Source organism: Erigeron canadensis, chromosome 3, assembly GCF_010389155.1.
Source record: "Erigeron canadensis isolate Cc75 chromosome 3, C_canadensis_v1, whole genome shotgun sequence".
Lineage (NCBI taxonomy): Eukaryota > Viridiplantae > Streptophyta > Magnoliopsida > Asterales > Asteraceae > Erigeron > Erigeron canadensis.
The window spans coordinates 37,560,367-37,632,455 of record NC_057763.1 but is presented as its reverse complement, the minus strand read 5'-3'; the positions used below and the strand labels follow the sequence as shown (position 1 = coordinate 37,632,455).

General features: G+C 32.8%; 5 protein-coding genes, 1 long non-coding RNA gene and 1 pseudogene across 6 annotated transcripts; 5 read left to right on the top strand and 2 right to left on the bottom strand.

Moving 5' to 3' along the window:
• LOC122592066 overlaps positions 1-6,162 on the top strand; it is a 10,006-nt pseudogene extending 3,844 nt beyond the window's left edge.
• An 8,855-nt stretch (positions 6,163-15,017) lies between these two features.
• LOC122594130 lies at positions 15,018-16,536 on the top strand. Its single transcript, XR_006322932.1, has 3 exons — positions 15,018-15,146; positions 15,532-15,678; positions 16,219-16,536. It is a non-coding gene; the product is annotated as an uncharacterized LOC122594130 (long non-coding RNA).
• Positions 16,537-22,694: 6,158 nt separating this feature from the next.
• On the top strand, positions 22,695-30,684 carry LOC122593323. The gene is made up of 17 exons (XM_043765718.1): positions 22,695-22,797; positions 22,890-23,010; positions 23,101-23,201; positions 23,739-23,877; positions 23,967-24,102; positions 24,836-24,929; positions 25,399-25,539; positions 26,039-26,139; positions 26,232-26,345; positions 27,109-27,335; positions 27,460-27,518; positions 27,604-27,789; positions 28,167-28,290; positions 28,371-28,429; positions 28,638-28,783; positions 29,401-29,559; positions 30,091-30,684. The coding sequence occupies exons 1-17, from the start codon at positions 22,779-22,781 to the stop codon at positions 30,391-30,393; spliced, it is 2,229 nt and encodes a 742-aa protein (XP_043621653.1). The 5' UTR covers positions 22,695-22,778; the 3' UTR covers positions 30,394-30,684.
• A 15,634-nt stretch (positions 30,685-46,318) lies between these two features.
• LOC122593507 (cyclin-dependent kinase inhibitor 3) lies at positions 46,319-49,566 on the top strand. The gene is made up of 3 exons (XM_043765926.1): positions 46,319-46,855; positions 48,839-49,042; positions 49,188-49,566. The coding sequence occupies exons 1-3, from the start codon at positions 46,449-46,451 to the stop codon at positions 49,255-49,257; spliced, it is 681 nt and encodes a 226-aa protein (XP_043621861.1). The 5' UTR covers positions 46,319-46,448; the 3' UTR covers positions 49,258-49,566.
• A 5,875-nt stretch (positions 49,567-55,441) lies between these two features.
• Positions 55,442-56,383, bottom strand: LOC122592065. Its single transcript, XM_043764275.1, has one exon. It carries the CDS (start codon positions 56,381-56,383, stop codon positions 55,442-55,444), a length of 942 nt encoding a protein of 313 aa, XP_043620210.1.
• Positions 56,384-63,644: 7,261 nt separating this feature from the next.
• LOC122594071 (BTB/POZ domain-containing protein At5g48800) lies at positions 63,645-66,725 on the top strand. Its single transcript, XM_043766547.1, has 4 exons — positions 63,645-63,726; positions 63,888-63,954; positions 64,271-65,440; positions 65,941-66,725. The coding sequence occupies exons 1-4, from the start codon at positions 63,647-63,649 to the stop codon at positions 66,469-66,471; spliced, it is 1,848 nt and encodes a 615-aa protein (XP_043622482.1). The 5' UTR covers positions 63,645-63,646; the 3' UTR covers positions 66,472-66,725.
• A 634-nt stretch (positions 66,726-67,359) lies between these two features.
• Positions 67,360-69,304, bottom strand: LOC122590785 (cytochrome b5). Its single transcript, XM_043762958.1, has 3 exons — positions 68,960-69,304; positions 68,230-68,296; positions 67,360-67,764 (listed from the first exon to the last, which is right to left on the bottom strand). Exons 1-3 carry the CDS (start codon positions 69,041-69,043, stop codon positions 67,514-67,516), a joined length of 402 nt encoding a protein of 133 aa, XP_043618893.1. The 5' UTR covers positions 69,044-69,304; the 3' UTR covers positions 67,360-67,513.
• Between the last annotated feature and the right edge of the window lie 2,785 nt (positions 69,305-72,089).

The window sequence follows — 72,089 nt, the reverse complement described above, 5'->3', positions numbered from 1 at the left end:
TTTGAAATTTGTTTTATATATATTCGATGGAGGAGATATATGACATGGCTCATTTTGGTTGGATCAACATAGGTTACTCTTTTAAATGGGGAACCAAATTATTGTGTAGTCTGTGTGTCTGATGATGATTGGTCGATAGTAAGTTGGCTATAAATACTTGTCTCTGTCCTTCAAATCATTAAATCATATTAGAATTAAAAAATTCACAGTTGCTCTCAAGCTGTGAGTGAGTGTCTATGGCTCAGTTAGAGCTGGTCTTTGATTGAAATATAGATAAACAAGTTCTTTATATATCTATAGCTGATGAATCACAAGTTGTTTTTGTGATATCACATTATCACGTGCTATATGCCTTCGTTGAGTTTAAATAAAGGTTTTGACCTTATTGATTATCAGACATCTTCAAGGGACTGTAACTTGGAACTCAAAACACTCTGATAAGTCCCAGCCTGCTATTTTATCAGAGGGAATAATTAGTAGGAGTTATTAGAATTTTTTTACTGCTAGCCTGCTAGGTATCATTTTTCTAGTACTATTTTTTGCAGGTATATATTGCTTACATGAGATTCCTCCCGGAGGGCGAATACTCGCCTTCAACACATCACCCCGCAATTATCAAACAAATTGTTGATCCCAGGTATATTTGTAATTTAAACTATAGATTTTAAACTGTAATTTGTATTGATGTCTTAAAACCTAAACAGTTTTGCCAACAAATCACTTATACGGAGCTATGGAAGAAGCTTCAACGGGTTTGCTGCATATCTCTCTGCAGATGAACAAAAGAAATTGACTGGTTAGTTAGATAATCGCATCGATTATATGATCCTCAACTTTGATTTTGAATTAAAAAACAGAAAAAGCTTGTTTATGTAAGTTTGCTTAATTATGATGGATGCATGTATTTAGTTGCGACTTTTGGTGGATTAGTGATGCAATGTCTATGAAAGGAAGATATATTTTTTGAACCACAGATATGCACAAATCTAGTCAGACATGGTGAAAACTAAAGTTACATCGATAATGAGTCACATGCCTCTTCAACATCCATTGAAACATGCAACGATAGATTAAGGGCATATTACATGGATGAAATTTAGTTGTCTTCTTCCCTTAGGTTTAAATGTAGGTATCAAAAAGAAAGGTACACACATACAGTAGATTCTTGATCAGTGTGTTGCACAAGCATCTATAAAGAAAAACAAAGTAATCGATAAAGTAATTATCAATAACAAACATAAAATACTACATCCGAAATTGACAATAATAACAATTATGTAATTTACTAACATTACAAACAGGATGCAGTGATAGTGCTGTAACTTTCCGGCCCAACTCTAAGACTTATTAAGGACGTCTGTCACTATTTACATGTGAATTAACACATAACATTGTGATCTCTCAGCTCTCAACCTTAATAACGATTGATGACTTTCTGTACTTCTGGTTTATATAGAATTACTCAATTGCATGATAGAAGTAGCTTTAGAAGGAATCACGTTCTTATGGTATAATAGCATATTATACAAGTTGATGCATTAGCTGAAACGCATGATGGTTCTTGCTTTTGGTTGAATACTTCAATAGGTGTTGACGGGGTCCTATCAGTGTTTCCTTGCCGAAAGCATCGACTCCAGACAACAAGATCTTGGGACTTTATGGGATTTCCGAGACAGGTTGAATGAAATCATGTTTTTGAGAGTGATATCATAATTGGAGTCATTGATAGTGGGATATGGCCAGAGTTGGACAGCTTTAGCGATGAAGGTCTTGGTCCTATTCCGGAAAAGTGGAGAGGAGAGTGTGCGGGCGGCGAAAATTTCACGTGTAACAAGTACGGTTACCTTTTTAAATTTATGTAATTTAAAAGATTGTATATACCAATAGTCCAATACTCTAAAATTCAGTAAAAGGTATGGTTTAGAGACTATACACTATCCACTATTGATAGATATCCAATAAAACTTCTATAATTACTGTGTGCTAGGATTTATCTACTGCATATACTGCGTAGATCATTGTTAAAGTTCTTATTAGCTCTCTTCTCTAAACATGAGTGTTTTCTTATGTTTCGTTGTATTTTGGCTCTTTAGAAATCAAGAATGTTCTGTGTGCTGCAATTGAACTTAAAGTTCTGTTGTAAAATTCTTCATGGCAAGTATACTTTGGTTGCATTTATTGCTTACAGTAATAACTTGAAGTCGATCAAGTGAAGTTCTATCAAATCTGGATTGCGTCTACAGTATATTGGTTAAATGCTTGATGTGGATATATAACTTGCTTCTTTCTATTGTCATGATCAATGAATCTGTTTTTATATTAATCAAAGTAACTACTAACTAGGGTGTCTTTTTGGTCAAGATTTTCTTAAAGATATATGCATTGAATTCATGCTCCTTTCCTGTTCCAAACTGCAATGATTTTGTCTTATGGTGACAAATAATAACTATGATCCACATTTTGTGAAAAAGTTGAACTTTATATATTACTATACAAGTTTTTGAAACAGTTCTCATTATTTTATATCTATCCTATTATTGCATAATTCAGAACCTTCGTAATTTTAAAGGCTTGTAAATTTTAGGAAGATAATTGGAGCACGTTGCTGTAGCATTGAAGCAATATGTCTTTCTGCCAGAGACGAGATTGGGCATGGTACCCATGTTGCATCAATTGCAGCTGGGAATGAAGTGAATGACGCAAATTATTACGGTTTAGCAGAAGGAGTTGCTAGAGGAGGCGTTCCTTCTGCACGATTAGCCGTGTATAAAGTTTGTACAATTTTTTGCTCATTCACTGATATGATGACTGCTTTTGATGATGCAATCGCGGACGGGGTTGATATTATTTCGATCTCCATAGGGAACGAGTATCCTCTAGAGTTGGATGCTGACCCGATTGCAATTGGTTCTTTCCATGCTATTGCGAGAGGAATACTGACGGTAAATTCTGCTGGAAACTCTGGTCGTGCTCCGTATACCGTTAATGGTTGGCTTCCATGGATCCTTTCTGTCGGAGCAAGTTATACAGATAGGAGAATTATAGATAAAGTCCTTATGGGGGAGGGTACTTTTCTAGTGGTGAGTATTATTATATGTCCTGCCTTATATATATATATGTATGTATCTACCAATAAACTAAAACAGGATTGTCGTCTCTATTAAATGACACGTCGTGTTGTATTAAAGCGACAAGTGTCTTTTTAGTCATATACATAAGTAAAAAAAAACTTTTTTAAATAATAATTAAAAAATACATATTACCATATGGGGGGAAGTGAAGGTGGTGCTGTTAGGCACTTAAGTTGGGTGAAATCCCTCTCACATGCTAATTTTTTAATATGGGAAAAATCATGGGGTCCATTATTTATGCATTATATTTTTATAGATTAAAAAATTAACATGTGAGAGGATTTCACCCAAGTTGGGTGGTGTTGTCTCACACCTTCACTTTACTGTTTGTGAAGAAAGATGAATGACCAAGAAAACAAATTAAAACATACTTTACTGTTTCTTAAATGAAATTATTGTAATAAGCGTGCTTAATTAAATTTTTTTCTATACTCATTAATTGACAGTTAATGGATTTAATTGGCTTAACTGCATTTTACAGGGTGATTCTATCAATGTTTTCCCATCAGAAGAATTGCCACTTCTTTATGGGAAAGAAGTGACAAGAACATGCTCAGAAACAGATGCGAGGTAAATTTTATTTCAATTAGTTCATACGGGTATAAGAATTTAAAACCGTAAAATTACTTATATCATTTTTTGTAGGAGTTGTTTGCTATGATGTTTAGAACCAAGCATAGTAAGACAAAAAGTTGTTCTGTGTGATACCTATCCTGACCTAAATGCTCCTATAGAAACCAGTGCATTTGGTTATATAGCGCCAACCACTGGAAGAAATTTTTCCAATGTCAAACCATTGCCTATAACAGCCTTGAGTGTAGATGACATCCATTTGGTCAAATCCTACAAAAACTCTACCAGGTAAATGATGTTTTTCGTAAACATCTCTTCTCAGTAATATGTATTATGATTATGTTTAGTGCAGTACTCTGATCTTTACTCGTCTTTCAAACAGAAAGCCCGTGGTTAAATTTTTTAAAAGTGAAGTAATTAAGAACCCAGCTGCTTCTCTGGTTGCTGTATTTTCTTCCCGAGGACCGGTCAAATGGATACCAGATATCATAAAGGTACTTATCTGGAGCATTTGTTAAAAGTTTTGTTTATCATACTTAACTGAATCGAAATGGAGCCTGAGAGTACATTAGCCTATTATAAACTACTTGTAACGTTCACTTTCAGTTTGATATATTCAACACGTAGAAATGACTATCGCTATTCCGTTACATAATCAGTGACCCATATTTATTGGAATAAATCATTTGTATGACATTTTTATTTTTTGTTACACGATTTTAAATGAACATCTGATGGTATGATAGCCGGATGTGGTGGCCCCTGGTGTGGAAATTCTGGCAGCTTATTCCCCAATGGCTTCACCATCTGAAACTCCATTAGACAAAAGATCAGTGAAGTACAATATATTATCAGGGACGTCAATGGCTTACCCGCATGTTACTGCTGCAGCTGCTTTTGTAAAGTCCTTTCACCCTCAATGGTCCCTCAGCAATTAAATCCGCTTTAATGACTACAGGTAATGTTTTTTTAATGTTTTATGCATTATAACATCGTAAAAGATAATGTAATTTTCTTGACATATTAATAATTGAAACTCTTTTGAGTATGATAAGCAACATGTTTTATTATATTAAATGTAGAGACCCAAGCTGTTATGACCATGGTCACTTTGCTTTGAGGTCTGTATGACCAGTTCTCTTTAATTGCCGACTTAAGTTCAATTGGAAATGAATATTTTTCAATTGAAAGTGTAGGATTATATAGTACGATAGACTTTTTTCTGATAAAAATACAGTTATTGTTATTAAAACATCATGGCTAGCAATGTCTAGACTAGTAATATTTCTCTGTGCTTTCCTTTGGGGTTTTCTTTTTTGGGTATTCCAATCAGCAATAAAAGTCAAAGGGTTAAAGATTAACTTGGGTGAAAGGAAGATTAAACATGTGGAAGAAATGAGTGTATCTTGTGTATGGTTTAATAAATTATAGTGGCTTAAGTTGGAGGGAGGGCTTGAAAAGAGATACTCTATAAGTAAAAAGTATAAGGTCAAAGCTTATATACTGAGGGAACAAAATGTAAAAAGGTATATAGTTTGGGGGTAGAAACTGAAATTTGGTGAATGGTGTCAATACGCCACCGTTTTCTTGCATTTTTGTGAATAGAGTAGAATAGAAGTGCATTACAGGAGGTAGATATACCTCACTTTATTTTCTTTATTTCATCTTCTTTTGAAAAGTAAGTGCATGATATATCTTGCTATTCCATCTCTTTTTTATGAAACTTTTCGTTTCTCTGGCGATGTCACTAAGTTATATAAACTATTACATCATGTTAATCCTCCTTGTTTGATTGTGTTATAGCATGGGAAATCAACGATACCGTCAACTTAGAAGCTGAATTTGCATATGGCTCGGACCACATTGATCCACTAAAGGCAAAGAATCCAGGTCTTGTGTATGAAACTTCTATGGAAGAATACCATAAGATTTGGTGCAACATATCTGAAAAACTTGGACATTCTACATCTAAGAAGGTTAACTGCACCATGAAGCTCACACATAAAGAGCTTAATTACCCATCTATGGCAGCACAGGTTGATACTAAATCTGAATTTGTGGTTTCTTTTCCGAGAACTGTAACAAATGTGGGTCCAGCCAATTCAACCTATATTGCATCTTTACAAGTAGGATCACGGTTGAAGGTTACAGTCGAGCCAAACAGTCTACTGTTTACTGCAATAAACCAGAAGATATCCTTTATGGTGACTGTTAGAGGAAAGATTGAGTCTCCATTGGCAATGGAGCGTGGATCATTGGTTTGGACAGACGGTACTCATAAAGTCCGTAGTCCAATAGTAGTATATACCGTGAAGGCTAGATCTAGAGGTGTAGCATTCTCAACGCCACCAAGGTTTTACATAACCTGTGTGTGTTTAATGCTTCTGATTTTGTTTGATATATATAGGTACTGAAAACATACCCCTTGGAGTGAATATAAGAATGAATTTTTATTCAATTTCTTGTGCGAAAGAAATTTGATTTTATTGGTTTGTTTTGCTTAACATCTCTAAGTGACTTAACATTTAAGTGATATTGTGATAAAATTAATCTCATCTTTATATATAGTGGATGAAAATGAAAATGATACTACAATTCTGTATCCTTAAATTGATCAATACATATTATAACTCTGTAAAGTATAAAACGTTGAAATTATAAGCCTTTATTTAACGTTCATGGCTCACAAATCACAATCTGTTTATCCATCTCACGGCCTGTACATATAAAGGACGGACTGGTGGTGCATGGTGGTGGACTGGTGGTAGATCGAGAAAAATGACGGGCTTGGCCACTCCGGCCCAAATACACTCAACCAGGCAACCCAATAGAACAAATTGACAGTATTTATCCGGCTATACTCTTTTATAATGCAAACTAGATTCAACCCACGTAATACGCAGGTGGACATATATGATATAATACTAATGACATTTTGATGTTATATAATACTATACATGCATAACTATAAATAATGGATAATGATAAATCAACCTAACAAATTTTTTAAAATCAACTCAACAATAAGATGATGACATTTTAAAGAGTACACAACATTAAGTTAATTTAAACCAACATCTATTTAAGTTATAATTGGATATGAACCTAACCACCATGAGTCGCTCTTTTTCAACTTTTGCAAATCATCACAAAGATAGTACAGTAAAGAATTATCCAAAAAAAAGGTTGTAGCAATAGAATCAAAAGAATACTGTTGTTTACATGAATTGTCATAGTGTGTATCGAACTTCAATCATATGCATTGTATGTAATGAACTTTCAAATCATGTGCATCGTATGTATCCGACCAATGACATCTTATATAGTTGTCACATATATTGGATACATACAGTGCACAAGATTTGAAAGTTCGTTATATACTATACACAAAATTGAAGTTTCATCTACACTATGACAATTCGTGTTAAGTTGTTTATATTTTTTTGTACTAATCCCTAGAATCAAAGAGTGGAATGTCAGCATTTGGCCTTCATATTTATACTCATTTTCTGACAAAACGGAAAAGTAGAATTTGAAAGAAAAAAGATTTCTCAAAAACCACATATAAAAGAGGGATAGAAGATCAGATGATTTTTTCAAATTCGAATGGAAATTTTCAAAATACGTGACTTTCATACTTATGTCTTTTTTTTGCTTAACTTCATTTTGTTTCATAGTATGTAAACATATAAATTCTTTGAATGAAACTCATTTCTAGTAATCTATTTCCCAAAAAATCTATATCTTCATGTCTTCAATGTCTTTTCTCTACCAAACAAAAAATTATTTCATTTTCAGTTTTTTGCACACCCTTAATAAAATTCACATGTCAAAAATTTTAGGTTTTAAATTGGTTTTTAGTATAAAATTTATATTATAATCAATTAATTTTAGAATATATCTTCTTATGTAATTATTTTTTGATGTTATTATTAACGACTAAATGATGCGTTGAGATTTTAAAATAAAAAGTTACTACTTAATTATAAATAATTTATTATTATTATTATACTTATTATTCTTGTCATTAAATACTTCTTAACTAGTGCACTAGGGGCACTAGTTAGCAAATCCCAATCTAAAAAGGGTAAATGATGCAAGCAAAGTAATCCAAAAGTTGAAATTTAAACTTACTTTTCATCTAAGGGCTATGACTTTTTTAATAATGAATTTAGGTGGCTGTTATATTATTACTGTGAAATTTAATTTAAGTAATTAAACAATTTTTCCAATATTCTCATATTACCCCTATTTTAATACCCTTTCTGTCACAAATACCCTTCCTTTACTTCGCCTCTCTCTCCTTCCTCTCAACACCCAAGCACGCCAAGAACACAAACCCCAACCCTTTCTTCCCCAAACCCTCTCTAATCACCGCCGCCTACAATCATCGCTAACCACCGTCGTTTTACAAGCTCTTTTTTGGGATCAATTTCTGGTAAGTATCCATAATTATAATAGGTTCAATGAGCATGAGGAGATTGATAAACTAAAATAAAGCAAAAAATACGATGTAATTTGCCGGTACCACTGCAACACGTGGCAACGTGGATTCCCGTCTAGTACTTTCTAACATCAATCAAAGATCAATCATAAAAATACGTTGTTGTTTTTTTATCTCGATTATAAAGTTCTAAATCATCAAGTTAGTATGTAAAATATTTTCACCAATATTGTTAAATCTAATATAATACATTCATATATGAAACATATAAATGTCATAAATATGGAAATTACAAATTACAAAATCTATTCAAATTTGGTGCCTTAATTTCTCACTTTTTTTTTTCTCTTTTTCCTGATTTATGCAATTTTTATGTTTTTTTATTCTTGGCTAGTTTTGACTTGTATGTATAGTTGAATATGTAAAATTTGATTTTTTAATCCTTTTTGTCTTCTGGGATTAATATTTTCTACATAGATCACAATAACAAAATTGAGTTCATATTCTAGTAAAGTCGAATACATATGTTTAAAAAAACGTTAAATGAAACCTTTAGGGCCTCACTTAAAAAATGCATTAAAAGTTAATACATTTTCATATTAAAAGCCAAGAATTTCATTATAAGTGTAAAAATACTTAATGCACCTTAAAAAAAACCTTTAAAACTCAGTTTAGCAAAACCCAATATATTAAACAAGTAAATAATTTGAATGAAGTGCAAAATGTGTTAATCAACCGAAAAAAGGTTAGCCATTAAATAATTACGTTACATAATTATTATTTATTAGCACAGTTTCCTTTTTATAATTTCTTCAAAAAGAAACGTATATTGATATAAGTATCGAACATATTTTTAGCCTCTCATTTCGGTTGTCATTGATATTCAATTTGCATATAAGTAAATTCCATTTAACGTTCGTGCATCTATAAATATAGGTCGGGAACAAGTTCTTTTTACACCCATCATCACACTATTTTGTCTATTGATCTTTTGCATAACATACAACGATGAAGTTGTTTGATCTTTTGGTTATTGTGATGATGATGATTATGATGTTAATGGGTACAGTATATCCACAAGCACCAATATGCGACTTGGTAGATATTCAACACTGTTTTCCAGCAGTTAGCGATCACAGATATCTACCGACTCCAAAGTGTTGAGAAGAATTTAAAGAACATGGAGTTTGTATTTGCCGATATCAACGCAAGTTTTTTGACATTGGTGAAGTCGTGCGTGCTTGTGGGATCGATTGGAATGAAATATGTTTTACATCTAATTAGTACTAGTTTGTTTGTTTATGAATTCAAGGTCATATTTATTTTGATTTTGATTTTGTATGTAATAAAATTTAAATAAATATATGCTCAATTTAACTACGTGCAATGTCTTCATTTTATTGATTTGCATGCGGATGTCTTCTTCATTTTATCGTAGGCTAGCTACTATATATAGCTAGTTTGAAATAGGGTTTGCTCCGCTCGGTACCTCATGATCACCAGCTTCAAATTCTCATACTTATTCATGTCAATGAGCTTAATTAAGCAGATTGTATAAATAATGTAGCTAGATAGATCAATATCAAAAGTGAAAGTACTCCACGTTGTTTATGGTTTCATGAGATTTTGAAGAAAGAAAAAAGTTGATATATATTTTAAAAAAGTGATACTCGTGATATTATAACTTATAAGATTGTTTGTTATTTGATTCGACTTGTTTGTATGTGGGAAGAAGATCACCATGCATTCATGCCATACCATGATGATTCATCTGCTCGATCGATCGCCAAGCTAACTCGGATGAATCTCTAGTTTAGTTTCTTTTCAAACAAAAATTGCTTCTTAATTTGTTCAAGCTATATTTGGTTTTGCTGGCTTTCGTGATCTCACATGGTTAGTCACTGGAGTCATCCGTGTTTCCTTTGACTCATGTTCATACCTTATTACTAGTTAGCTACAGATTTTAGTTTTTGTGTTTGATGGCTTTATAGTTACTTACAGATTTTAGTTTTTGTGCTTGATGGCTTATTATGATATAGGAGTATATATGTTAACAATATCAATCTACTATTCTAACATACAGATAGTTAAAATTTGTGATCTTAGAAATAATAAAATGATCATTAATTTAGAAACATTTAACAGTGTTCAAGTAAGAAAGGGATTATAATACCGAGGTCACACCCTCAATGTATCTTTTAATTTACAACCTAAAAAATCTACTGTAATATATCGTGATCCACCCCTAACACTCACATAACAAAAAATCACTTGAAGTTAAAAGTAAGTGCGGGAGAAATTCGTAATTAAGTTAAAAAATTAAGAATAGCATGAGGTATAGATGATGTTAATTCTGCTTTGTACGCTTAGAAGACTCCACTAAGGATGAGGATTATAGTGACGAGTTAGATCGAAGATGTAAGGCGTCTAATTAGGGCATAAATCATTGGGAAAAACTTACTGGGTGATAATTAGTTAGGTTCAGGAAACAACACAAAAAAATCTTAAAACAATAATATGGCCAATAGTAACTTTAAAGAGTAAGTTTTTTTATTGACAAATATACTTTTATGTTAAATTACATAAAATTATATTAAATTATTCGTTGTTAAAAATTGAACTTTGTTCTCTATTGCCTGAGAGAGGCAAGACAGTCAGAATTACGTGGTTTATAACATTTATATTTGGTGTGTCAATTGGTCAAGATGCAAGGTTTAAGATGCCAATGAGATCAATTGTTAATTGCCCGAGACTAGTGCGGAGATATTGAGGGTTTTTAATTACCCACAAGGGCATAAACTTGTTTGGGTTTTGTATCTTTAAAAAAAATATATAATTAAAGGACATATATGTTAGTTAAATATTATCTGTGTCGTCATTTGACCAATTCTAATGACATATATTGTTTCTTGCACATGAAATGAAATTTTGAACTCCATTTGCGATTCAATGACAAATTGACAATCTATGAAGCTAAGCAACAAAGAGCCAACGGAAAAACACTAAAGGTCAACACCTCAAATTCAAAGCGTGAGAGTTGAAAGCAAGACCGAAAGCCTTCGTCATATTAACATCTTTTTGAGTCATCGATAAAATCATTTTTTCGTTTCATTTTTATTTAATAAACTTAATAATTAAATTTAAATTAAATTTTTAATTTAATAAATAGAAAGAATTAACCATCAATTACTTTTGTTTGACTTAATATATACAAACATTATTTATATATTCAATGACTTAATACACTCAATACTTAATAACTAAAAAAACCCTCTATATTGTCATCTTTTGACTTAAAAAACACTAGTAATTTGTGTTTTGTTGCATTTTATACAAAGATAACTCCCAATGACGTCTTACAAGGGTTTAAGGTCTCAATACCGTCTTCGATGGTGTATGGGGAGGTTGAGATGTAAATAGTTTTACCCCTAATAAAGGTAGATAAGTTACTTTCAGGTTATACCAAAGGTAGAAAAAAACTTTCAGTCTTTTATAATCCGGTCACTAATACAACCCGGTTGATTTTTTGTTGCATGTTATACATGCGTAAATGCGTAATATACATAAGCTATATAGATTTTCATATTTATGTTAGGTCGTTGAGCTGAGTTAAATGACAATGATAACATAATGTCTACCAAAAGCTTTGATAATGTCGTTGGCAGTGGCAGCTGAATTTCACACCGAGACTTTTACTTTGCCTAAAAAACTTGATGCACTTTGACCCTTTTGTTCCCTCTACACTTCTTTTTACAATAATCAAACAAATCAAACTTCCCTTTTATTCAAATTTATCAACTTTTGCAGTTTTGCCGTAAATAAATAAATAAAACTTAGATTAGATATAATCATATAAACAGTTTTCTCCAAATTTATCTTCTTCTTCTTCTTCCTAATCATCATCCAAACAGTAAACTGATTATTCGAAGATACATCTTGTTCTCCAATTATCATAACTAGTGTTATACCCGGCCGTTGACCGGGGATAACGAATGGACACAGACTTGAATGCGGGTAATTAATTCTAACATCGCAGTAAAAAAACATATCGTTAAACTGTACACCGTTAATCTTAAAACATAAAACTTTGATGACGAAATATAAACTTGTAATGTTCTTGGAAGATTAAAATAAGAAGCTAAAAACTTTGATTGTGAAAATTAAAATAGACTAAAGTTCCATCACGTACATGAATCCTTAAACATACAACTTTAATGATAAAATTAAAATATCTTAAAAGGATTTAGTGGTTAACGTGTGAAGGACTAAAATATTATTACGCTAAATAAAACGAAAAATATAAAACTCAAAAAGTTAAGCTAACAACTACACAACACGTTAACTTAAACATTGGTTAAAATGTAAATGACTAAAATATTATTACGCTAAATAAAACGAAAAATATAAAACCCAAAAGTTAGGCTAACAACCACACAACACGTTAACTTAAACATTAAAATTAAAAAGAAAATAAAAAAATAAGCAAGCAGGCAGGCTGCTAAGCAAGCAGCCAGCCAACTTGGTTCACTGTTCACGCGAAATTACTTTATATAGGTTATAATTATAACTAAAAAATTTTGGACCCCGCGTTGCGGGGTCTCAATTCCTTTGTTGAAACGGTTCGTTATTTTAGTATATATGTTATGAATTTTTGACCGCTTAATTAGAAATAATTTTGTCATTAATATGTTTGTTTAAAAGTATGCAAGAAACCAAAACGTAACCCATATTAGAAACCCGAACGGGATGTGATATGACAAAAATATCAATATATTAATTCAGAATTTAAGCGGATGCGATATAGCAAAATGCAAGTAGTGGTACGGGGTGTATCACAATAAGGTTGAATGACAAATAAAAAGCCTGAAAAAAACATAAGAAGTAACCCGTAATAAAAAAATCCGAAAAGAAAAAACAAAACTAAAAAAATATATAAAAAAAAGACGTGACAAATCCGAAAAAGATGCAATGTGGCAAAATCCATACTATAAGAGACATATGATGTGTCACTTTATAACCGATGCCACATGTCAAGTTTTAATAAGCATGATTATTATTGATAACCATGCAAAAATAAAACTGAAAGAAAAAACTCCAAATGGGATCCGTAATGTCAGAATCTAAATAGTGATGCGGGGTATATGATGAACCAATAAAAGAGATCATATAAGGAAAAAAAAAAGATATCAAAAGACCAAGAAAAACCGAAAGATAAATAACTTTAACGAAAATATAAATAACAAAGGGAAAAAAAATATTGAGTAAAAGTTTCCAATATATTAATTCATAACACAAAAGCCAAAAAACTATGATGAACACCAAGAAAAAACCCCAAACGGGATCCAAAATGGCAAAATCTAAATAGTGATGTGGGGTATACGATGAACCAATAGAAAGAAAATACAAAAGCAAAAAAACTATGTAATAAACCAACAAAAACCGAAAGAAAAATAACCTTAACGGGATCCGATATGGCAAAATCCGAAAAAACGCGGGGTATAGGTGGACCAATAGAAAGAAAACACAAAAGCAAAAAAAACTATGTAGGAAACCAAGAAAAACGGAACGAAAAATAACCTTAACGGAATCCAATATGGCAAAATCTGGGGAAAAACGTGAGGTACAGGTGGACCAACAGAACGGCGCCACGTGGCACGTGACACTGTTCATTGCCCTCGCCTTTAATGAGATTACAATGATGATTATATTCACAGTCTCTTTCACAACTTGTATTTTCTGCTTAAAAGCTTGTACACTACCACCCATACTATATATATGGGGAACTTGTATTTTCTGCTTAAAAGCTTGTACACTACCACCCATACTATATATATGGGGAAGTGAAGGTGGTGCTGTTAGGCACCTAACTTGGGTGAAATCCTTCACACATGTTAATTTTTTTAATCCATAAAAATCATGAGGCCCATTATTTATGCATTATATAGTTACGAGAGATAGTGTCCGCGCGTTGCGGCGGTGAGATGGTGGGGGTGATAGGTCAAGTCATAGAGTGTGATAGTCAAATGCCTTACCCGTACGGGCTCCGCCCCCGGATTTAAAAATCCGTCGAAAGTATATCGAATGACATCTCTAATGAAAGAGCATGAAATTTTAAGAACACCTATATAATTTTTATAATTTATCGATGTACGGTTTTCGAGATAAAAGATTTTGAAAGAATTAGAGGATTAAAATGATTTATGGAGGAGAAAGAATGAAAATGATTGGTTGAGATTTGAGGAGAGAGAAAGAAAATGATTGGTTGATATTTAAGGGTATTATAGGAATATTAGGTATAGATGTTTGAATTAATGAATAAAAAATAGGGGTATTTAAGTTGGGTGGTGTCGTCCCACGCTTTCCTTTTTCCCCAATGTTTTAAAAACCGGTATTTTAGTTATACCTGCGTGGAAAATTTTTTCGGTATTACCGGTATTATCGGTAATATCGGCCGGTACGACTATTTTTAATTTATTATATTTTTTGTGTAAAAATCCTACAAAACTTGTTACAATTTAATAAAAATAGTCAAAATGCAATTATAATTTACTCAAAAATAATACCAAATATGTATTTCATAACAAAATATAAGTTTTAAAGTTCACAAATAACAAAAATAAAATTAAAGTATCATAAAAATAATTTTTTTAAAAAATCAAAATTTATTTTTTGAAAATACCGGAAATACCGGTATGGTAATACCGGAAAATATCGGAAATACCGGCCAGTATTGAATAGTGAAAATACCGGACTTAAAATACCGGCGTGATCTCTGGTACCGGTAATACCGGCCGGTATTTAAAACATTGCTTTTCCCTATATATATTTGCATTTTTTTTAACTCTAACAAAAGTTTTGATTTTGATTGATTTGTTGGTTAACAATGGTGGTTTGGTGGTGGTGGTGGTTTGGTGGGCCGCGGAATGATACCGGATCTCTTCTCTCGATATGCTTCAACATCACTGATTCACTGCCTGCCTCTTTCATAATCACGACCAGTAATTAAGCCCACTCTTTCGTTAGTTTGTGTTTATATATACATATATTTATATATATATGTATGTATATATTCGGGTGATATCCTGTGTCGTATATATAGTGCTATGTAAACCCAAATGCAACACAATTTGGAGGTATCTTTATGATTGTTTTTTTTTTTAATGCTGGTCCAACAACAGGAGTACTAACTTGGTTGTGAATAATGACTTGTTCAATAATATAAGGTTTTTTTTTCTCAATGTTAACGTATTTTGCTGCTTTTTTAAGTCTGGGTTTTAAATTTATGTCTTGTTATAAATAGAAAACTGGATTCAGAGCAAAATATTAGGAAGAAAGAAAAATGCAATTTCGGAACTTTGACTCATTTACTTTTTTGTGGTGCAGTCATCAAGGATTTAATTGTGAAGCATGAAGAAAAACCAGAATTGTTGGCGTAATCGGAGAGCCACTGCACATGGGTAAAGTCACCTGATCATTACAAGGAACCAAATCTATATTCTGAGCTGCCGAAATTACATCTTTCTATCTCAGGTACAGTAGTGAAAGTACCCATCTTTTTTTTTCCCTGCCATTAAGTGATAATTTCGGCGTTTCATAAAAGGCAAACCTTGTTAAATGTATACCATAGGGTTTTAGTGTCACGGTTCTTTCCTTATTGGGGGTTTTGCGGAAGTCTTAAGGTTGCATCCTAGGAGTAAGATAGATTGTCTTTCAAACAAAAATGAAAGCAGGTCAGATGTAAATATTTCATTTATTGCCGGTGCGGTGGCCGTTCTATGTACAATTAGAAATGGTAGTTTTGACCTATATAATTTTGAATGGTTCTATTTAGGTTGTGTAAGTCTCAAACAAGTTAAAAGTAATCCAAACTGCATCTTCTAATGCATATATACAACCTCCTTAAGTTAAAACCAAAATAAAGTTTGGGTTTTTTTCTGATCATCTGACTATATAACCTGGTATACGTGATGACTACATCTTGTATTAATGTATTATATTTTTCATTCTCTTGTGTGCATTGGCGGCATTAATATATTATATTTTTCATTTTCTTGTGTGCATTGGCTGCAGTTGAAGAGAAACATAAAAATGTATATTTGCCTCATCTTCATTTACTGGTCCAAGAACTACACACATATTTTTTGCATTGTTACCAACAATGTTACAATTTGGGATTTTGCCACTTGCTCATTTTCTTTGCTAAATAAGAACATTAATTATGTTAGAATTCGAGTCTTCAACAAAATCTTATGAGAATGCTATACATTGGACATAGTTCCAACTGCAAGGGTGAAAACAATAGATAAGAGAGCTAAAAAGATATGCTCTGCGTTTTGTATAGTTAGTGTTATAGTTTGTTGAAGTGAAATCCCAAGATTAAATAAATTATTGAGCTTGACAGTTAATATATTCAGCTAGCTGTACACTAATGCCCATATACAAAAGTCTGATATGATACGTGTGAGGCCATTTTGCCCTTGCTATTGAAGTTCGGTTAATTCGAACAGTTTTTGTTAACTTGTTAATAGGATTTATGAGTTATGCAAGTTTTTTTTAACATGGATTAGACATTGTGAAATGGTTCAAAAATTGATTGGTATTTTGCTATTCTCTTTATGTAGATTATAGTGCCCATGAGGAGACTTATATTGGAAAAAAAAATTATGACTTTGTACCATGTTCCATATCATATTTTGGGCCAGTATATAAATAAATTTCTACCATGATATTCATTATTTCCTAGCATTATGTTTCTGAAAATTGCGCCTTAGGCGTGCTCAAGCGCAAGGTGTGTTGGGTTTGAAGTCCTAACTATATGGGCTTGTTTATTGGATGATTAGTAGGCCCGTTTAAGCCCAAGTTGTTCACCAAATTATTAACCCTAATCTGTCATCTATATATCCCTCTTATGTAATTATAATCTAATGGTTTAAAGCTTAATAAAATAACCTAGTTGCAGCCGGTGGATTAGGCCCCCCATTGCGGAACCACGTTAAATCTCGTGTGTTATTTTTCTATTTTCTTGTTTTACCTTTTTGTTTAATTGCTTCAGCTGTGCTAAGGCTGTTCCTAACAAGTGGCGTCAGAGCCTAGGTTGGTTCGATTCGTTGATGTCTTTGTCGATTAAGGGGCTGTATCTATCCTTTGTTCGCTATTTTAGCTGCTGTTCGGATCTGTTCCTCTTAGCCTCGCGATTAAGGGTTCCGTTTGCTCTTTGTTTGCTGATTTCTGCTGCTGATTTGCTGCTGTTCTGCTGTTGTGCTGCTGTATGCAGCATTTTGCTGCTGCTGTTGGTTGTAGTATGCTGCTGGAACTGCTGTGTTTTATTCTGCTCGATCAGATTTCCTGGGTTTGGTTTTGTGGCTGTGTGTGCCACTGTTACACCTATTCCCGCCACCACCGCCACCTCTGCAACTTTTGTTCGCATTAGATCTGAAATCTGTTCAAAGTTCTGTTCAGTTGAATTTTTTGATTGCTTTTTTGGTCACTGTTTGCGATTAGGGTTTTAGGAAATTATTGAAAGAAAGATAAAGGCAGTGTTTTAGTTTTCTTGTTTGAGAGGTATTGGCTACTGTTCTTGCTTACCACCGAGACATTCTTGTTCGTCATTGGTCAGAGGTTAAGGTATGATCTTTGTTCAGTTTATTATTTGATTTGTATCTTGGGCTATTCAGATTCACGATTAGGGTGTGTTTTTGCGGGTGGTTGTTACTAAGTTTGTTGCCGTGATATTACCTTATTGATTAGAAAAGAAAAGAAGAAAGTACCGTTGTTTGAAGTCGGTCTATTGAAACAAGGTATTAGGTTGATTAGGGTTAAGCCTTTGTTCGACCGGGTATGTACGGAGGTTTTGGATTGGATTTCTGTTGGATTCTTGTCACGGGTTTGTCATGAGAACTTGGATATGGTATTCGTATTGAAGAAAATAGAGCTAGCAGGTTCGAGTGCTTTGAGTTTTTGAATATTCTTGTTCCACCAGGGTTGCTAGTGTCGACACGAGTGAAAGCAAAGTTAGTCGAGTCATGGAACTAACGCTTGTTTTCTCTACTTTTGTTATTGATTGTTTAGTGTTGATTAGTGGTTTGACTTTTGAGTGGATCTTTGTACTGGTACTAGGCGAAGGTTTTCGCTGAAAGAGTACGAGTATCTCATACATATTATAACTCAATTCTGTATCCTTAAATTGATCATACATATTATAACTCAACTGTAAAGTATAAAACGTTAAAAGTATATGCCTTTATTTAACTTTCATAGCTGACAAATCTCAATCTATTTATCCATCTCACGGCCTGTACATATAAAGGATGGATTGGTGGTGCGTGGTGGTGGACTGGTGGGGTAGATTGACAAAAAAAATGATGGGCTCGGCCTCTCCGGCTCAAATACACTCGACCAGTCAACCCAATCTGACAAATTGACAATATGCATTCATCTTTTTAACACCAATCAAAGATCAATCATAACGTACGTTGTTGTTTTTTTCTCTACTAAAAAGTTCTAGATCATCAAGTTATTATGTAAAATATTTTCACCAATATTGTTAAATCTAATATAACACATTCATATATAAGACATATATATCTATATCTATACTCCTTTATAAAAATTATCACACCCCCATTTTTAGAAATAGTTATACAAAAGTTATATACAAAATTACTAAATTACCCTTAATAAACACTCACTATAGAAAGAGTGTTAAATAAAATACCAAATTTGTCCTTAATGAATTAATTTACACTCTAAACCTTTATTTTAATAATTAATACTTTAAGCTTTTATTTTTTAAAAATTTTCACTATCACAATTATATCAACATACACCACTTGATACCGCCGCCACCACCAACACCACCATCACCGATACCACTAGACCGCCTTCTCCACCACCGCCTCCGCATTGCGCGGGTACAATGTTCGTACTTCTTTATAAAAATTATTACACCTTTCATTTTTGAAAAATAATTACACAATGATTACATACGGAATTATTAAATTACCCTTAATACACACTCACTATGGAAAGAGCTTTTATAAAATATCAAATTTGTCCGAATTAATTTACACTCTAAACCTTTATTTAATAACTAACACTTTAGCTTTTATTTTTTAAAAACTTTCACTATCACAATTACATCAACCCACACGTCATTACCACCAATAATACCATCACCGATACTATTAGACTGCCTTCTCCACCACCAATGCCGCATTACGCGGATACCATGGTCATATATGTCATGAATATGGAAATTACAAATCTATTCAAATATGGTGTCTTAATTTCTCACTTCTTTTTTTTTTCTTTTCCTGATTTGTGCAATTTTTATGTTTTTTTGTTGGTTAGTTTTGATTTGTATGTTTCGTTGAATATGTAAAGTTGGATCCTTTTTGTCTTCTGGGATTAATATTTTCTAATTTCTACATAGATCACAATAACAAAATTGAGTCCATATTCCAGTAAAGTCAAATAACTACATATTTCAAAAGTAGTTAATTATTAAGCGAGTAAATAATTGTAATGAATTGCAAAATGTGTTAATTAACTGATGAAAAAAGGTTACCCATTATTAATTAGCACAGTTTCCTTTTGATAATTTCTTCAAAAATAAACGTATATTTGATATACTAGCGTTGTACCCGCGCGATGCAGCGGGGAATAAGAAAAAAACGCCGGTGGTTTGATGGTGGTTTGTGGGGCAGCGGCGATGAAAAAGAAAAAATAATAAGCCGGCGGCGGTGGATGGTGGTTTGATGGTGGTTTTTGGGGCGGTGGTGGATGGTGTTTATGGGGGGAGAAAATCAGAGAAGGGGGGAGGGAGCTAAAATCGAAAATCGGATGAACGTATGTGTGTGTAATGAGCGTGATGGAGAAAAAATAAGGTAGTGTAAATTAGGAGGGCATAAAAGACATTTTAAAGGTAGAGGTGTTAAAAGAGGGGTGGGGTAGTTTGCTTATTAAGGGAGTATAGATAAGTATGGAACATATTTTTAGCCTCTCATTTCGGTTGTCATTGCTTAATTTGCATTTAATTATTAAATTCCATTTAATGTTCTTGCATCTATAAATAGGCCGGGAAAAATTTCTTTTTACACCCATCATCATCACACTATTTTGTCTATTGATATCTTGCGTAACATATATATACAATGAAGTTGTTTGATCTTTTGGTTATTGTGATGATGATGATCTTAATGGGTAAAGTTTATCCACAAGAACTAAAATGCGACATAGGTGATATTCAACATTGTTTTCCGGCAGTTAGCGATCACAGGTATCGACCGACTCTAAAGTGTTGCGAAGAATTTAAAGAGCATAGAATGTGTATTTGTCAATATCAACGCAATTTTTTTGACATTGGTGAAGTCGTGCGTGCTTGTGGGATCGATTGGAATGATACGTGTCCTACGTTGTCTAATTAGTACTAGTTTGTTTATGAATTCAAGGTCATATTTATTTTGATTTTGATGTTTTATTTAATAATATAAATAAATATATAAATCGATTTAGCCACATGTCTTTATTTTATTGAGTTGCATGCGGATGTCTTCTTAGCTTTTACATTTGGCACAAGCTTTTTAAAAAAATTTCAAAGCTTTTAACTTTTAATCTGGATTAAAAATTTGTATTAAAAACTTTGTTTGGTAACCACTAGCTTTAGTTTTAAGTTTGATACTAAAAACTCTAGAAACAAAACGCTATTTCAACAGGAGGCTGGAGCTTTTCATGTCTAAATTTACAAAAACACCCTAAATCTCATGGATAACGTCCTCCATCAATAGTTCGATAGTATTGAATCAATACACACAACTCGCTAACTATCCATCCTTCTGTCTTCTTTGTCTACCTCTCGATTTTGTTAACAAGCCCTTTAATTTATATCTTGATTATATTCTTTTCTTTAAAATGCTCATGTAGCTGTTTCGACACCCTCATGCATGAATATTAACCAAAGAACAAGCAAGCTTAAACATGACGATATTTATGGGTTTTTTCTTCTTTTTGATACGTACACAAGTACGGGTCGACAAATCTTGAAACCTTTTACAGAAAAAGGGCTTAAAGTGATAGCAATATTGCCCGATTTTTGAGTTCTTGTGCAAGACCACAATGGTCGAAACTTGGTTTTCGAAGTTAATTCGAGTAAATTGGACATTAATTAATGTTGTGAGGAGTAAGCGAAGTAGATGGTTTCATATGGAAAATGAGAGTATATGTATAGTGAGGAAGATTTGTCGGATTATTGTTTTTTTCATTGCAACTAGTCAAGATGATATTGCAACTAGTAGTACTATAGAAGATTATTAGTTTTAATCGGCTTAATACCATTCGAAATATATTTTTTAGTACGTACGTAGTCGTATATGATGTTATTGAATATATGGGTTCAATCACATAATAAGATATTATGAGATCTGTCATATATATGAATATTGATACAGCATAGCAAGAACATAAATAAAGTGTTAAAAAAGGGTTGCAATTTTGTTTTAAAATTCTTGAATGATAGTGTATGTATGTACTTCATTGAGTTTAGATACTTTCACTTGTTAGTATTAATTTATGGTGATATTTGTTATACTTTTTTGTTTATTTTTTCTTTTTTGTCATTTTATACTTCTAAGTTAATATCTACCGCTATCGTATGTGCCAAACGTTATTAACTAGTAAAAGCTTTCGTTAACAACTTTGATAAAAAGTTATAGCTAGCTACCAGTGAAAATAAGGTTTTTTTTAATAAGATTTAAGGTTTTTTTTTTCTTGGCTACTTGTGATATTGTTGTACATTGTGATGACCATAAATAACCTATAAATCGCATAAAGAATATATAAATCGCATAAAGAACATATAGATCGCATAAATATCTTATAAAATTTCATAAAAAACTTATAATCTCATAAATAACTTGAAAATCGCATAAATAACTTACAAATCTCATAAAGAACTTATAAATCTCATTAAAAACTTAAGAATCTCATTGCGATTTTTACACAATCTCATTGCGAGAATCTCTATGCGATTTTTGTATATTATTGCGATTTTGTTGGGTATTTTGTGAAAATTCAAACAAAGTTGGGTAAATTAATAGCTATACTTCTATATCTTCTAAATCTACTACTCGTATATAAAAATTATAACCCCAATATTGAAAGTTTATAAAAAATGAGACATGCGAAATGACCAAAATACCCTTAATGAATTAAATTACCATCAACCCTTAATATTAAACCACACCATTAGTTCATTCTATTATATAATATCTTTATTCAAACTCTTTTTAAATCAAATACATTTACCTACACCAATTGATGCCGTCACCACCATCTGTTGCCGCTATCACACCACTGTCATCATCAGTTCACCGTCACATTGCGCGAGTACCATGCTCGTATTTTCTCATAAATATATGTGGATATCTCGTATTTACGTATACTTTTATTTTTTCCCTGAAAAAGAATTTTACATGTGAGAACTGAGAAATAAAGGGTAAATTTGAAATTTGGCCATTTTTCTCACAGTTATTACTTTTCAGCCCCTTTTCATTTTTAGGGTTTATGGGTTTAATGAAACATTTTCACAGAAACAGATTGCTATAAACATTGTTATAAATTTAGGGAAATAAATCATGGTTATAAGAGCAGCAGGTAATGTTTTATAATCTTAATCTTGTCATGTATAACTTAATTCACTCTTACTAATTTATGATATTATATTTGTAATGATGTTATTTCTTCAGGTAAATGTTATAACATTTTAAGAAAGTATCAGAAACCCAGATGGATTTTCAACCCAGTTGCTATGCATTCATGCCGAAAAATCAATTATCTTGATTTTATATGCCAAAAACATACTAATAGGTAATGCTGTTTTGTTTTCTGTTGATGTTTTGAGTTTGTGTTGTAATAAATTGTGTACTTTCCTAAATATCCAGTGACAGTTTCTTTCAGGTTTTCAACGGTACCCGGCTCATCTAAACCAACACCACAGACTATTTCAGAGGTCGATTCGTTTTCGACCTTCATAAGATCCAGTCTTAATGAGCTTGAAGGTACAAGGCTTCGGCTTTGCTTGTTTTTGTATATCGATACTGTAGATGTGCACTTGATTTTCTTTTGTAATAATCCGCAGTATGCGTTGTTATTTGTTTTGAGATCTTTTGATGTGATAATGAAAACTTTGCAAAAATCAAACATGATAAAACCGTGATAAATATATCAACATGTGCATAGCATAATCCAGACCTTATGATTCATAATACAGCTAACTCATAGAAAGCTTAAAATAGTATCGTTGGTTGCAAAAGGCTTTTATGTTTGATGTAACATTTGTATTATGTAGCACTACTAGAGAATAGAGAGATATACTTCTTAGAATAAATTATTTATCTTTTGAAAGTTGGCCATATCATTATTCGCTATGCACTTTGAAAAGACACAAGTGCAGATGTGATTTGCAGGATTCTTGATTTTTTGAATATTCATCTATGAATCTACCTTCAATTATATTGTTTACATTATATTAATGTAAAGAAAATACCTTCTGCCTTTAATTGGCACCTGTTAAATAATTTGGCATCAATGTATAGGCCCCTCTCATTGGTGGTTGAATAGAAGTGCCGTTACAAAGGATTTAAATGGGAGTGATGGTGTCTTCTTAGTTGTTACCGGTGCATTCACTGAGGACCGTACAATCATGTTTGAAAAAGTAAAGTTGCTTCAGCAAAGGTAGAAAGTATGGAATTATTATCAATCTCTTTATTTCAATCTCATAAACTTTCAAAACTAGTTATGGGTGTATATAATTATCAATTCAGGTATCCTTCACTCAACGTTATTGGAGTTCAGCTTTGCAAAGCGGCTAGCAGTGATGTTCATTCTCGTTTAGCAAAAATAATCATGAGCGAATACATCACATTTCCTATTCTTGTGTCTACCACTTCTTTTTCTGAGGTAGTGTTTAAGTTGTCATATGAATCTTCGTTGTTATCAGATTAAATATGCCTGGCTATGGTCTTTTAACTGTAGTATGAATATATCATGTCTTCATCTCTCATTATCTTGTTTTAACATTTATTTACTCCAATTTGTATCGAAAATGTAATGTCATTATTATTAATGATCCTTCATACTTTCTTCGATGAAACATATATCATGTCTTAATCTCTCATTATCTTTTTATTAACATTTATTTACCGCATTTTGTATTGAGATGAAATGTCATAATTATTAATGATCCTTGATACTTTCTCCCATGAAACTCCACTTTTTAACTGGTATAGTAGGCGGTGTGGGTAACAGGACAAAATGGGTAAAAAATTTGGGCAGGTTAAAACAATTCTGACTGGGTGTGACTCACTGACCATTTTTTCCGTTTATTCTTTAATGTCATTCATAATTAATATATTAAAATGATTACCAAACTAGTCTTAAAATAATGATTCAATATTTTTATGAAATACTTAAGGATGTTGTCAACACTTTAATATATTTTTGGCGGTCTTTAAACTGTTGGACCCTTTTTGTTATTAGCCAACCTTGTACACTTGCCAATTGACTCATTATCAAGTAAAAACCACCCACACTGACCCATTTTGACAAAAGAGTGAAAAGTTTTCATCTCTACAGGATCTGATTAGTGTTTACAAAAGTTGTTTTTGCTTACATCCATGCTAGTCGTTTGTAGATGTTAGATAGAGTGGGATACATGATATTCAAAGGCATGGATGGTCCTCTACTCTTGCAAGACAAGGATGTGGATTTTGAAGTTCTTGAGACAGGTAAGTCTGATTCTTTGCCCTTCCATATTCGTTGTCATTAATTTCTCTTTTACTTGTACATATTTGGATGATATCACATCAAGGTTTTGCATTTCTAAGTGTATACACACCCAAATGCACATGAATTTGGAGGTATATGATCACCCATGGATACCATATACATGATACAGTGCCAAATTTAGTGCAACTGTCCCCGTTTTATCTTTATGATTGTTTATTATTGTGATCTATCGTTTATTGGCTGAGTACTACATGGCAAAAATGTGGAATTTATTTTACATATTTGGCTGCTTTGTGAAGTTGAATTCTAAAATGAATACTTGTTAAGTTTAGAAAACTAAAATCAAAACAAAATGTTATGAATAAAGAAGTTGCAATTCGGAAAATTTAACATCAATGGATTAATATCTGGTGGATCATTTTATCTTGTTTCTGATTCATTTACTTTTTTGTGGTGCCACACTTTCAGCCATTAAGGATTTAGTTGTGCAGCACGAAGAAAAACCAGGATTGTTGCATAAGCTGCGAGGCACTTGGGTAAAGCCACTTGATTCTTATAAGGAACCATATCTCTGTTCTCCGTTGCAGAATTTACTTCTTTATTTCCCAGGTACAGTAAAAATCATATCTTCATTGTTTATGGGGCTCTAGTGAATAACAGGCTGTTCAACAAGGTGAAACCTTGTTAATTTATACTATAACCATATGGGATTTCTATGCAACAATTCATAGTTTTCTGAAGATTTGGTTGATGTAGGCTGCTTACGTATTATCTTTAGATTTCCTGTGGGATGGTGGCCATTGCATGTATGATTAGAGGTGGTAGTTTTGAGTCTTGAGCCAGTTAATAATGAGTGGTAGATGTAATTTGTCTTTTATCTCAAAAAAAAGTGCCTCGGGTCTCCCTGGTCGCAGCCATATATGACGTTTTTACCTTAACTCATCTCCCCGGCTGCAATCATGTTTTACGACAGTTGACTTGAATAACAATTTCGTGTGTACAATACCAGTTTTAACACAAATCACTAAAATATGATACTTATTGGATTTACGATAAATGTTAAAGGGAGGTTGATTACTAGCTTATGTCATAGTTATACAATTTGCAGGGTGCGTTGAGGTTGATGAAGCCAATGAGTGCTTGTTCCTCTCTGACACAAATCACCACCGTGTAATTGTGTTTGATGGCGATGGGAAGATCTTAGATTGTGTATGTAAGGAATTCCTTTTGTGTCTCACATGGCAACCTGACATGGAATGTTAAAGGCTTTTCACTTTTGTTATAATACGTTTTCTTTTCAGATTGGATCTTCTCCGGGATTTGAGGATGGAGAATTTGAATCTTCTAAGATAATGCGCCCTGCTGCTTTGTTATATGACGATGACGAGGATTGCTTGTATATTGTTGACTCGGAGGTATGTGCCTGCAACTTAATCTCATCTTTGCATAAAATGGGATTTTAAGGAGTATTTTGTTGCCTTATTACATCTTCTGGGATAACCTTTTTGTTAGTGGTGAGTAGGTGGGCGGGAACATGTAATATATACTGATGGTGAAAACAGGTTGGGCTGACCTGCATATGCTCTTTTTATCCTTTATAATGTTACTACTTGAATACACTCCAGATTACTGTTGAGCAATAATCCAAATTTATTTTTAAAAGCAATTTTGAATGTTATATGTAATAGATGGCACTTCAGATGACTTTCAACACGTTCCGCGAATTTTACATGTTTTTCTTTCGTGTATGTTTTGTAACTTAAGTACTTAACCCATCTGACTACCTGTTAGAGATTAAGTGTAACCCAAGTAAACTCATTTCTGGGTAAATGGGTTGAAAATTGAAATTGCCACCTACTTCTTGTCAATGGCGTATCCCCGATCGTTTGCTGGGGTACGCATCCCATACCAAATATGTTTCTGGAGGCAAACAACAATAGTACATTTAGTTCTGTTTTTACACTAGAAAGTTCCATGTTAGGATATCCATAATATCTTGTCTTTCTTGTCGGTCTGCCTATGCTTCATGTGGTATGAAAGCTATTTTCTATTCTTTTTCTTGGCAATGTTAGCTTGAAATAGATTTTGACAAATAAATCATAACAATGATATATATCGGAGATGCTGTCTTATTGTTTTTACTTTATCTGTGGCGTTCCGCCTTTCATATCATGAAAGAATCATGCTATAAGGAGAGCTGACATGGAGAGCAGGACCTTGGAGACATTATACCCTAAACCCAATCATCATAAGACTGAAGGTAGTACATGGAGCCGAATTATTAATAAAATTTGGAGTACTGGACCTGATCCTTCAAACTCTGAAGAAGTTGATTCTAAAATATCTTTTTACCCATGGCATCTTCTCAAATCTTTGGATAGTGACCTTTTTGTCATCAATCGCAGGTAATCAACATGTTACTTCCTGCAGCTATACCTGCGTCTAAATCTTAATGACGTGACTAGTTCCATATGTTATTTTCCACTTAACATGATCTTTCAACTACCACTTTATTATATATTCATGCAGTTTTGAAACTTTATGGATTATGGACTTGTCATCTGGTGTTATCAAAGAAGTTGTCAACGGTTAGCTTTTTCTTGTCTTGATGTTAGTTTGATCTTTTCCAGTTAATATTAGTTCTGGTTGCGACCCTTTGTTTTCATTGTGAAGGTTCTGCAAAGATAGTGGACAGATGTGGCCCGTTGATCCTGGAGAAATTATCCGGTTTGAAGGAGATGGATTCAAGTTGTCTGCCACAACATATCTCCACTAATTTTTCAGTAGAAGGAATTCCAAATGCTGGTCTGGTCTCTTCAGTGGCCACTTTTCAGGACAATATAATAGTTTGTGACTCGGGTAAAGTATTTAGCAAATGACTGTCATATGCTAGAGGTAGCAATATTGACCACCTTTCTTAGAGTATAGGTCGATTTATCTGCAACAGGTGAAATAGGTAAAATAAAAAACTGAACACAAAATGAAACAGGTCGAGATTCGCTCAACGTGTATTCATTCAGTATTATAGTTCCCTAATCATATAAACACATTAACTACTTGCAAATTTTTTATATAAATGGGCAAGTGCTGGCAGGACAACCAGGACCGGACCCTAGTGACCCGTTATTCAACCTGGCCATTCTGCCACCTCTAGAAGACACTTCAAATATTTTATCTCTCTTTTTTTCTATTGAAGAGCTTCATTTTGATAAGTTTTAAGAAACTGTAGTTCTTAGATGGTCAGGTGGTGCTGAAATACAACAAAAAATCTCGGTCAATCAGTAGGTTCGTGTACTCAAAGTTTGGGATACTTGGATTACCTTACTGGCTGGTGTCTCCTATGGAATCAGCTTATGCTGCGTGAGTAGTCTATTTATAAGACATTTGTTTTCCCATTTCCATAAATTGAGGCTCTCATATATTCTTTTTGCTGATATCAGTGGTTTTGGTGTCTCGGGAGTTCATGTGGATCATATGCAACATTTCAGCTTGTTACCTGGTAATTGGCTCTACATAGACTTTCCAAATAATGAATGGTGTAATTTAGATCTTAAAGTATCCTATGAAGTAAAGAGATCAGAAAGTAGGCAAGTTGGTTAGAAGTAGTGGATTTAACTTTCTACAGAATGATTGCTCCAGTCTGTTACTAAAGCTTGATCTTTCATTGCAATAGAATTGGGTAACCCTAAGTTGACATAATGAAACAGGTAGGATAAATATACAGATCAAAGTAGAAATCGCTGAAGATACTGAGCTTGTGGAACCCCTAGATGAAGGTTGTATATGGCGGCAGACAAGAGGCACTGCTACCGAAACTTTAGGAGCAGAGAACAAAGCAGAATCAACAGAAAAGGTTACTTCTTGGACATCCTAAAAACTTCTTGTCCTATTCTTTCCTTTTCGTCACAAGTCTTTTACCAAAGGTGTATTCGATGATTGGCAACTTGGACCCTGTTCACAACTACTGGCATGTCTCCTGTTCAAAAACAACATGTGTATGGTTGTGGCGAATTTTTATTTATGAATGTTACAGTTTGGTATGTTTATGTCAAATTAATAATTCTAGCTAAACGGGAAACATGTCAAGTCGGTCTAATTGTAGAATGTCGCCCAACTAGTATTGTTATCGCAACCTTCTAGTTTGTTTTATTTGAATAGTCAGATTATGTCATTGTTGTTACGTTACTTTTTGTATCATATCTAACCTTTTACTTATCTGTTATATTTTTTAAAATAGACCAAAACTGTTTGTGGATCATCCCAACGTCCTAACCTGGGTCCACATGCTTTTATTCAAACTAATTTACAGTGCCTAACCCTTTTATTTTGCCTGCTGTAGTGTGTTGCCAGTAATTTACGATGAGAAGGTGGTAAATATTTGCCCAGCTTGGGTATCTTGATTCTTGAAAGAATGATCACACTCAGGGACACAAAGTCTTGGTAACTTAATCTATCTCTAAATGCATGCAGGTTGGTGTTGCCCAACAATGGTATGATGAGTTGGATGAGCTTGCATCTTTAACACAACAAGAACTCAATGCTGAAGAGGATAAGACTTCTGACACAAAAGTGGAGGATGGAAAAATATGCATCAATTGTGCTGTCAATACTAGTCCCGGAACAAGTGAGGTACACTTTGTTCAACTGAATACATGGCTTAAGTATACTTCTCGTTCAGCTAAATAAATTGAAATCAGAGAAAACCAACGGTTTATAGGACAATACTAAATATTATGTCAAAGGGATGAGTTTTTAGTCCACTTGCAGGTGTAGTTAGTTAATCTTTCTGCACTTTTGATTTAGAGGACCGAAAAGTAAAGAAATGATTATTTTGCAGCGATAGTGTGAAAGACTATATTGACCAGGCACATAATGTTTAATTTACTGGAAAAGAATCCATTGGCGAGGCAAAGAAATACTATATGTGAACCAAGAAATTGCAATGTTTCGTGTTGCAAATATTCCTTTTGAAGTTGTCTATGTACTTTTTAAGCATCGTTGCAAACAGAATATATTTTATATCGTTGTACAAGTTGTATTTTAGATATCCGACAAATAGTTGAACATATGGGATATAAAAGTCACGATCTTTTGTAGTCTTGGTTCTCTTTGATTAGAATAATGCAATATCTGTTTGTTAAAACTGAAGTATTTTTTCAGGTTATTATCAACGCAGCATTGTACCTGAGAATTAAAAGGCATCAAAATCAAACCGATGATTCTAAGAAGCAACAGGCAGCTAGATTGGCAGAGATATTAAACTCGGGTGGAAAAGATAACTCCCAAAAAGATGTGTGTGCTGAGATTATATCTAAATCCGAAATAGCCCCTGAAGAGTTCACCTTTCTAAGGCCACTGCACGTAAGGTTAAAAATTAATTCACGTGACCACCCAAAAGCAGAGAACTCAAAAGATATAATTTTGACAGAATCGTCTGTAGAGGTTAATGTTTCTCTTAAGTAGATATTCTTGATTAAGTTGTATAATTACTCTTTTCTTCCTTGTGAAGATCCGATAAGTTGGTATCGTGCTTGTAGGCTTTGTTTTGTCTATTCATTCTAATACAGATAGACAAAGATTGCACATGGTCATGCAATGATAAGCTGGTAGCCTGGTAATTTTGATTTAAAGTTATGGTCATGTAACTAAATGGATTTGAGAGATCACTTAGATAGTTTTTACATGGGTTTAGTAAACCTGACGACATTGAAATCAATAAGAAGCTGTTGGCTTGACTGGACTGAGCCAAGCAAATCCTGTGTGTTATTCTTACATTTCCTTTTCATGTTACTGTTTTTATTGTGTTTTTGCCTTTCTTGAAGCCATTTTTATTGTGTTTATGTTTGCCATGTATCCATATGTAGTATATCTGTGTGTGTGGTTTTAGATGCTTAGGTTGATGGAATTTTAATCTGAGCTAAATATGTGATACCAGATTACCAGGTTTGGGGGAAATGACAGAAGTTCACTTGCTGCAATGGTTCTTAACAAGTCAAATTTTAAACCACCCAGAACTTATCAAAATTTGAAGTTTTTATTTATCATATAACATGTAAATTCAGTTGGATAAGAATTCTCTGAAGTTGTTTCAACTTTATACATAAAGTTGAAGCAACTTGAACCGTTAAATTATAATCAATAGTCAAGATTCAAACTTGAAATTTTAATCTCAATCATTGATTTTATTCCAATGGTTCAAATTGTTTTATCTTTACCTGTAAAGTTGAAGCAACTTAGAGGATCTCGATTACACAGTAACAAAGTTGAAGCAACTACAAAAGTACAAAGTAGCATCTACCATTACTCTTAATAACATCGTTCTACCATACTGTTCCACATCCATCTCTCATATTCTTCCATTTTTTTGCTTCATGACATCACACAATTATATCAAACTAATTATGTAGTGAATTTCGTCTTCTTGGGATGAGAACGTGATTTATAGTTTTATGCCCCCAAAGTCCAAAGAGAAAATCCGATTCTGAGTATGAGAAGTGTTTACAACTTTAAGTTCTACTATTGACAATGTTATTGATATTATCAATTCATTTACCATAAACGACACAGGTATATAAATTTAGAATTTTATAGTAAACATTGTAGTCATCATTAAATATCCCCAAAAAGATACAGTTTTGATGTACATGGACACTATTTGACAGATGATTAAACTGCATTTCTTAATTATGTGCTAGAAAACAAAAGGGCCCTTCATTTGGTCTCATATTTGACTTATATGTTGTCCAATTATATGCAGTCGCAATAAATCCAAGATAACAGGCAAAAAACTGGACAAAAAAAAAAAAGTCAGAAAATGTTGAAAAAATGACAGATGCAAAAACAAACCAACTTTAGCTACTATTCATGAACCCATATTTTTGCATCACATTTTTGGTTGCAAGGGCTGCAGCCTCACTCGGGCTCATCGTTCCTTTAGCCTGAATGGCAGCAAACTCCTTAGCGATCTCCTCTTGCACCGCACTCCTAGCATTTCCAAGTGGATCAACCACCGGTTGCGAATTCTCTGCGTCAGAGGGTTGGATTTGGCTGCTTTCTGATGATGCATTTGTTGTTTGGACTTGAAGATATTGTGGGACTTCACCTTCCCTTAATGTAGCCTCTAGATTTTGAATCATTGGCACTGCAAAAATGGCATTTGACCCAATTACTGATCGATGGGTCGAAATGTATCTCTAACAAGCTAAATATGTAAAAATATTCTTTTTTAAAAAGAATAGCTAAATGGGTTACTAGAATAGAAAGTCTTATAAAACATGTACAAAAACTTACGGAGTACATAACTGAAAGAAGATCGCTTTTGTAATTATTATGACACATTATAAATTCAGTAGAAATATTAGTACATTTCGGGTCAACCCAACACGGCCCCTTCAACCAAGTACCAATTTTTATGACCTGCCACTTCTCTTCTCATATCTTTTTCATGACGTAGGAGTCAAATACATCACTAGGTTATCCAATTTGCTCAACAGTTTAGATTGATAATTGCACACCTCATTGGGTGGAAAACCTATAGCACCTACTCAATGCAACAATACGACATGACCTTTAGTTAAAAGGAAACGTCACATGTACAGTCAATTTACAAACAAAAGTTTATAACACTGCTAGCTTGTGACATGTGATATGGTCCAACTGATTAACAAAGAAAGAAGAGGAAAAAAAGAAGATAATTTGATATGTTCACACATGTATTTTTAGAATTTGCTTGTAGGTAAAATTGTTTTTTTAAGTATAACTTTTACTATATAAAAACGTGGTATTCCTGAATTAAAGTTTAATATATACATATAGATATTATTTAAAAACACAACATCTCACACACCGACGATTTTCTGTTTGGAGTAAGTGTATGTATCGGATAGGTGAACATAGTCATCAAAACTCTGAAATAGTTGAAGAGAGCCCACATCAAGTTGAAAACAAAGACTGACACCTGACCTAGAAGTTGAACCATGGTTGAATTGAAGTAGACATCACGCATATGTAGCATTATTTATTTTAGCTAGCTTGTTTCATATGAGACAATGACATTTTACACAATTAATTAATTGTGCACTATTTAATTAGTACTGTAATGATTTAGAAAAATATAAGGGGTTAGTAACATACTCATAAGGGGTGCCAATGGACTGCTGAGGACTTCATTAGGGAGGTTGAGAATGTATTCTGGTATGTTGGTGCCCACCAGATATTGTGCAACTTCATTGCTAAAATTATTGCAATTATGCTTCATTATATTATAAGTTTCTTGAGTGTAGCGCGGGCTGATGTCCTTTAGGTATGATTCAAAGGCATCCTTTGGAACCTTGGTTACGCCTAGATCAACCGTTTTAAGCGGTGTCCCATATGGCGCCGCTCCAACAGGAGCTTGTTGTATGCCACCACCGAAATAATATTCGTTGCCATATACCACTATTCCTGTGTGCCTTCATTTTTTCAACACAAGAGATCATATCAGATTTTTGGTTGTCACTAATCTAACATTGTTTGTTCATTGATTGATACAAGTTAGTAACAAGAACAAAAATATGAATGTGGGTCCCATTTTACGAGTGGACCCCGCAAAATTAAGGAAGAAGAACACAAGAAGAGGTAGAGATCTAAAATAATCTTTGCAACTATACTTTCAGGTATTCATATGCATAAACTTTTGTTACATATTTCACTTACAAATTGATTTTCAGGTTATTCTTGAACTCCATAAGAGATTTTTCGTCTGATTAAACTCTACTAATTCTGTATTTTGAACTTGCATATCCAGGGACCACATAGGTTAAACCATGGGGGATCAAGGCTTCCATCACAATCATAGGGTGGTCATTCACTATTATATATATATCAGAGTCTATTGATCATACAATTGTAGATTAGAATTTCTTCTACTCTCTTACTGAAATTGCATATGTTCATGCGAATCATGTAATTAAATATGGGAATATATGGTGTTGTGTGAATCGTTGTAAACAATAGCACGAAAGAAAGAAAGAGTGTGCTCGTTGAATAATAAATTTGTGTACACAATATAAGAAAACGGATAGAACGATGTATTACCATATGCCTTCAATCACCTTCCCCAAAAACGAACTTGAGACCTGTCGAGCTAGCCCTTGGCTTAAGTCATACACATGCAAACTCACCTTCTGTCCCTCCTGTGGATGTAAATAAAATGTGCCCGATGCGTTATTACTCCACATACAAGTACATCATCTAAACTACATAAACACGAATATTACCACAACGGCTGCTTGCTAGTAGACGGGTCAAAAGAGGTCCAAATCTTTTTCCATACCAAAATAAATATTGTAACGATAATAGTCTAATTTTGTTATAAAACTGATCTGCTACATTATCTGCAGTACCAATGCACTTTAGGTGGCTATGAAGCCGTTCAACCCATTTCAATTTAGCTGTATCTTTTAGATAGATATTACAATTGGCCCGCTAAAAATAAAAGTAGTTTGAATCGACCTGACCATGACTATATGGGTCAAAACGAACCCCTTTATGTACTAGGGTGTGGTGTGGTGTAGATAAATAATGTAATTACAATAATAATAATTAAAGCGCTAGAGCTCATACCTCGGCCATATTTCTGCAATTAGCTATGAACAAAACTAGTTTGAGGTGCTAATAATAATATGCCTTGTCTATGATGCCTTGACTAAGTTACCCAGATCGAACTCGGCTCAAAAAAATCAAATAACACAAAAAGAAAAAACAATGAGTATCATAATAATCGCACTTTTACTTATAGATTATTACTTCATTCATGGAAGGCAAACACTAAGCTTCTTCAAATAGTACTAGTACTAAAATATAAAGGAGAAAAATTATGTCAATTTGAGAGTTTAATACAAATAAGTTTAATTCAAAACTTTTTAGAACAACAATCATTTTCTAATCTGCAAGATATATAGAACGTTACATATAAATTCAAGCATGTAAATCATTACGTTCGCATAAGAAATAGATATATCGTATCACAAAAGTAACCACAAATCTCATTTGGCACGATACACACATAGCATATACTAATAAACTACACATACAACTTTCACATTATTTCAAATCAAATTTCAATATAACCAGCAAATAAATGTATGAATATCGATCGATAACATAAAAAACGTACGGATAACATACAAACAACGTGATTAAGGTCTTACCTAAAATACTGCATCAAAGAAGGTGAATTTAGTTTTGTAAAGAATCTATGTCGACAATTAAGAAGAAGAAATTACGAGGTTTGATCTCTTTTGCATGCCCCTGACATTCTAAAATATATTGACGTATGAAACGAATTATTAATGGGTTAAATATGGCCTCTTGTTTGATTTAGTAGTTTAACTTAATTAATTAGTTACACATTATAGAACTTTTTTTTTTGAAAGGTGAATTTCGCTAAAAACTTCGTGTCGCGATTCGACAGCGAGAAGTCTAACCTACGTTGTCTTAACCGGATCCGCGCTAGAGAGCTCCATCGAAGTAAAAATGTCTATTTCAAATACCCGATGGGGAAAAAAAACTCTACTAATCCGCCCGAAGGCACGACGATTAATAGGAGTAAACTCTGTTTAAAGACTTGAATCTGGGTAAACCTAAGCCAAACCCTCATAAAGGGATATCCTTATGTCTTTCCCAAGGTTTGAACACAAGACCTCATGTATGAGGGGATGGTCTTTCAACCATTGAGCTAATGTTCAAGGACAGTTACACATTATATAGTCCGTTAATAATTAATCAACCCTTTAGCATGAAAATGTAAATGATATAGTTCTCCACTTAACAATGGTCTAAAATATGGATATGGGTAAGTTTGGTTTTAATCGAATAACGAGTACAACTAATACGGCTACATCTCGAAAGTGTTAAAAAAATATATATCATTAAATTGTTCTAACACTTTTAATGTATGGGAAATGATTAATCCTCCTAATTTAATGATTTAATAATTCTCTTAACTTTTAGATAAACACATGTGTCAAAATCAGGAGTCAAGATTAGGAAAGAGAATTTGTGAATAACGCATATCACCTTCTTATACTTTTACATAATTTTTAGATTAATCTTTAGGATGATTTATTATTTTCCTTAATGTATATCAAGAACTATCCATACATATAATTTTATATATTGTAACAGAAAGTTAAAAATGTGGACAATTTGTAATTATATATTATTTATACTAGCACGATATATGTCCAATACGGTGATAATGGCTGCGACGGCTATGTGGTGGTGTAGGTTGATATAAATGTAATTGATGTAAGTTGATATAAATGTAATTAATATAAAGGTAGTGGTGGAAATATTTTAGAAATTATATGGATACTTGCCTAATACAGCGACGATGGGGTGTTACGACGACCGATGGTGAATAATGGTTATAATTGATGTAAGTTAATTGATTTTAGGGTAAATTACAAAAATCATACCTGAGGTTTGTTCAAAACTACACTCGTCATACCTACAATTTAAAAATTACGCGAGACATACCTATCATTTGCAAAAACCCACACTTATCATACCCAACCCTAACGGAGCTTGACGGACTGTTAAGTTTGGTCACATGCCACACATGTGAGGGAATTAAATAGTATTTTCTCCACCCATATCTATTCTTCATCATGATCATCGTCTCATTCTTCTTCTTTTTTCCCCCCAGATTTCAATAACATCAACAAATTTAATCCCAAAAATTTATATCAAAAATCACAAACAAATATCAAATTAAAATCACAATCACAACAATTATCATCAAAATTTAACACCTTCTAAAAGTTCACATCGAAAATCCACAACAAAAACCATCTTTTTCTATATTCAATTCCATCAATAATAATAATTATTACAATAACAGCTTTATAGATATAATGGAAACAAAGAAAAGAAAAAAAAAGATTTTAATTACCAAATAAATAACATTGTATATGGCTACGAAATAAAACAAGATCTGCATATTCCGACCTCCAAGATGGTGTTGGCATATTTCGATCAGATCTATTACAGTGATAGCAAGACGTTTAGGTCTTTTCAAGTACTAAGTCGGATTCAAGTATCTCCATTGGATCGATGACGTCGATCTGCTTCTTGCTGATTTTATATTTATTTATCGATTATACAATATTGTGTGTGTGTGTGTCGATATATATTATATATATATTATTTGTGTGTGTGTGTGTGTGTCAATATATAAATATGATGATGATGATGATACAACAAAAGTGAGATTTTAAGTTAAAATAAAGTAGGATAAGATTGCTTTGTCAATGTGGTGATTGTTATGTCTTTTGATTTTGGAGATATTCAGTGTTTTTTACTACTTGTTTAGCCATCTTAGGTTTGTTCAAATGATTATCAGGTAGTGGTGTTTGTAAGTTGTGGTTTTTGATATAAATATATTTTAACTTAAAACTAAAAGAAGTAAAATGAAGTATAATGAATCTGGGGTGAACCTGGGGAAGAAGAAGGGAGTGGCAACAAGAAGGGAGAAGGGGGGGGGGGGTTTAAATATGGGGCAAAAGAGTCTTTTACACATTCATGTGATTGGCATGTGACCAAACTTAACAGTCCGTCAAGCTCCGTTAGGGTTAGGTATGATAAGTGTGGGTTTTTGCAAACGATAGGTATGTCTCGCGTAATTTTTAACTTGTAGATATAACGAGTGTAGTTTTGAACAAACCTCAGGTATGATTTTTGTAATTTACCCTTGATTTTAAATGAATAATGAAAATTTTTTAAAAAGATTTTAAAGGAATAATGAAATTTTTTAAAAAATTAGTGAGTAATGATATAAATTGATTTATTAAGATAAGATGATCATTACGTATTTTTTTATTTAACTTTTCAACAAAAGTGTAATATCTAGATAATATTATAGATAAACTTAACAAAAGTAAAACGTAACGAACACGTGTGAAAAATTACTATTATCATTGTAGTGAATCATCGATCAATGTCAATTTGGATAACTTAAAAGAAAATGATTTAACTATCTCAACAAGAAGATGATTAGTCGACCAAAATGTTGATTAATTTATCTATCACAATATGCAATTATAAGATAAATTACTAGCATTTTATCCGCGCAATGCAGCGGTGATGGCGACGGCGGTTGGTAGTGGTGTGGCGTGACGGGTACGTGGTGGCGGTGTAGTTATTTGTTAATTAATTAATGTAAAAAGGATAATATAGTTATTTTAGAATTTTATGTGTGACGTGACGGGTTGTGGCGGTGTGGCGTGATGTTGTCTATTAAGGATATTATATTTATTTTAAGTGAATAGGTTTAGATTAATAAATAAAAGTGAAAAAATTAATATTCATTATAGGTAGAATGGTCTTTTCACATGGGTACATTTTTATGAAAGATGGTGTTAAAAAATGATAGGAGAAAAAGTGTGATAAATTTTATAAAGTAGTAAATATATAAGCTAGCATATATATATACTTGTCAATTATATTAGATTCTAAAAGATATATTGAATAATACAAACAATACCAATTAGTCAAAAGAAACACTATACCACAATCTAAATATATCCCGGTGCTACATTATTTTGTACTCTAATAACCCCAAAGTTATTGATTTTATCATTTTAATTAAATGGTGAGTTTACTTTTAGGTTTCAACAAATATTGATAACTAGTGACAAATTAAAAAACGAGATCTTTACTTCTGTGATACGAGTAAAAGTTAGGGGTTGACATTAGATGGATTATGGACGAGTGGTGGGCGTGGCACCACGTTGGAACACCGCCGTCAACCCCTCACCACGAGTGGTGGCGTCAAAATGAATGGTCAGACCACGCACTCTATAATCCATTTTCTTCCAATCATTCCATATGATTTGACTTTATTTTTGTTTTTATGTTTACCTTTTATTAAATACTAGTTAGTGGTGAAGTGAGTGGTCGGATGCCGACAAAATTCGGATGAGTGGTGAGTACGTGGTGGAGTTGAAGTGTCATAATATGATTGGTGAAAAGTGAGTGGTGAAAAAGTGAGTGGGAGGTGGGTTGTCATCCCCCTTATGAAGTATGTTTTCCGTAAAGTCAATTAACCAGCGAAAGAATTTTGTCGATAAATTACTTATAATTTTAAAACTTACAATAACATAATACGTCAAGCTGGTGTTGAATAACGTGCGTAGAAAAAATTCTAATCCCTAAATGATAAGTTTTAAATTAATCATAAATTCTTGTAAACTACCGTTATTAGGAACTGAAATTTAGATTAATGTATGCATTTATTGAAGCATTTAAACATTTACAAATATCTATGAACAAATGCATCGATTTCCACTTGAATATTTTACTCCATTGTTTTGATATATGTAGTTATTATTACATAATACTCCGTAATAAATTATATTGACGCTAATATGGTAATAGCTACTCGTTTTAAATTTATGTAGTTAAATGATTTATCTATGTAATTAACTCGTTTAGTATATATTATTATTATTATATCATTATTACTCGTATTACATAATACATATGTTTTAAAATTTAATTATAAAGCTTCTAAATTTGCACTAAAAACACAAATGAAACCTTGGCTGGTAGTATTACTTTTACTCTGGATGAAAAAATTGATGAGAATGGGCCAATAAAATGTGGCGGAGGGCTTTAGCGGGAAGAGAGTTGAGAAAGATTCGCTTTCTTGTGCATCGGTTTTAAGGAGATGCCCCTACCAATGAAACAACCACGTGTTATGCCCCCTCTATTTACCTTATTGCCCCTTTATATATTATTATATGTATAATCTATATCATTGGTATTATAAAATAAATATTAAAGTAAAAAAAATAAAATAAGATCTTGACCCTTATATCATGGTTAAATTGATGCACAAAGATTCATGAAACAATTGATACATAATGATTTGAATAATGCACGGTGAATTTTAGTGAATAGAAACCTATTGTTTTATTTGTTTTACTTTAATACTTGTTTTATTTTACCTAAAATCTTTATATCTATCTTTTCTTTACTGTATTGTAGAGTAAATAAAGTTTCAACTTTCAATTTCAATAATATACACATGATAATACATAATGTACAATCCATTAATAACCCTCAACTTTCAACTTTCATTTTCATTTCTCTCCTCAAATCTCAACCACTTTTTTTTTCACTTTCCTTTATAAATCATTTTATTCCTTTGATTCATTAAAAATCTTTTATATAAAAAATCGTACATCGATAAATTATAAAAATTATATGGGTATTCTTAAAATTTTATGTTCTTTCATTAGAAATGTCATTCGATATATTTTCGACAAATTTTTAAATCTGAGGGCAGAACCTGTACGACTAAGACATTTGACTATCACACTTTATGACCTATCACATTATATGACCTATCACCCCACCATCTCACCGCCGCAACGCGGATACTTTCTCTCGTAATAATAATAATAGGGAAATGATTAATCCTCCTAATCAAATAGCCTAATAATCCTCCTAACTATAAGATGGTAACATTTGGAAAATTCATGAGGCAATATTATGAAAGATAATTAGTGGATATCACATGTCACTTTCTTAATGTTTTAGGAGAATTATTAGAATACTTGATTAGAAGGATTTATCGAGTAATAAACTAATTAGTAGTATAAAATTTCTGAAAACCAATATATATGTAGAGATTTTGAATACTTTAACCAGAAAATCGTTGTTGTTTGTGCACGTAAGTCCAAAAGGAATAATCAAGTACGGAAAAAGCCGGAAATTAGGTCATAAAAAGAATAAAATTAGCGCCTCAAATATATGATTTACCCTACAACCTTAGACCTTTAGCCTAGCTAGCTTAACATGGAATTTATTGTATTATGGTATCTAATTTTGCTGACCTTGTATAACAAAAAAGCTCACCACTTTTATTTATTATCAAATTTTACTTCAAAAATTGTGTTATTTAATACCTTTAAGTCTTTAATGTAAGTAAATCCATGAGATTTCACGCTTAAAACAACCTTGTTAATACCAAAGGGGTTGTCTAAGGGGAAGATGGAAAGTTTTGAAGCTTTTGGTTTGAAATGTACTTGCAAGTTACGAGTAACATTTGCTAGTAAAAGAAAAAGAAAAGAAAAAAATATACAATGTATACGCCATGTAACATGTATTGTAATATTTGTCCATAAGCATTAGCTCAACGGTTGAAAAATCATCTCACATTCAAGAAATATTGTGTTCAAGCCTTGAGGATAACATAGAAAGTCCATTTTACGATGGTTTGGCTTGGGTATAACCAAATTCAAGCCTGAATGAACAAAGTTTACCTCTGTTAATCGTCGTGTTTTCAGGCGGATTAGTAAGGGTTTTCCCCCATCGGGTATTTGAATTAGGCATTCTACTTCGATAGAGCTCTCTAGTGCGGATCCGGTTAAAACAACGTATGTTAGACCTGCCGCTATTAAATCAAGACACAAAGGTTTCCAACAAATTTCACCTTAAAAAAAAAAAACACTCCAAATTTGATGCGACATCAAAAATTACACCAAATTTCGTTTTATACTCAATATACTATGATATTAATAATTGTAACAGGCTAATTCTTATTCTATATATTTATTTATCAACATTTTTCAATCATGTATATGTGTACGTTTTCCCCATTTTTAAAACATTAAAATAAAAAGTTAAGTGCGTCAAAATGTGATTAACTATAATCAAATGTTTATAGTGGGAATCAACTACCAGATTGGATATTGTGTGATGTAAACTTAGTAAAAATGTTTAAGTCATGAGTCGACCAATCAAAAACTTGCACGTGGCAGCTCATATGGGTTGCCACGTATGTCATATTACATAATTTAGACAAGTTATCAAGTTGTTAACATACGATGTCCAAAACCTTAGTTCGTTCCTACTATAGATATTTGGTTTTAGCTAGTTACATTTCAAGGTAGTTAACCCTAAAATAAAATAACCCAATAAACTTTAGATTGCTAATCATTCATGTTTACATGTACAGATAAAGCTAACATAGTGCATAACTAATTATCATTATTTAAGTGTTTAACAACACATTGATCCGTCGAAATTGAAAAAATCACGTTTTTTGTTGAATATAAGAAGATGGAGACTTAAAGAAGATTAAGTTTAAAATTAAAATATATAAAAAAAAAGATTTAAACATAAAAGTTAAAATAAGATTGTTAGGCAATAAGATTGTAATTGAAAATAAAAATTTTTAAAAAAACCAAAATAAAAGGTTGTAGTTTTTTAAATGGATTGGAGTTTCTATGTTATTATATTAATATTAATTAACGGAATTGATATTTATACAACACATTTTAACCATCTACAACTATTTATGCATGATACAATTGTACCTTACGAAATAAATTTTGTACATTTATTATAGATGTCTAAAACTTGTTGTATGAATATCACTCTTTATTAATTAACGACTAAGTTTGTTAAAAAAAATTGTATTTATCCATCTATCATTTATTTGGTCCACCATAATCAATTTTATTATATTAGTTAGATGATAACATCATCAAAAGTTATTTTGATATATAAAAGAGTTGTGTTTGGTTAATAAACTATTAGTTCAGTTGTATTTTATATATCTATGTATAATAATATAACTAAAATAGAAGGTTGGAGGTACACTTGCCACCTTAATCCCTCCTTTAGCTTAATACTCCCTGCTCTTTAATCATCTATTTTTTAATATTTATTTAATAAAAAGTAACCAGCTTTTAATAAAATAATCATATAAAAAAAACTTTATTATTATTATTATTATTATTATCTATCTATCTACTTTTTTGTTTCTTTTTTTATTTAACTAAAGTTTGGAGAAAAAAAAATAAACTTGAATCAATATTTATATGGATTTAATTTTCATATGTTTTTTCTTTAACTTTCGTATTGATTAAGTTGTGATATTGGTCATACGGTTTTTTTTTTCTTTTTAATTAACTAAAGTTGGGGAAAGAAAAAGGTAAACTGAAATCATTATTTATATGATATTGGTCATACACTTTTTGTTTCACAATTATTATAAGATTTTTATATCTTGAGACTACCCGTACAATAGACTAGTAGTATATATAAAGATGGTTTTAGGAAAAAAAAGTATAGAAAATGATTTATCCTTCTAAAAAGTTAGTTTAAAAATTCTCCTAATAGCTTTAAATTGTGACATGTGGATATTACTAATTCTCTTTTCTAATCTCACCCTGTGATTTTTCACATATCCTTATCTAAAAATTAGGAGGATTTTTAGACTATTATATTAGAAAGATTAATTATTTCTTAAAAGTATAGCTTTGTGGAAAACATTAGAACGACGTGGTGCCGTGATGGAGTACTAGAATCGAGAAGATTGTAGGCATGTATCTATTCAAATATATGCACGTGTATATGTATATCGTGTGCAGTGTATGTGTGTACAATGTAATGAGTAATGACAAACACGTAGGGCATAGCATACTAAACAGTGTAGGCCTTCATTGCTTAACGCCATAAGCCCATTACCTAAAGTTTTCACTTTTTCTTTTGAGTTAATTGCATAAATCATCTTATTTTTAGTGGATTTCGTGCTTCAATTTTACCTTTTTAGTGGATTGCATCCGTTTGAGGGATGTAAGATGCTAAAAAAGTTCGAACACTTTTCATGTTTTTCATCTCTCAAAGTGATGTAATCCACTAAAAATATAAAGTTGAAGAAGTAAAACTATTTTATTCTACCCTTATCTATTTATTCTATTTTCTTTTTAATTTTAAATAATAACTAAAACTATTTTATTTTTTCATTCAAATAAAAATTATTTTTTTCTGTAATTAATTTTATAACTACAAAATTCTTATAAACCAATCAAAATATTAATAATAATAATAATAATAACTTAACGTATAGATTACAAAAAATAAAATAAAATAAAATACTTTTGGACCATTCTAGTAAATAACTAGAATTTTCAAGGTTGAAATTGAAAATATATATATTGTTTTCTCTTTGATCTTGTCTTCTCCAAAGCCTGCAACATGTATACATATAGTATATACATATCGATGGACCCTAGTTTCAATAAAAAAAAAAACATTGGAAAAGAAGCCAACGGTCATCAAAAGCGGCAGCAAAACCGGTACCACCCTTCCCAAATCCCTCCCCACCGTTGGGTACCGGTAGGACGGATTGGTGTTCAATCCGGTACCGGACAGGTACCGGTTCGGTCCCCAGGGCACTCCATCCAACCTAAACCTTTGGGTGTTTGATAGGAGGAAATCATAAGAAATTAAAATGTAATAGTGAATGAATATAGTGAGAAAGATAATAAGTATTTGGAACGAGAATGTATGTCATATGGTACAAATAGATAATGAATATAAGAGAAATACAAAATTTTAATTAATAATTAATATTAACACATATAATATCATAAAAATTTTTTTTTTTTCATTCCCACTGTTTCTCAACAATTAGTAGAGAATAAAGAGAATTGAAATCATTCTCATTTTTTCATTCTCGATTTCATTCTCTTGTGTTACCAAACAATGAAAGTGTTTCTCATTTTATTTATCATCTTTTCATTTTATCGTATCAAACACCTCCTTGGATTATGGATAGTTAGGGGTTGAAATTTATTCATGGGAACAATTATTTTCATATATAAAATTTTGCAATACGTAATTTATATCCTTAGGACAATGAATAGGAAAACTTCTAAATATATAAATAGGGTCATTTATATATATATATATATATATATATATATATTTGAATAACAAATATTAGAACTATAATGCTCCAAATAATCTTAAACTACTCCATTGATAAAGATTAACCTTGATATTTTACACCAAAAATCAAACCCTCTAGTCCTCTACCACCTCACTAAATTGGTGATGGCAGTCTAAAATTTATCTAGTACATTAGTTGTAAACATAAGTCATAAACTACACGATTTACAACAGATTATATGTTATTAAAGTTGACATAATAAATACCGTAATTTAAGGCGTTGTTTCTCAACTTAAACAAATATTATCTCAAAACCATGCAATTAATACGTCTGGGATAGATTTGATAAAGTAATAGGACATTTGACTTTTGTCAATCTTCGTCGCAAAATGTGATAATTTCATAGTCGTTTAGGACATCTTCAATAGTTATGCTTTTTTTAGAAAGCATTTTATATTTTTTTAGTGTACATTGCAATTTTAGTCCCTATGTTATCACTCTATCTAATTTATTTATTTTATATCTAGATCTATGTCCGTAGCGGTCGACGACTTGGCTGGGGCAGATCTTCACTCATTATCCTTCTTCGAACCTTTTGGTATGTATGCAATCTAAATCACTTTTTTTTTTGAAAGATAAATTTCGTTAAAACTTCGTGTCACAATTGGACAACAAGAGGTCTAGTATACGTTATCTTAAACGGGTCCGCGCTAGAGAGTTCCTTAGAAGTATAAATGCCTATTTCAAATACCTGACGAGGAGAAAAACCTCTACTAATCCGTCCGAAGGCACTATGATTAATAGAGGTAAACCATGCCCCCTCAAATTTGAACTTGGGTATATTCAAGCCAAGCCCTATGTCCTCCCCAAGGTTTGAACATAATACCTCATGCAAGGGGTGATGATCTTTCAACCATTGAACTAAAACTCAAGGACATGTCTAAATCACTTATCGTTGTAATGGTAGTCTAATTTTAATTAAGATTTTGATAACAACTAGTATTCAAAAGTTTCGATCCTTAGTTTTAGCTGTCAGAAAAGTCACACGCTACACACGTGAGTGGCAATATTTTCTTTTCACATAACACTAGACCATTCTTGCAACTTTTATAATTATCATTTATTTTCTCTTTTATGCATCAAAGATTGAAAGATGAAAAAAAAATTTAGCTGCAATTATTTATTACAAAATGATAAAATAAAATATTCTCGTTTATTGTTTCAAACTTACGTAATATCTTATTTTATTTAATTTTATTTACATTGTTTATATTTAAATTAACCATTTGTGTTTTCTTATATTTTTTAAATTTTAAACTTATAACTTTTTTTATTTACAATTACATTTGCTTAATAATTTATTTTATTTTAAAAAATTCATTAACTTTTATTTGACACAAATCTAATATGAGAAAATATCCTACATAAATATTTTGTACTTATTTGTGAAGTAAAAGCATAAGATAAGATAAGATCATATTTAGTTTCAAAAAATTTTAAATGCAAATACATTATCATTTATTATCAACTTAAACATTATCTATATTTGAATAAGTTAATTAATATAAATTATTCGAGAAAAAAGAAAAAGAAAGAATATTCCCTTTACTTCTAGCGGTATAATAATACATTACCGCCACACCAACCCTAATTTCATAATCCTAATTTTTCCCCCCAACTCATTTCCCCCCCCTTTCATACTCTCTCTCTTTCTCTCTCCCTCAAACCCCCAAATTCAAGTTTTATGAAACCCTAATTTCCCCTAATCAATCAAATCAAAATTACAAATATGGGCAAATACATGCGCAAATCAAAGCTATCAAACGACGTCGTAGCAGTCATGGACGTCTCTCAGTCAACTCTAGGTGTCCGTACACGCGCCAAAACCCTAGCCTTACAAAAACTTCAAAATTCAGTCAATGGCGCCGGAGATTCGTCGGTGCCGGATCATAAGCACGAGATGGCTTATATGCAGCTGCGCAGCCGGAAGCTAGAGAAGCCGCCGGTGGCAAGTTTCCGTCAGCAAAACGGTAACTCTCGGTTGGTTGTTTGCTCGGGTGGGTCTTGCTCTGTTAATTCCGGGTCGGGTCATGAAAAAGATCGAATTTTGAATGATACCCAGATCAAAGTTGAAGAATTTGGTACTCTAGAAGCTTCTTGTGGTGAAAATAATGCTGATTTTGAAAGCAGAGAGAGGTATAATTTTTTTTTTTTTATATTGAATATATATAGATATTTTATTATTTTTACATACAAAGGAAAATTGCTATGTTTATTGCTTTCATTTATTGTTTAAAAAATTTATTAATTAGTTTTTTGATTGTATTAGGGAAAAAGGTGTCATTTTTATACGGTCTAGAATTTTTATTTTTCAATATTAGGCTTATATAAAAATTAAAAAGTCATCCTTTTCAATGAAATAATCAATTTTTTGGGTATTTTATATATTTAGGAAAACAGGTGATTTTTATACATGTTTTGTACTCGTAGGTTTCATTATTAATAAATCTATTCTATCAAAAATAAAAAATCATCTTTTTAATTAGTTTATAATTTGATGAATTAAAGAAATTTGGGATTTTCTTGAGTTTATATCCCTTTGATTTGTTTTGTAATTCTTAAAGTGTGTTTTCTATTGTCTTTTGTGAGTGTAAATTTATTTTAGTATTGGTTAATATATGGTAGTATATGCTAATGCACTTTGGGGTAAACTTTCTTGTTCTCTTATGTAAAAGTGTTTTCATTTCTTTTTCTTCATTGCATCATCATGTGGGGTACTATCTTAAATGAAAGCAATAACTTTTAAAATTGTTGATTTTTTTTTGTTGCTAACACACTACCAAAATGCGATAAAAAGAGCATGTCTTTTTGTAAGAAAATGAACACATTTGGGTATGAAAGGCAAATACATTGGTTATTTTTGTATTTACATCTTTATGCTAAATAAAACATTTTGTGGCTCTTTTTTCCTTCATATATCAGGTACAAGACTAAAATTAAGAATTTAATCATATTAGCCTACCTCTTGAGTTCTGCCTTTTTTTTTCCATGATTTTTCATTATGACTTTTTGTATGGCATATTTTTTCTTACCTATAAGTTCATGCTATTGAAATTATTCTGGAACTATAATTGTACTTTTTTGTTTGTTATTTCATTAAATTGTTTGCATGGTAGTAGAGGGTTCAGCTTTTGAGGTGTTACTTTTTTGTTACTCATCTAGATCGTATTAGTAGTTTGTTATTGTGGCTCATGCTTATGCTAGATTTCAATATACCCTGGATTGGTGTGCTTGTACAAGCAGTTTTCATAAAAGTGTCAAAAGAGTTTCTTTTTGGCCATGTTTTTACCTTGAGTGATTTATAGATCTGGTTTAGTTTTTTCATAACCATAGTATCATTGTTGTGGAAACTAAATTTTCAATTAGAAAGTGACTACAAAACATGGCTAGTTCTGGCTGGACCACTTACTTATTTTCTTTCTTACCAAATTTTAAAAGACATGGATGGTGAGAATGTGAGATGTTGCTATGGCTGAACCCAACATTTTAATTATTTGCCACATGGTCTCATTTATTTTCAATTGGTATCTTTTCCATATCAAGGTAACTTCTTTAAATACTTGTATTGTTAAAAGTTAAAAAGTTGTGTAGCATTCTAGTTTGAACTTGATGGTAAACTTTGCTAGAACAAAAAAATCAAGACCAATTCTGTATCTATCAGTTGTTAACCATTGCCATTTCCCAGTTTAGATTCAATCAACAATTTGATAGCATGCATGGAAGAGGATAGGCCCCATATAATTTGTTTTTTAATCTTCTGTCAGTTAACTGTGTACACAAACAATTGAGCAGGAAAAGGATTGAAAGCTTTCACTTCCACTATCATTATTTTATAAAGTAAATCTTTTTTTGGGTCTGATATAATTTGTTTTTATCCTGCTAACTGTATATAGCCATGGAATGCATCTTTCTAGTTGGGCCCTGGTATAGATAAGTGTGTTTTTTTTAAGTCTATAGCTTCATAGCTAGTTCACTTTACAAATGTTCTTTGTAGCAAAAGAGAGAATTTTGTGTCTAATATGAGGTAAAGATTCATTATCTGAATTGTAATAAATGTTGTGTAATATGACTTTCTTTTTTTGCTAAGTTCTGTTGTGCTAATCAACATTTATTATGTAGGAGTACCAGGGAAAGCACACCTTGTAGCTTTATAAGGGACTCAAATGCCATTAGTACTCCCGGATCTAGTACAAGGCCGGCAATTCAAAATGATTCTAATCAAATTATACAGAATTCCATTCAGAGGATCATGCCTTCAGCACAGGAGATCGAAGAGTTCTTCGTCCATCATGCATTGGAGCAGCAACGGCGCTTTTCTGAAAAGTACATTAAATTTGACCTTTCTTCTCATAAGCATGTCTAACCGTAAATTCTTACCATGTTGACTTGGTCAACCAATGGGCGGATAATACGGTTGGCATGAAATTGATTATTTTTTTTGGTTCTCAACTGTGATTTAATTATGCAGGTACAACTTCGATATTGTGAATGAAAACCCGCTTCAAGGTCGCTATGAATGGGTGAGAGTGCAACCCTAGATGGGGATGGATATATATAATCATGCAGGATAGGGCGAACATCATAATGCGAAGATAAGAAACTAGAATTAGTGATCTCTAGTGGTATGTAAAGAGCAAACAAAAATAGTTGTGTAATCTAATGATCTAAGATAACAGAGCCTGATGAATTACACACTAACATAGTTAGGTTAGAAGGGAAGCATAAATGTTTTTACCTTTCGCAAGTCATAAATAATTGCTAAGTTTCTTGTTTATTTAGGTTTCAGTTGGACAATTTTCATGTTTAATGATTTAGTGGTTGTCACTCACTCAAAAGCTCTTTGTCAAGTTTAACTTGTACAGGTTTATGTGTTACAAAACTAGTAGGGATCATCAATTCAATTGTCAAGACTCAAGACGTCATGATTTTATTCATTTTATATATCCGACAAATACTCGTATACACAATCAGTGATGAGATTTCAACTCACAACTTATAAGCTTCTGATCGTCAAGAGACTGAAGCTCGTAAGTTATTTGCTTGCTTGACCCATATGCAATGAGAAGGATCCCAACTTAACCGAAGGGAAGTTGGTAATAGATAGGATGGTGAAGAAGTCTTGTAACTGTGTAATGGAGTTCTGAAAAGGTGAGAAAACTAATGCACATGTGATATGTGACAGCCAGTCAGTTATCTTCAGAGTTGAAAGTTTTAACTAGATTCTTTTACCCTTGTGTGTGTGTGTGTGTGTGTGTGAAGCCTATTTAGTGGTGGTACTGTGTCCAATAGAAAACGTTAACCTCAACACTATGGGTCAGATCTCACTATATCAGGTTAGGCCGTGAGAAATATACCCTACCCTCCACTAAGAGCCACCATACCGCCATGCAAATTATCAAAAGTAAGAAAGTGATTCTAAAAATATACTCGTAATAAAAATATAAACACGTCTAATTTGGTAGACGCAAAAATCAGGTATCGAGACATGATAAATCGAAAGTTAAGGTGACAGATATTGAAAGAAATTCACAAATTAACACCAGACTTTTAGGCATGTTTATAAGCATACCAAATTAGTCAAAGAGATCATTACTCAAAATATAATACTCAGTATTTCCTAGTCATTGGACATATATCATTGTTTTAAAAACATTTTAACTTGAACCTAGTTGACCCGTTAGACTGGTTTTGGTTTTATTAGATTGGTAGACTGGTAGATATTTTGGTTGAATCGGTTGGTTGAGGAGTTTAAACGTCTTTATTTAATATTATAACTCTTATTATTTTTGAGAATGTTCAAGTGTTTTTTATTTTTTATGAGATATAATAATAATTTTAGTTGCATTTTTGTGGAAACATAAGCGGACTAGTCAGCATGGTGAACCGGTTGAATGTTAATCCTCACCCGATTTAGTTCAACTAAAAAACCGGTTTGTGAAACGTCTTGACAAAATATATAAATGTAAGTCATAAGAGGATGGACCAGCTTCTCTTGGTCAAAATTAAAATTATGAAGTTATGGAACCGATAAACAAATTTCATTGCTGATATATCTATCCACTGATAAATTAAAACAAAATTGAGATGTAATTAAAATGACAGGTGACATAATCTTTGATCGACACATGTCTTTTTAATTTATTAATTTTATTAATTTAGCTTTTTTAATTGTATATAGATTTAATTTTCTTATTAGACTTAGAATTAAACTATAACTCTTGGCTTAATATTAATACAAAAGACATTATAACCTTTTTTGATTAATTATTTTCTCATTAATAAATTCTCTCTTTTCTTTATCAATTCTCCAACTCTTATCATTTATATTAAGTTATATACATGAAGACTTCAAAAGTTTGAGTGTACGATCCGAAATCACAAGAATATTTGTCGTCATCCCCTATGCTTACAAATTCTGATTTTGATGTGATTCTAAAAATTTGAAGTAAATCAAAAACTCTAACTAAACATATATTATATTTATTATTATGGTTTATTATAATTTAGTTTCAATCACGATTTACTTTAAACACAATTTATTTCATATTCGCGAATCATGTATGAGGCATATCCAAATTTCTTTATGGTACAATCTATATAGCTACTGTACATCGTACAGGTATTAAGACTAATATTACATAATAAAGAGAATAAACGCCTTGTTGAAAATTACACAACGGAAAATATCCAAATTCCAAAATACCACTCACAAATATTACAACCATCCATACAAACCCACGTTACATCCATTCACACACAAACCCTTATTGCAGCCACCAATCGTTTTCCCCATTCTTTCTTTTCCACGCACTTCCTGTCAATTATATCCGCTAAAACGCTCGGGTGCCATGTTAGTTAACCTTATACTTGCGGAATGCAACATCGTTAGCCAAAAAGGATTTGAAAGATGGTTGGGAAGTAGATACCAAATTTCTGAGTGTTAAGAAAAAGGATAGGTTTTGAGGTGTTTGTTTCTTTAATGGTTAAGGCCTTAAGGGCGATTATAGGGTATTTTGTTAAACGTTACTACTAACATCATTTCTAAACCCAATAAAAGAATTACCAACTCCATCACATGGTCCTTTTAGTTTAAGTGACAGATTATAAAACTCCCATGATCGTTTCATTGATAGCCAATAATATTTATAGAGTACAGATCCTATTTTTATGTATATATATATATACATTACATTAATTTCATCATATCTCTAATACTAATTACGATATATATTAAATATATTCCATGTATATCTATTATCTATTACACCTCCGCAGTCGAAGCAAGAGGAGGCCGAATGTTGAGGCTGGATCGAAAATCAATGAATGGGACTCGAGGTAATCCTTTTGTGAAGATATCTGCTATCTGGTAGTGTGATGGAATGTGAATAACTCGAACAGTACCGCGTTGGACAAGATCTCGAACAAAATGAATATCTAGTTCAATATGTTTCGTCCTCTGATGTTGTACAGGATTACCAGAGAGATAAACAACACTAATATTGTCACAATAGACCAAACTAGCTGAACAGATAGGTTTGTGTAGCTCCAACAGATGATTGCGAATCCAACAAATTTCGGCTACAACATTAGCAACACCTCTATATTCGGCCTCTGCACTCGATCTGGAGATGACAACCTGTCGTTTAAAAGACCAGGACAAGAGATTAGGACCCATATAGACACAGTACCCGGAAGTGGAACGACGAGTATCAGGACAACCAGCCCAGTCTGCATCCGTGTAGGCCCGTAACGAGAAGTCATTAGAAGTGCCAAGAGTTATACCAAAAGAAGTAGTACCCTGCAAATAGCGAATGATTCGTTTCAAGGCATTCCAATGAGGCATACGAGGAGAATGCATGTGCACACACACTTGCTGTACCGCATATGTAATATCGGGCCGGGTAAAGGTAAGATATTGAAGTGCCCACACAAGACTGCGATATAAAGTTGGATTGTCAAACTCTGAACCAACAGTAGAGCTAAGTTTGGACTTACAATCAACCGGCGTAGAGACTGGTTTGCAAGAGCTCATACCTGCTCGTTCAATGATGTCTCTGGCATAATTATGTTGACTTAAAAACATGGTGTCCTTACTTCTAGAAACAGTAATACCCAAGAAATGACTAAGGTGGCCAAGATCTTTCATGTCAAATTTTGTAGCAAGGCATGACAGGAGATGAAGTCGTAGCTTAGTGGTCGATGTTGTGAGAATGATATCATCCACGTAAATAAGAAGATATGCTGTTTCGCCACGGTTATTATAAATAAAGAGAGAATTATCACACCTGCTTTGTTTGAAACCAAGAGTGAGAACAAAATCTGTGAAACATTGGTACCACGCTCGTGGGGCCTGTTTCAAACCATAGAGGGATTTTTTCAATAGGCAAACATGATCAGGAAAGTCTCGATGTCTAAAACCCATGGGTTGATACATATAAACAGTCTCACTCAAATTACCATGCAGAAAAGCATTGGTGACATCTAACTGATGTATATCCCAGGACTGAGACAAAGCTAAAGATAAAACCGTTCTTATAGTTGTAGGTTTGACAACCGGACTAAAAGTTTCCCCACAATCCACCCCAAGTTGTTGACCACTACCGTCACATACAAGACGCGCCTTATAACGTTCTAGTATCCCATCAAACTTGTATTTATGACCAAATAACCACAAGCTGCGTAGAATATGCATGTTAGACTGTCTAGGAACCAACTCCCAAGTCTTATTTTTAATAAGGGCATTAAACTCAGTGGTCATGGCGTCATGCCATTCTGTAGTAGACAAGGCATCAGATGGGTTTTTGGGAAGAGGTTGTACAACAGAAGAATGCAGGTTAAATAATTGTTTGGGTTTAGTAATACCATCCATAGCACGTGTGCGCATGTTTCGAGTAGGAGGGGGGATGGTGAAGTGGGTAGAAGCGTGGAGGCTTGGGTGTAGGTGGAGTGTGGTTGGGATGATTGAGACTGTAATTTGCGTCTGGAATATGTGATGGTGGGTGTTTGGGTGCGAGTGTTTGGGCCAGGAGAAGGAACAGGTTGGACAGTGGGTTGGGACGCAGGAATGGAGCTGTTGTGGGAGACTGAAGATGGGGGAGATGATTCTGTTGGATGTCGCAAGTGATTCCAAAGAAGAGGATGTAGAGAAGTGGTGAGAAAGTCATAAGATTTTAAAAAAGGTTGGGGTTTGTTTTTGAATGGGAAGGTCGTTTCGTCAAATAGTACGTGACGATTGATTATGATTTTATTGGTGGCTAAATCAAGACATTTGTAACCTCGGTGGTTAGGAGGATACCCAAGATAGACACAAGGCATGGAACGGTACGCTAGTTTGTGTATGGTAGTAGATGGGATGAGAGGGTAACAGAGGCAACCAAACACACGTAGATGATCATATTTTGGTAGGCAATGATATAGCCATTGGGTTGGGGTTTGAAAGCAGTGGAGTTTGCTAGGGAGAATGTTAAGTAGATATGTGGCAGCATCAAGAGCATGATGCCAATATGTATTGGGGAGGGAAGCTTGAGCAAGAAGGGTGCGAATAGTGTTGTTTATGGTGCGTATTTTGCGTTCGGCTTTGCCATTCTGAGATGAGGTATGTGGACATGAGAGACGAAAATGCATGCCATGAAGGTTGCAAAAATGTTGGAACAAGTTATTAACATATTCTTTGCCATTATCACATTGAATCTGTTTGATGTGGCGTTCAAATTGGGTTTTAATCAAGTTAAAAAATTTTGTGAAAACAGAGAACACTTGAGATTTGTTATTAAGGGGATAGGTCCACAAAAAATTGGTAAAATCATCTAAGAACAAGATATAATAACAATGCCCCACAGAGCTTATAATTGGGGAGGTCCAAAGATCACTATGAATAATATCAAAAGGTAGAGAAGTAGTATTACTAGAATCAATAAATGGTAAACGAATATGTTTTCCACACACACAAGACTGACATAATTTGGGTTTCAATGAACGACACTGAATAAAACTAGAACTCTTAGGTGATTGCAATAAAATAGGTCCCGGGTGGCCGAGACGTTGATGCCAAATATCTTGAGAAATAGCCGTGAATGTAGAAGAAGTAGTGATCTTGGAAACTTGTGTAGGATCAAGTGTGTATAATTCCCCGGAGCTATTGCATCTGAGGATGAGTGTCTGGGTCTTAAGGTCCTTCACAAGAAAACCAAAGGGGTCAAATTCAATTGAAACTTGGTTGTCCGTCGTGAAACGGCGAACCAAAAGAAGGTTTTTGATTAAGGTAGGGGAGTAAAGAACTTGATTTAATTTAAAAGGTGGGAATGGTGGGGGTAGAATCTGATTACCATGACCATTAACAGGAATGGTAGAACCACTACCCACAATTATCTTTTGAAACATGCCATTATTAAAAAAAGAGGAGAAGTTACCTGGATGATTTGTCATGTGGGTTATAGCACCGTTGTCCATTGTCCACTGTTGATCATATGGGTTTAATGCCATTGCGTGAAGAGCCTGATCAAGATCAGTAGGTGCATAGCTAGCAGTATAAGATTGAGGTGGGCGGGGACCAAGTAACCCAGGGGCAGGAGAAGGTGGCTTAGATGTAGATGGATAGGGACATGGTGGGGAAGGAGTCCAAGAGGCCCATGGCTGAGGTGAGTAGGTTGTGTGAGAGCCAACCCAAGGAGCATAGGGAGGAGCCCAATTCTGATAGTTCTGATGATTGAGTTGGGAGGAACATTAGGAACCACGACCTCGTGAAGAGGCACCTCGTCCCCTTCCCCTACCACAGCCTCTGCCACGGCCGCGACCGCGGTCTGCTTGTTCTGTGTGAGATTCTTGGCGCTGCGATTGAGTATCGGTGCGATCAGTAGCAGTAAGAAGGGCAGTGCCAGCAGTGGTAGCAGCTTGACGTGCTTGATTGTTTTTCCGAGTTTCAGTCATGCATAACCTGGATCTTGTCTCATAAAAATTTGGCAGGGGTTTGGTTTGCTGAATAGAATCAGCAGCATTTTCATATTGTTCATTTAGGCCAGTGAGGATTTGTAGAACCAATTGTTCTTCAGTAACGGGGGAGCCGACATTGGATAATTGGTCAAAAATGACCTTCATAGCTTGGCAATATGCCGACATAGTGATGAATTGGTCTAATCGGGTAGTGGCAAATTTGTTGTTGAGATCAATGGCACGAGTAGCCTTATTATCTTGGAAAAGATTGGCAAGAGCAGTCCACGCGTCAAAGGCGGTGGTGTCTGTCTTTAAAATGGTGTGAAGAAGATCAATGGAGATGGTGCCATAGATCCATTGTAAGACAATGGAGTCAAGACGCTCCCATGATTCAGTTGGTAGTGTTTTGTCTTTGTCTTTATCTTTATTTTTGTCAGAGGTAGAGGTAGAGGTAGAGGTAGAAGTAACAGGAGACTGAATGTGATCAAATGCTTGAAAAGCCTTACAATGAATTTTAAAAAGTTCTGACCAAGTGGTGTAATGGCCAGATTCAACATCTAGGGTTATGGGGATGAAAGTTTTGATATTAGAGACGGTGACTGTGGGGTGAATAGGTGTAGAAGACATGATGGAGAGGAAAAACTGATAACAGGATCGGAAGTAAGAAAAATAGAGCTGTTTAGGGTTTGTGGCCTCATACCATGACAGATTATAAAACTCCCATGATCGTTTCATTGATAGCCAATAATATTTATAGAGTACAAATCCTATTTTTATGTATAGATATACATTACATTAATTTCATCATATCTCTAATACTAATTACGATATATATTAAATATATTCCATGTATATCTATTATCTAGTCGACACGAGATGGGTCATCCTAGCACGTATAATTGGCCGAAATGCAGATTGCCCTTAAAAAGTCGCTATAGAAGCTTACCTCCATGAATAGCTTTTGCATCTTCCAAAATGCAAAAAGCACAAATCCATATAGACATAGAGTTTCTCCAGGTCTGCAAACCGTATACCATAGAAAATTTGTCGTTGACGCTATAATCTATCTTCTTCAGGTCGATTGTGGTGATACTACATTAGACACCATGGAGTTCCTGAACATCTGTTTCAATTAATCCCGGTGATTGTTTGGAATTTGAAAGTTGTGGGACTTTTGTGCAAACTGCAAAGAGTACGGGAACATATTTCACATGGGCTAATTAAACTGCTAAAGTTATTCCAATATAATGGCCCTTTACAAAGCCCAGTCATAAGCCATTTTGGATTTGATGAGTTACAAAATTTATTTATTAGTTATAAAATCAAGTTGAAATCTTATTGGATTTTATAAGTACTGTACTTATCTTTTTGTTTTTAAATTGTTTGAAAGATAACAACTTTTTAGTGGATATTTATCGAAGGAATGTTGATATACTTTATGTAAAGAGTTTTTGATAAGTTTGAGTAATTTTAGGAAATTACTAAATTTTGGACTCGTGATCAACACTGAACACAGGACTTATGACATATCAATTTATATACTAATTTTCATATAACTTGATAACAATTAAGATTGTTTTCATATAATTTGAAAAGAATTAGGACTCTTATTTAATTGACAATCATAACTATATACATAAATATAACTAATACATATATAAAACTAATATATAAAAAGGGGTAAGTTGTACCTTTTTGATTGATAGATATAATAAATTCATATTGATTTGGATTTAGGTTTCAAGTAATCCTTCGTTCGATTTCTTGTATATCGTGCTTTGTACCCTTGTTTGTGATCTCGCCTCCTGTTGTGATCCTTTGTGATGGTACCCTATTGTGAGTGTGATTAGAATGGGATAGAGATGTTGTATTATGTTTGGGCTTTTGGGATTGGAATAGGGGTTTGCCGATGAAAACTTCATATAGTGATTACGAGTTGGGTACCGCACAGTGCAGCGGCGGTGATGGCAACGGCTGGTGATGGTGATGGTGACGGTGGTGGTAACGATGTGGTTTTTAATCTAAAAGTAATTGATGTAAATGGTAGTGTAGTTATTTTATTGTTAATGGATATATCTTTTGTAAATAATTTTATTAAGAGTATTATATATTATTAAGAGTATTATATATTAGGTGGAAATATTTAAATCAATGAATATAGAAAATAAATAGTTTGGATAAATATAGTTGGAAAATATTTTAAGGATATATTGGGTAGATTTGGTGTGTGAGTTAGGAATGTGTTAAAAATTAAGAGTATTTTAAGTATTTTAAAGGTAGAGAGCTAAAAAGAGGGGATGATAGTTTGTTTTATAATAAAGTATAGAAAATATTAAATTAAATATATTAATTAGATTAGATATTTATTTTTATACTAGTTTATATTTAATCTTTAGGTAGATGGGTGACATTTATTAAGGTATAGATGGTCGAAATTTATATTTATAGGTATTTATATAATAAAAAGTCAAAGAAAGTTAAAATTAAAAAATTTGTGAAATCGAACGATGTAATTGGTTAATAAATTGTTGGAGCATGTATGTTTAGTATAATAGAACATATTTCTTTGGAGAATAAGAGTTTGCATCTATGAATACATGTTTACTTTGTGATTAAACATATGATTTGTCGAAGCATTGAAAAATTAACTTATATTTTCCTCTGTTCCTTAATTTTTATGATTCAAGTTTGAAGCTTCCAGAACGTAGTTGATTTTGAGGTACAATTTTGATCTTAAACTTTTTTATTTACCTTGTCGAGCAATTAATACTAAAGATTCGAAAGCAATAGCAAAATATATACAGACATAATGTTATATAAATTTTGTGTTATAATGTTAAATAAATTACAAGTTTAATTAAGGCGTTATAATCTTGTTCACATAGTAAAGCGTCTCTCTAGCTTTGCACAAAGTTAACCTTACATAAAGGATATCGCGTCGATTAGCAAGGGATTTACATGTATCCATCCCTTCCGGTTAAAATTAGGGATTCACCCATATCTTCATATTTTAGTTTTAGATATCTAACATATGGTGATTAACCAAATCCGATTGTGTTTTGGAAATATATATCGTACGTGAAGCTAGCTAGGGATCCTTAATTTTTCCATCTCCCTAATTTTCTATCCAAGGCGTTTGAGAGAGAGATATATGCGCACAATTACACGTTCATCCATTAATCCAATTCAGTACTAGCTAGCTAGTCTAGATTACACCTTTCAATCCATAAATTATCTGACATACATTATTATTAATAATACTACTTATTCTGATCATGTGGAAACACTACTCTAACGTGAGAGTAGTTTCTCTCTTTGTTAAGTTTTGAGGTTATTACTTTGGATTATTATTATCCACACGACAATCTCGTTGTAGTCATACTTAAGGGGCCGGGTTGGATATTTATCAACCAATTGGTCGGTCCCATCTGTGAGATCGACCATATACATATAAGTCTTATATAAAAACGTACACCCTTAATTAAAATGTCACCTTAAAATGACAGATTACCCCCCCCCCCCCCCCCCTTGGATTCTCGATCGAGACACCTTGAGACCCTATGCATGGCAAATTATCCATCCATCAATGAATGGGTATATATTGTTTGTTATGGTCATAATGTTGTCTCTAAAACCCTGGATCGATCGAGGAGGTTTTTGGTTGGAGTCACTCATTCTAGGGTGAGATATTAAGGGTCTATCATGCCTATATTTATATGGTCCCACGAAATTGAGTGATCAATATCTCACAGCTAATTAGGTATTTTCTCCGTGTGATAATTTGTCAAATATATTGGACTTCCTATTTTAAAAAATATATTGGACTTTCTATTTTAGAAATTAAAATTTAGAAAATATTAAAGTCATATTTCATTGACTTGATCGAGTCTTATCTTAGGTATATTTAGAGATTGTTAAATATTTCATTTATTGTGGGTTTGAGGAAGTTTTTTGGATCTTTGGATGATCGAGGCTTCTCATTGAAAATGTTTAAATTAAAGGTATATTCGACGAGCAAATCGACATGTAGGGGCTCTCTAGCCAATAGAACTTCTTAGATTCTTAAGTAATTCAAGATAAAGAAAATCATATATATTTATATATAATCGATAAATTGCATACTATTTTATTTTCGTTCATAAAAATAAAAAATAAAAATAAGTTGATTATTGGATTAGTATATCATCATCAAGTAGATGATATTATTATTATTATAAGTTATAGTGCCTATTGACTTGCACCATAGGATGCTTGAATATTATATTATCATTACACCTAGAATAGTAAAGCATTTGGCGTGCTAGTGCTCCAAAATCTTCACTTTTTTTTCTTCTAAAAGGCCATATGACTAAAAAGGTCCCCTTTGAGGACGACATGCTTGTTGAAATAACAGATACACCATGATTTGCTTGGAAAATCTTTATTATCGTAAACAAAACACTTAGCAATTGTGTCCTTAAAATTCATAAATACTAATTAAATGGTTATTTGACATCACATAATCGCAGCTTAACACGGGATTTGGTCAAACCTTTTTATCGGGACATAATCGCATGTTCAACCATGTAACATGACCGAATTGCTGGTCAACCGATGCGAATTGAAGGTCAACTTTCTGAATGTTGTTTTATTTTTATTTTTTTATTTTTACTATTTGGACATGTGTTGGTATCAGAAGATATAATAAAAGAGGCAATGCACTAGTTGGAAGTGAAGTAGGGTCGGTAGATATAGGTGTTGGAATATGATCACGTAAAATGAACGTATGTCCGAAAAGTATTTAAGCCTACGGGGTCACACCTCAACGTGAATGTAACTATAATTAATTAATATATTAAATGTAATTTATTAATTAATTTTGATCACGAAAAACTAACGGTCGTCTGTTAAATGTTAATAGTTAACGGTACTTAACTGACGGATTTAATGGAGGAGATAATTGTGATTAGAAGAAAAATTAAGAAACCCTCTAGAATGTTCCTAGAGGGGGACGACCAACATCAAGGGTTTTTTAGAAAACCCTAAACTTATTTTTCAAGTTAATGTGAGGCTATAAATACAAACCAATTCTTAAGGTTTTACACACACAATTAAAGGGAAATCAAAAACCCTCAAAATCTCTCTTCCTCTCCCTTCTCTTGGCTTCGGCCGATTCTCCAAAAAAACAAAGGGTTTCGGGTTTTTGGTTAGTTCGAATAAAAGGGTATTAACAAAGGGTTGTTCGTTCGTGATCAAATACTAGCAGACATACATTCCAACGTTGTGTGTGCAATCGTAGAGAAGTTAATTTAAACCTTTTTCTTGCTTTAATTTCTCCAATTTAAGGTACACGTTTTCTATCTTGGTTAATTAATTAACTACATAGATCTTGTCTTCCGCTGCGTGCTTTGTGATTTGATTTGATAATAGTTATATAACCCAACAACTGTATGTAAATTTTCATATCATATTTTTCCTTTGAAAAGATAGGAGTTATGTCATTGTGAGGAAAATGTTACAAAGTTGTAACAACCTTGTAGCAACAGGTTGCTGTTTCTAGTATTCCCACTCACATGTATAGGCCACTTGATAAAATGAAAAAGAAAATGTTTTTAAAGTTAGAGAGAATGAAACACGCTCAACTAAGTCATCCCGTATATTCGGATGTCATGAATATATCGGACTCGTATCAATTTCTTGTTGGAGGTTTAGTTTGGAGGACCAACAATGAATGAAGATATTGTTGTGTACTATGTACATACAAATTATTCTTCTTTACAAAGTACACTACACTAAGTCATATAGTACTATTATTAAGGGGAGTAATATTTTTGCAACATAACTTTGTCATCTACAACAAAGGTAAATACTTTATTGCACGCATAAAGCAAATATTGTTATAGATTGTCAAATTGTGTTGTAAGAATATCATTTCTCTATTATTAAGAGTTGTTCACTCTATTTTTTTAAAGAGATTATTGATGTAAAGTTATAAAAATAGTACCCTAAAACCTCAAAAGTTCATTCTATGTTACTTTATGCTTGTAAGTTTTCGAAAGGTGACCTTAATGCTTTACTTTTCTTTAAACAATAAATCTAATCACTACTAAACTTCCCTAAATACAACTAAATTATGTTATGCTTAAACATTGAACTTTGTCTTTACGCAAAAGGTAAAAGCGTTAGTAAAAGCTTCTACCAGATGAGCTAACTGCCTACTAACTTTCCAAATTATCATTGATGATCATGTTACCAATTCATTAGGCTTGATGGTGTTCACTGATAATACCGATAGGCCAATCCGTGATTGATTTTATCAAGTGTCGTAGATGCAATGCCTATGATTCCATCAATGTAATTGATTGCTACAAAAGTGCCATACGAATACAAATTTGCATTAAGGACAAGGACATAAGAAAACATTAGTATATTGTAATTGTAATGGGCTTGATATTTAAACAAAAACGAGTGTTTCAAAACAATGTCATTCATAATATAATATAATTTATTCCTGTAGTAGAAAATGATTAGTACACATAAGTTAAAACACCCTTAAATCTTTTCCCTCTAAATATTTAATACCTTTCGTTTTACATAATCTGACTTTTGATGAAGGAACAAGGTTTCAATTTCTTCCCTTTATTTCGCCTTTTTTGCTCCTTAAATCAAGGTAGGATCTGCCCATTTCACACATCAATCTCATATACTCCATGCCTGATTACTCTCTCGAATTGTTTCTATCAACATATATTTGCATGTAACATATATTTCTATTGGCATGAAATCAATTCTTGATAGTAGTCGTCGGTGACTGGCCATTGTGTAAGAGATGGAGATTAAAATATATATCTTATGGAAAATGTTAATAGAGACTTTTATAATTAGGAAATACTAACTTCAGATAAATTGAGCTATCGGTTAATGGAGTTTAAGGACTACTGTCTTTTATTAATATTATTATTATTATTAAAAGTAAGATAATAATATGATATTGATATAATATATATCTTAAGAAATAAAGGGATCCTATTTGATTGGTTGATGCCCAGCGGCGATTAAACAGTGATTATAATACAAAACAGTGAAGGAGGAATCGATATGCTTTCGTGTAAATAGAAAGAAGAGAAAGAAGTGACTGTGTGTTAGATCTTGGTAGGTTGTTTGTCTGATTGTGTTTAAAGATATAGAATTAGAAGTAATGTATGAATTAAGGGCAATATGAAAATATTGAAAAGATTGTTGAATTTTTTAAAATAGGAAGTCCAATATATTTTATAGGGAATTATAGATATGTATCACCTCTAATTTGACAAAATGCTTAAGTTAACAAAAGAGTTTGAGTAACTTGCAACACTCTCAATCTTGAAAAGATAACTTTCTTGATCTTGTCTATTAGAGAAAGTATATTTGTTCCCCACTTTACATGATCAATGATTTTAGTGCATGCGAACAATTATGACTTGTGTGTGTATAAAAACTTTAGCTATTGTGTTTAATATGATTTACAAGATCTTCTCATATATTTATGACTTAGAAAATACTCGTATTATATAATTAAAATTTAGATACCTTTTGAATCCATGTATGCAAATATTAAAAGGTTTTCATTTAGACTACTAAAATTTAAAGTTGATTAAGAAACCATTAAGTTTCAATTTGGTTTTGTTCATGCTTTTTCTAAATCAAGTTAAAGGAAAAAAATAAATATATTTGACTCCTTTTTTGCCAACCCGTCAAAATTTGATTTTATTTTCTTAGTAAATTCATTATACCTTTACTATTAACGATCATCATTTTTTTTTTTTTATAAATTATTATAATTTCGATCACAAAATTTAAGGAAAAAAAATAATTTTCAACTTTTAATGACCCTACAAGAGAAAGAGAGGCCCATTGGTTTGGACATTTGCAATCTTATGATTATGCAGCATAATTGACCAAAAATATGGCCAAAGAAGCTCACAAACATTTGAATATTGCCAACACTCAATCCCTCCTTTTGCTCCTCTACCTCTCTTCATGGCCAACCACCTCCATGCTCCTCCGCCTCAACCTCAGCTCACTCCAGCCAAGAGCTCGCGCCACCGCTACAACGAATGGTTCTTTACTCATTCATCTCTACATTTTTTATTTTTTCTTTTTGAAACAGATACATGGCACACATCATACATGCATACAGCCATACAGTACTTGCTTAATTATAAAAAAAATTTCTGACTATATATACAGAAATATGACAAGTCGTGTTTTTCTTTTGCAGGATTTTTCGTGACGTTCCAAGCGATATAACAATAGAAGTCAATGGGGCCACATTTGCATTGCATAAGGTAAGTTCATGTTGTATCCTTGTTTGACAAACGCAAGTCAAACTTCCATCTTTGTACCGATATGTGAATTCATGCATAATTACCACATAACAATTTTAAAAAATAAGTAGGTATTTTCAGTTTCATCTACTTCATTTTATTGCATCTGCTAAAGTTATAAAATATTCAATACATATTCTAAGAGATTTGAATTAAGTTTGACTAAAAAGTCAAACTTCAGGCTTGGCAGTAATCTGTAAATTATATACACACAAAACACAATTGCTTCATTGTTCATACCCATTTGAAAAGAAACAAATCTTTTTCCTTTTTTCAGTTCCCACTTGTTTCCAGATGTGGAAGAATTAGAAGACTTATAGCAGATCACAGGGAAAATGCGATATCAAAGGTGGAGCTACTTAGTTTACCAGGAGGCATAGAGACATTTGAGCAGGCTGCTAAATTCTGCTACGGTATCAATTTTGAGATAACGTCATCAAATGTTGCTCAGCTATGCTGTGTATCTGACTACCTTGAAATGACCGAAAAAATCTCAACACGCAACCTTGGTTCTCGTGCCAATGAGTATCTCGACACTATCGTTACCAAGAATCTTGAAATGTCAGTTGAGGTCCTGAAACAATGTGAAAACTTGCTTCCTCTAGCTGATAATCTGAATATTATCACTAGATGCATTGATGCTATAGCTTCCAAGGCTTGTGTTGAGCAAATTGCATCTAGCTTCTCAAGGCTTGAATATAGTAGCTCGGGTAGACTTCATATGAGTCGACAAGTGAAGGGGGAAACCGATTGGTGGATCAAAGATTTATCAGTTCTTAGAGTTGATTTGTATCAAAGAGTCATGAGTGCAATGAAATGTCGCGGGGTGAGGCCAGAAAGTATTGGTGAATCGCTCATGAGTTATGCCGAAAAGGAGTTAACAAGCTTATATAATCTCAATGGCAAAAAGGGCAGTACTCATGGTGGTTTTGGGCATGAAGGGACCGTGGTTGAAACGATCGTTAGTTTACTTCCGGTTGAGAAACCTGCTGTGCCTTTAAGTTTTCTATTTGGGCTGCTAAGAGCTGCAGTGATGCTTGATTGCACAGTGGCGTGTCGGCTTGATCTAGAGAGAAGAATTGGGTCGCAGTTAGATATAGCAACACTTGATGATCTTCTGATTCCGTCTTTACGGCATGCAGATGATACATTGTTTGATGTCGACGCTGTTCATAGAATTTTGGTTAACTTTTCGCACCAAGATGATAGTGACGATGACATGGAGGATGATGATTGTGACGCATCAGGGTTCGAGTCCGACGGGCCTGATTCACCGTCACAAACGGCTTTGGTAAAAGTCTCGAGACTAGTTGACAACTATCTTGCTGAAATAGCACCAGAAGTAAACCTTAAACTCTCCAAATTCATAGCTGTAGCAGAAAGTTTACCGGCACATGCTCGTACAGTTCATGATGGCCTATATAGGTCCATCGATGTTTACCTCAAAGTAAGTACTTTTATGTTCGTACACAAGTAGTTATATGTCTACACTCCCTTTCAGTTCCAAGAAACTACATTCTAACTTCTCTAGTCAAAGCTAGTCATCAGTTTTGACATAAAAAGGTCAAAGTTTATGTTTGTTCTTACAGCGATAGTCAAGGATTTTGAAATCAAATGCAACTATTCTGGAACAATAGTTAAGATTCATGTTCTTATGAACAGCTAAAAATTAGGGTATTAGATATACTAGAAAGAAGTACACATAAAAGGGCTCCAAAATGGACATTTTGACTTTGATAGTCAAAGACGGTACTTTTACCGAAAAGTTAGCTATTTGTTTGAAGTTACCATTCTCATAAAAATACAGCTTGCCTGCCATCATGGGTAAGAAGCAGCAATGAAAAGGAGTGTCTTTAGTTTAACAGTCAAAGTGAATGTAACTGATTGACATCAAAAGTCACACTATATGTTGTGGATATGAATCTTATAAAACTAAAATTCCTGCAGGCTCATCAGGGTCTATCTGAATTTGACAAAAAGAAGCTCTGCAAATTGATTGACTTCCATAAACTCTCGCCAGAAGCTGGTGCACACGCTGCACAAAATGAACGCCTGCCCCTTCAATCAATTGTTCAGGTTCTGTACATCGAGCAACTAAGACTCAGAAATGCCTTAAGCGGCAATTACCCTGATGACAACCTCAAGCCCCCAATGCACCAACAGTCATGGCGGATCAACAGTGGAGCTCTGAGCGCAGCCATGTCTCCAAAAGACAACTATGCATCCTTAAGACGTGAAAACCGTGAGTTGAAACTCGAGTTGACTCGATTAAGGATGAGATTGAATGATTTCGAGAAAGAGCACGTGTGCATGAAGAGGACTATGGAGAAATCAAGCTCACATAATTTTATGAGTTCTTTCTCAAAGAAAATTAGTAAACTGAATCTATTCGGGCATAGTTATTCTTCAAGAGCATCAAGTTCTCCATCTAAGCATTCATACAGAACAGATTCTAAGGTAACAGTGAGAACAGAATGAAGCAAGTTTTCAAGTACTTTAATTCATATATATTTATATTTTTACTATTATTATGAGTATTTTTTATCATGCAGATTATCATTCTCAACCTTGTATATGTTTTGTTTTGACTTTCTTCCCTCTGTATTAATGTTGAAGGTTGGTTGGTTGGTTGGTTGTATGTTACCAAAGAGGTCAAGTCTTTTAGCAACCAGCAAGTTTATGGTATTCTTGAGATTGGAACTTCCTAAAGTGGAGATGTCAACAAATTTACTTAACATGCTAATTGGTAAAATTGGGTTAATCTTACCTCTAGCAGGTCAAATGGATTAAGTTAAAGAAGCTAGTTAAAATATAATGGGTCAAGTATGACTTCTAGTGTATTTAAATGATTACAACCTCTTAGATTACTTTTATTCAACAAATATTAGGCCCATCACCCCGATCTGCTAGGGGTGTTGAAGGGAGGGGTCACAAGGTCTCGGGCTTATCTTGTATCAACCCAAACTGAATTAGAATTCAGGTTATGTGAGTTAGCATGTTCGGGTTAGGTCAGGTCTCGTGCATGTGCATTATTGGGTTTGAATCATGTTGCTTGTAAAAAAAGAAAGTATACTTTTAGTTTATAGAATAAAAATACTGCGTCAAAGTCCAACATTAGTAACACAAATAATTATTAGAAATGATATATATAAATGTTTTTTTAAAAATAATAATAATAATAATATAGGGTATTCTAGTTACCCGATTCTTTATATATACAACTCACAGCCCGATTAAGAACACCCACATAACCTAAACCCATCTGGTCAGGTCATTCAATTTTGATCCGTTTTGCTACCCCTAGCTTGAAAAGATCTATGGTAACTATGTTCAATAAAGCAGCACAAAAGAATTATATCATTTAGATGACTATTAAAAGTACTCAAATTATCATCTTATTGTTACCATACCAATCATGAATTCATCTCTCAGGCCAAATAGTTCTAAGATTTAAGAAACAAGAACACAACTTGAACAACAGATTAGGAAGAAACAGACCCGAAACACTCAAATTGGGATTTTACACTGACTTCGTGTAGAATCGGATCCCAACTGCAACTCCTAAGATCACCATTGGAACCAAGAATTGCAGAATCTTGATGATGAACTCAGACGTCTTGTCTTGGTTGTAATGAGCTTGCTTTGGAGGCGTGTACTCGACCTTGGAGGGAATTGTTGCTGTGTCAATATCACCAACATAGAATTCATCCATCATTGATTTAGCAGTTGTGCTGTGACCCACATCTTCAAAATCATTGGTTGCATCCTTTCCTGAGAAGTTTAATAAAACACACATCCTATAAATGAAGATATCCCAGTATGAAACTAACAACAACACAAACCCCATTAAAACTTATTAAATCTGTAAAATTACAAGAAATTGAGAAAACTTTCCGCTCAACTTGCGACTGAATAGCTCAAAAATACCAATCAGAGCTAATGCTAAATAAATTTGACCTTGACTTATAGTATATGTTCCAAGCTCAAATTTGTGCTCCAACTCAATAATTCCCAAGTCAATAGAGCTCAAATTACTCAGACTATTTAACTTTGACCATATTAGATAACTGTAAAGATTTTTGAGTTGATTCGTGAAGTAATAAAAAACTAACATATACGAAGCAGCTGATCTACCCTCATTCTTACACCGGAACATATGTCAAGCCATCATTGATAAGTTCCATATATCTTATCACATTAAAAACTGGAAACATGAACAAAGCAAGAGTGGTGTACCTGTGGCAGACAACAGAACATCGTCACCACCGGGATGATCTTCCAAGAACTTTGTCACGTCATACACCTGATTCAGCACATTAGACCATGATTTCCTCAATCATCAACTAATCTAAAGTTATACATGATTGATTACTAAGAGTCCATATATTGCATATACAACATTACTTAGATCAGCACAGCTTGCATCTCCTCCAAGCTAAATAGAACTCGTATTCGGATGTTAAAGACTTAAATCCACATTTTAAACTTAGTACCAACTCACTATCTGAAATATCTGATTAGCCAAAAGTCATTTTTCGAGTATTCGGTTTTGAACAGACCTAATTCCAGTCAACATTATCACTTCAAAAACAACACAAAGTCCAATTGTCCAAACATATCATCATAAGTTTGTCTACTTTTATGGATATATATATATATATATATGCAGTAACATGGCAAGTGAAATGTAAAGTTGTAAACAATCAAATCTCAAAGCAACCCAAAATCAGACTCTAAATTCCAAAGCAACTTACTTTGACTAGAAACAAAAAAGTCAAAATAATCATCTACTATCCAGATCAACAAAATTCCCTAAATTATTATTTTATGCAATAACAATCTAACAAACAATTAAAAATCAAATCACATCATTTCCAAATCCACTAGTAAACTATTCATCAATAATGCACAAATATTCATTACCACACACAAGAAAAACAAAATTGTAGTTGATCAGATTAGGTACCTTGCCATGAATAATGAGCCAGCAATCTTTGGGATCATTGTGCTCAGCAACTTCCTTCAAAGTAAACAATACTTTACTACCCATTATTTTATATATATAGAGAGAGAGAGAGATATAGATCAGGCTATAAAAACAAAAAACGGATGGGATAATATGTTGCAAGCTTTTTTCAATCTCAACTCAACAACCCCTTTTAGAGAGCAACAGAAAGTTGGTTGTGAGAAAAAAGAGTTATAATTAGGTGAAGAGGAGAGGAAAAACAGTGGACTCTCTATTATACAAGTATTAAAATAATATATCAGACTGTGTGCGTGTTGTAGGTGGGCGAGGTGAGGTGAGGTAAGGTGAGGGGGGTTGGTGAGACCAAATTAATACTCGTAAACATTTATAAACTACATCTATACCTGGTCGTTGACCGGGTTATCAATAATAGGTATATTTTTACTTTTGCTTTTTACTACTATATAAAACAAATTATTTATCTCATTTTTTAACTTTCAGTCTTTAAAATACCTAATTACCTTTACTTTTTATTCATTTACCTAAATTTTTCCACCTAATATACCTATAATACCTAAATTACCCTTCTTCTTTATTCATTAACTTAAAATTTTCACATAATATACTTATAATACCATTAATAAATACATACATCCCTTAACCCATAAAATAATTACGGTGCTACTATCATGTATACCAATTACGTTTACACTAATAACCATATGGCTACCACCATCGCCGTTGCTATCGGTCGCTTGCATCACCGCCGTTGCATTGTGCGATTATAAAGATATAATGTTCATCATATAAATATATAATGAATTAACAAAAGCAATAGCTTTAATCGGTTTTGGTCGGATATGACCTGATTAGTTAGAAACTAACCGCTCTAATTAACCTTTACATGTGCTACCCTTCGAACATAAAAGAAACAAAAATGCTTTCAAGTTTCAACTGCTTGTTTTAGTCGAATGGGAAAGAATCCAGCCAGGTTTTGTGATCCTGTATCTCCATGTTGTCAAATAGGTGAAGTAAATTACCTTTTAGTACCAAATCTTATAAGTTAGTAACTCTTGTTAACGTAATTTTGACTTTTTTTGCATTCAATATTGTAAATTTGACAATTTTTCAATGCAAATGCTAATTTGTTAATAAATCTAGCATGAATTTTGTAATTTTGTTTGTCTAAATTTTGTGGTATTATATATTTTTTTTAACATTCAGTCGGAATGTGACGTCAGAGAAACCTCACATTAATAATGAATTTTTGCACGTATTTGTGGTATAATTAAGTATTTGTGTTGTAAATGTCGATTTTATTTTATTTTAAATTTTAAATGACAATGGATATCTTAGGTATGATACAATTAGTCATGTATAAAAATTCAAAATTAATTAAGTAGTAATATAGAGTAATGTAACATATAAAGAGAAAATGCATACACATATTTTGCATTGAATGAAATGATATGAATATGGAGAAGACATGGGGAGACATGAATATATATTACTTCTTCATCTTGTTTAAAAATTATGATATATTGAAATGAGTTTGTGGTATTTATAATGGTATAGTAAAATCTTCTTAATATTTGTAAGAATTTTTTATTAATTAAATATTTTGACTTTTTTATATGCATTAGGTACAGTTTATCACTTTAAGGAATATGGTGTGATATTTTTGAATGTATAATTCAAAATAGTTGTGTATTTTATTTATGGTATATTGGATTGTAAAAGTATATATTTGTTTTAGGTACAAAATAGCTGTCAAATTACATACCACAGTTATTATGATTAAAAGTTTGACCTGCTTAGTTTGAACTTGAATAAATACCATACGAAATTACGAACATTTGATGGATTACTAACATGGAATATAGAGTTTGACTTGTTTAGGTAAAATAGTTTGACTTTGAGTTTAAAAGGTCAAGATTAAATTTGATTGTGAATTTAGATGGTTAAGATCTACTCTTCAAATGATTTTTTTCTCTTAGCTATTGTAGCCATATATATATAATTAAAATAATTAATTTGGGGAAAATGATCCGTACTGCAAATTTTATCTAAGCTTAGGTACTGTCACATTAAAAAAAGTTACATATTAAACCTTTGAATTTAATAAACATACATAACCCCCCCTGAATTTTACATAAACTCCCCTGAATTTTACATAATCACCCCCTGCTTTACCTAAGATAGGTACTGCATGCTTTACCTAACTTTTCCCTTTAATTTGATTATGAAATACAGATATACATGATTGGTAGCTTTAAGAATTTGTGTCGTGTTTTAACAGTTGGAGGTCTGACGTATGTATGTTAAGTTAACTGGGTTCGCGCTACAGAGTTCTTCGAAGCAGAATCATTTATTTTAAATACCCAATGGTAGAAAACTTCTTACTAATCCGCCTAAAGGTACGATGATTAATATGGGTAAACTAGATTTGATTGCATAATGTTAATTTATATAAATTTAAAGATAATTTACATTTTTTTTAAAACAGTGAAAGGTCGGACCACGGGGATCCCAACTGGATACCGAGGGCCTACCCGAGCCCCTCCCCCGTCCGCCCACCCGGTAAATTCAATTCGCACGCCAAGAATATTGGCTAGTAACAATGCTCGAGACGGGATTCGAACATGTGACCCTTGTTATAACATCCGGGGTGTCTAACCACTGCGCTAGCAAGTGAAGGACTATATATAATTTACTTATTTGGTATAGTTTATGAGTATAAATATAGGGAAAATAATCCGTACTGCAGACTTTACCTAAGTTTAGGTACTGTCACTTTAATAAAAATTACAAATTAAACATTTAAATTTGATAAACATATATAGCCCCCCTCTGAATTTTATATAACCTCCCCCGAATTTAACATAGTCCACTTGTGTTACCTAAGATCAACACTGCATGTTTTACCTAACATTTCCCCATAAATATATTTACCATTTAAAAAAAAAATACAAAAGATTGGGATTTTCATCACAAATACCATGTCACACTAATCTTTTGGAATTTCTAGTAATATGCTTTGTTACATTAATCTTTCAGATCAATTGATAGATGCACATGTAATTTTATCCACATGTCATAGGTTTGAACTATAGAGTTTGACATGTTTGTA

Coding starts and splice junctions, on each gene's coding strand:
- LOC122592065 (XM_043764275.1), bottom strand. CDS start 56,383: ATGAAACGATCATGGGAGTTTTATAATCTGTCATGGTATGAGGCCACA.
- LOC122594071 (XM_043766547.1), top strand. CDS start 63,647: ATGGCCAACCACCTCCATGCTCCTCCGCCTCAACCTCAGCTCACTCCA. Junction 63,955..64,270: donor CCACATTTGCATTGCATAAG/GTAAGTTCATGT, acceptor TCCTTTTTTCAG/TTCCCACTTGTTTCCAGATG. Junction 65,441..65,940: donor CCATCGATGTTTACCTCAAA/GTAAGTACTTTT, acceptor AAATTCCTGCAG/GCTCATCAGGGTCTATCTGA.
- LOC122593507 (XM_043765926.1), top strand. CDS start 46,449: ATGGGCAAATACATGCGCAAATCAAAGCTATCAAACGACGTCGTAGCA. Junction 46,856..48,838: donor GATTTTGAAAGCAGAGAGAG/GTATAATTTTTT, acceptor TTTATTATGTAG/GAGTACCAGGGAAAGCACAC. Junction 49,043..49,187: donor CAACGGCGCTTTTCTGAAAA/GTACATTAAATT, acceptor TTAATTATGCAG/GTACAACTTCGATATTGTGA.
- LOC122590785 (XM_043762958.1), bottom strand. CDS start 69,043: ATGGGTAGTAAAGTATTGTTTACTTTGAAGGAAGTTGCTGAGCACAAT. Junction 68,297..68,959: donor GGCTCATTATTCATGGCAAG/GTACCTAATCTG, acceptor GTGCTGAATCAG/GTGTATGACGTGACAAAGTT. Junction 67,765..68,229: donor TGTTCTGTTGTCTGCCACAG/GTACACCACTCT, acceptor TAAACTTCTCAG/GAAAGGATGCAACCAATGAT.
- LOC122593323 (XM_043765718.1), top strand. Junction 25,540..26,038: donor TTTACTTCTTTATTTCCCAG/GTACAGTAAAAA, acceptor TACAATTTGCAG/GGTGCGTTGAGGTTGATGAA. Junction 26,140..26,231: donor ATGGGAAGATCTTAGATTGT/GTATGTAAGGAA, acceptor TTTTCTTTTCAG/ATTGGATCTTCTCCGGGATT.